Genomic DNA, 60948 nt, shown 5'->3' with positions numbered 1-60948 from the left:
ACTGAGCTCTTCATTATATGGCGAGGTAGGTGGTTGTTCAGGGTTGTGGCTAGCCATGGAGTGATAGGTGCAGGTATTGCTGAGTCACCTTGGCAGGTTGGGCATAGCCTCGATCATCACATATATTATGGCTGAGAGTTACATGAGAGGAGGTTTTGGTACAAGCATATTAGGTGGTCAATGATGACCAGAGTGTTGCAGGGTTGGCAGGATAGTTTCCCTCTGACACTAGCATGGCACCTAGGCATCACAATACTTGACAACTTAGCGACCTTTAGGGATGTGTTGGCTGCTACAGGGGGAGGTCACTCAGATCTTCCATTGGGCTTTAGTGACTCACTGATGGCGTGGGGGACTTCATCAGCATGGAAAGTTGGTCAACAGGAGGATATCAGGAGGGGCTCATGCAGGAGAAACTTCATTCGCATTGGGATTGGGTTGTATCTTTAGGGGCCCACCATCAGAGTGCATGAGATGGACTACTCGGTAGGGCAACTTCATGTGGATTTGGACAAAGTTTTACATTGTCGGGATGCTCTACATATTGGCGGTAGGCAGAGGGCTTCTAACACCTATATCTGGTAGGATAGTGAGTGGAGCAAGTGGTGCTTCATGTTGATCAGGTTGGCTTGGGATCCTGGTATTGAGGGATTCCTTCTCTGCAAGACAGTGCAAAGATCAGGGACGATCCAGTGGCACATTTGGGACCCTAGTATAATTTGTAGTGATAGTGGGGATCCATAGTTAGAGAGGGCGCTTGTTCAGACATTACTTGAGGACAAGCAATTTTTGGCAGGGAAGACTATAATATCCCCAATTTTGATTTTTTATTTGAGGGGATTAATGGAGTTTATTGGGGAGGTTCTAAGCATAACACAATTTTGTAATTTGGTCATTGGATACATTTTTGGCATATGGAACTTAGGAGAAATAGAAAATTATAGCTCTAGTGGAATGTGGGGGCCACAAGAGAAGGAAATTCGACCCAATGGAGCAATTTGCACTAGTGAGAAGAGAGAGAGAAAGGAAGGGGTGCGAATTAGTGGAAGGTGGGGACCACCAAGGGAGAGAGGGCCAACAATTATAAATAGAGCTTGGAGGCCTCCATTTGGTACTTTTGATCATTTGACAATTTAACATTAGTTCCCTTGAGCTTCTTAGCCAAGACAACCGTGCTATTCAGCACAAGGAATTCTTGAGTGGGAATTCCACCCTAATTTCAGAGAACTTTGAGTGTCTTCCTAGTGAGGCAATTGGGAGCTCAGTTTAGAGTTTCCATTGGGCACATTTACAGTCATTTCCTTCAGCTGGAGCAAGTTTTCCTTGGACGCAAGAGAGAAATCTGTGGCTCTTGGGAGGGCCAGCAAAAAGGGGGATTTGGGCCAGCCAATTAGCAGAGAATCCTTCCACAAATAGGGCTGGAGTTTCTTGTCAATTTGCAGGTCTGTTGGTGAGGCGTTTGGTAGAGCTGAGTTGCTCAAATTCTTGGCCTGCACAGGGGCTCATTGGGCATTGTTGCACAATCACTTGGGCAAGGAGAATCTATGGTGTGGTTATGGAGGAATAAGTGAAAATTTGGGAGGAAGTAACCTAGTGGGAAGGTGATTTTCTAGGAGAGATTTGGAGCATTTTGTAGCAGATTTCATTTACAGCTAGTTTGCTAGCTAGTTAGAGGTCCACGCACAAATTGGGGTCACTGGGGCACGTTGGACTCAGCCCAAAGCTTTTCTGGTTTTTTGTGGGTTTTATGAGAGGAGGCTAGGATTAATTTTGCAGAATTTTCTGATCACTCCTGAGGGCAAAATTCCTAGTACCACTTAATAGACAGCAACATAAATTGTTGGAGGACACAATTTATTCTGGGACCATTTCCACCATTTGGGTTTGGGAGAATTTTCCGGGTTCCTTGTGAGGAGGCTCCAGTTAATTTCTTGGAATTTTTTGAGCAGTTTAGAAGCCTGAAACACCAATTCCTTTCCAGCCAGTAGTAGCAAAATTTACTGGGCCAACGCATAGACTTGGGAGAGCAATTCCCAACACTTGGGCAACTCCATTTGCACCTGGGAATTGAATAGCTTGCTGTAGCAAGCCCAGGTTCCTCTTCTTCATTTTTATGTACCTTGTTTTCTCAGTTAATAAAATGGCTCAACTCTTGGTACAATTTCTGGTGCATTTTGTCATTATGCTGGTGTGTTAGTTTTATGGTTATATGTTTATGCTTTATTTGCTGTTATCACTTAATATTTCCCGTTAGGAATATTACAACTGCATAAGTACGCAAGGTCAAAATATTTCCTTGAGGAATCAACTATATAGAATAAGGAAGTCAAAGGATGAAGACATGACCACATGTCTAATGAAGATCTCACAAATAAGAGACCTGTTGCAAGGGCTTGGGAAGATTGTTACAAATTCTGAGATGACTGTTTGTTTATTAAATGCTTTGCCAATTGATTGGAGTAGTTTTGCTTCTTGAAACAAGCATCTACTCAAAGAAAGATACTACACGCTTCGATGAATTATGGGTCAATGTATCTTGGAAGAATATAGGATGAATTAAAAGGATGATACTGAATCTAGGAGTTGTCTTTAGTGAGACTTTTTGGAAGCTTTTCCGGTGGGTTTGTCCGCTCTAATTTCTCTGAAATCCGACAATAATTTATTGAAATCACAAGCTTGATGGGTAACCCCTGCACAATCAAAGTGCCCTAGGGATTTTCCAGAGTGTTGAATCCATATATACAGTAAAAAAACTAGTTTAAATAACACAATCAAGATTTCACATCAATTTTTCCGCCGGATTACGGCACCGGAAAGTCCAAAAAATCACACTAAAGACAACTCCCTTAATAAATTTTATACTACACTTGTTTACATCTCGTTATTATCCAATCTTTATGTAACTACTTGCTTAAATTATGGTGGGTAACTATGTGGCATTGTGTTGTGCAAAACCGACAATAACAATCATTATTATAACACTTCCCGACTAGAATTTTTTTTAGATTTTTATTTTTTAATATAATTTTTATATCTCACGATTCAATTTAAAACCACATAAAATTATTAAATAACCAATTAGAAAAAAAAATAAAATTATATTTAAAAACTAAAAAAACATTTTTAGTTTTCAAAATATTGTGTTTAATATTTATTTTTTCAAAACTTTAATAAACTTCATACAATTTGTTTAAAGAATTCAAAACTAATTCAAAGTCAAAGCTTTTTGACCAAAATAAAAAAACAATATAAATAGATATAATAATAAAAATGGTAAATGTCTAAATGATGCTTTGAGAGTCTAAAATATAGTTATGACTTAAGTTGACTGGTAAGATTTGAGAATCCAAATCCAAATCAACAAGTCTATGAATAGTAATTAGAGATTAAACTACTTCTTTTTTGCTCCTTTACTCAATTTCCTTCCCACTACATACCTCGAAACCCCAAATATCATTAATGACATTCTCAATTTCCTCCCACTACGATATCATTAATGATATTCTCATATTTGTTCAATTGATCCACCTATTGAGGATTTCATTGTTTTAGTTTCCCTTTTATTGTATATTGTATAGCAGAAGCCACAATCTATTTGACATGTGAATATAAATAATTACGCCGTAAGGCGTTCCCTCTGAGATCAACTTCCTTAATTGCCACCGTGTACTTCTCTGAACCATTCAATTCTATGTTAGACGATTCAAAAGTTACAGACCGTTCGATCGATAATTGCATACCGTTCGATAAATAATAATTAGATAAAAAAAACTTTACAGATTCTTGTAATCAGTGAACAAAACGTTACAAATTACAGATAATGCAGTTTAAAGTTAGCAGCGATGGGGGTTTCAAGACAATAGCAGCCATCTTTCAGTGCACTTCAGTCCGGTGCATACAAACAGAGGAAGAATTCAGGAATTGCTGCTGAAACCCCTGCCAGACCGCAAAGTTTTGGCCCACTTCCACTTCACTAACAGCTTGCCTCTCCTGAAGATCCATGGCCGCCACCACAAGCTTTTTCCCAAAGCCATTTACCAGCTGGTAAGTACACGATGCCATTTCTGGGTGCCAAGTTTGAAAGATTTGTAAATGAAACACTTCAGAAAAATTGAAATCATTTGAGAGCATGGTATTGTTCGAGCTAAATTATTGTCCATGCAGTGATGCGATACAACAAGTTAACTTAGTTAAAACCATAAACCATATAAATCTAAAAGTTTAATTAACTTTTTCTTTTCTGTGAATAAATATATGAATAATATTGAATATTACAATTAGATAAATCATATATAATATCTTTAAATAAATTCACCTGTTATAGATAAATCATATAGGTTGGTTTTGAATAATTTCATATGCTTTTTTTTTCCAATTGAATCGATTCTACTTTCTTTTATATATATGAGGGCAGGCAAAAGAAATAATAGAGAAAACATAAGATATTGCTAACCAAATATGTTGGACAAATGCCTTACTCTGGTATGGGTTGTATGTAGGTAAGTTGGGTCGACCATATTATTATTTTGTTATTTAAATATTTAAAGTTTTTAGTTAGAATTTGGTTAAAAAAAAAAAATTGTTAAATTTTGATATTTATTTTTTAATATGAGTTTTTGATAGTATATATAAATCCAGTATTTTGAAAAATTTTAAGTACTTAGATTATAAAAATTTCACAATTTAAAATATAATTTCAATAAATCTCTATTAAATTTTAAACAAATTAGACTATAGAGAAAACCTTATATAACAGATGAAGTATATTTATCACTACCAACATTACGAGCATTATCTAATGCATATAAAAATATACAGGTAAACCGAACCTATTTCTCTAAAACCCCTTTGCATCACATGAATAAATAATAATTAAGAATTTGTGGGTTTCAATTGCTTATTTCCACATAACCTTCAATTACTTCACATGGCACTAAGTTCCAATTATCCTGTGGTGTATTTTATGAGCCCCAGATTGTTTGGATCATACTCAATTTCATGCATCCAGTGGCGTTCTATTGTAGATTACCCCACCCAGTGAAAAAACAATCCTTGAAATTTGATAATACATTCTTTTCTTTTTGTTTTCGAGGTAGGATGGGAAACTGCTCAAGCTGAAGCGGCAACTTCAAAGCGTGAGCTGGAGGTCGCAATTGCAGAGAAGGTTGAACTGAAAAGATCCTTGAATGAATGCCAGATAGAACTTCAATTGGGCAGGGAAGAGATCGATAAGGTGAAATCCGAAAAGAATCTTCTCTTCACATCATACCAAGACGTCCTCCACTCCAAAAGGAGATCCCAAGATGAATTACGCACCATGGAGATGAAACTGGAGATTGCAGAAAAGGAAAAGTCTCGTTTGAAGTATGAACTTCACTTGCTTAACAAGGAAATTGAAATCCGGAGCGAAGAGAGGGAGCACTCCATGAAAGCTGCAGAGGTTTCCCACATGCAATACCTAGAGAATGTCAGAAAGATTGCTCAGCTCCAATCAGAATGCCAGAGGCTGAGAGGATTAGTGGGCAAGAAGGGCAAGAGTATATCCCAGCCAAGCAGATCATCATTAACCAAGCCGTGTCCAGCAATTACGCCGTAAGGCGTTCCCTCTGAGATCAACTTCCTTAATTGCCACCGTGTACTTCTCTGAACCATTCGATTCTATGTTAGACGATTCAAAAGTTACAGACCGTTCGATCGATAATTGCATACCGTTCGATAAATAATAATTAGGATAAAAAAAACTTTACAGATTCTTGTAATCGGTGAACAAAACGTTACAAATTACAGATAATGCAGTTTAAAGTTAGCAGCGATGGGGGTTTCAAGACAATAGCAGCCATCTTTCAGTGCACTTCAGTCCGGTGCATACACACAGAGGAAGAATTCAGGAACTGCTGCTGAAACCCCTGCCAGACCGCAAAGTTTTGGCCCACTTCCACTTCACTAACAGCTTGCCTCTCCTGAAGATCCATGGCCGCCACCACAAGCTTTTTCCCAAAGCCATTTACCAGCTGGTAAGTACACGATGCCATTTCTGGGTGCCAAGTTTGAAAGATTTGTAAATGAAACACTTCAGAAAAATTGAAATCATTTGAGAGCATGGTATTGTTCGAGCTAAATTATTGTCCATGCAGTGATGCGATACAACAGAGAAATTTTTTTAGTGATTTTGCTTTAAAGAACTTTTATTTTTTTGAGAGGATCTTGATTCTTGCCCTAAACCAGACATGGCAGTCAGAGCATGTAAGGATTTATTTTTGTTATTTTAATTTTTCCTGTAAGTTTTAGGTCTAAATTTGAAAATGTTATTTTTCCCTGTTTAATTTTGTTATTGTCCTCTGCTTTATGGTGTTTGTGCGGATATTGCAGTGCAAGTTTCAGATGTCCCCAGTTTCGATGGCTTAACAGAGCCTGGTGGAATAAATTACACACAGCAGCATATTCACACATTAATCGATCGTTTGTGGGATGGTAAGTCATAATTTTCATGGATTTTTACCGCCAGGTTCCCTCAAGCTCAGGCCGAACCGCTGATTGAAGAGCTGAATTTGACTCCGGGAATCGCAGAACCGGAAGAGGAATACGACGTCGGCCCTCGTTTGGTTGAAAGGAGTCTCAATTTGGATATTAATGGGGACTCGGAAAAGAACGCCAGTCTAGAAGAACTCGGTCATCATGTCGGATATTTTCGCCTCGAACACTCGCACGCTGCGAAGTAAGTGTTAGGAAGATTTTTGAGAAACTATATAGAGGCATTTATTTAGATTGGGTCTGTGAGGAAAACGATTAAATAATTAATCGATATAATGGTTTCGTAGTTTTTTTTTTAATCGAAGAAATTTGTTTGGAGCAGCTCTGCTCTGAAGTCTATAAAGTCGTCTTCTGGATATAAGACAAAACTCGTAGGGACCAAACCTGGTCACCTAACTATCCATCTTTAGAACTATAATGTTTTGGTAGTTTAAAATACCATTAATGTAAACTTTGTTTATTGGATAAAATTTGGGGAAAATCTTGGGTTTAATCGAATTCGAAAGGCGCAAAGGTCTGGTGTTCTGTAACGGCGTTGATGGACGTTAGATAATGAACAAAATAATTATTAGCTTCATTATGTGTCTGATAGATCCCTTTAGGTCGTTGCTTAGCTGGGATTATGCGAGTGTTCTTTTCTTTTTGTTTCTTTAAATATTCTCTTCAATTTAAATCTGTTCAATTCGACTCTACCTTTTATAATATGTTTATCAAATATTCCCAACTTGATGTGCTGAAATGGGATAAAAAAAGGGGTGCATTGAGTGATGTTCACGGTATTGATTGCTGGTTGAAACCAGAGTATGAGTCGCATAGCATATCATTAGATCCATGGTTTCACTGGGTAATCAGGATTTTCTGTAAGGCCATTCGTTCCAAGAGTGCTCTGGCTCAAACACAATTAACATTTCCAAGATTTCCAATCTGCTTATCCCAAGACTGCTCTGGCTCAAAACACAATTAACATTTCCATTCTACTTATCCTAATTAATGCCAAGTTCATGTCCACGTTGGTGTCAAATATACGCTCCTATCCACTGAACAAGAATGCGTTTATTGGGAATTAACTTTTACCCATTTTATTATAGCTTTTCAGGAGTAGCCTTGGCACTCTTACAGGAAAACATCATACACCATACAGACTTTTGATTATTACTCCTTGGTTCTGCCTTATTTCCGGGCACCAATCTGGCAATCATCGGGATTCTGCATGGTGTTTAAGGATTTCTCTTCTGCAACATATTATTTTTCTGATTGTGCTTTGAGTTTCATTGATATATTTTTCTGATTGTGATTCTGAGTTTTATTGATATTTTGTTTTGATAATTCCTGAATATTAATATAATCATGGGTATCCTATTCATGAGACTGAAACTTAAACCAAAGAAGTGCTGTAGTAAAACTGTCTGCCGACATGCATGCTTTATGAAGTACAAAAATGAAGGTAAACGTCTTCTCAAGCAACCTTTTCTCTCGCAAAGTGATGCTAAATGTCTATGTGCTTTTGCATCAACACGGCCTAAGTATTTATATATATCAGCTGCTTGCAACCTCAACCTCAATGGAGATAGGGATAATGTCTAAAGCTAATTGCTTTTAAGATGATTCTCTCCACGAAAAAGCCATTGTAGAGGTATGTTATCCCTATTTCCAAAATTTCTCATGAGAAGAGAATTTTTATCGTTCTGATTTTTTATCGTGCTTACCCAGTTGTGGTTGTTCATTTGATTCTGTGCAAATCTATTTTAATATTGAATAGCTGACGTGAGCTTGCCCCTTATAGCTTTACGTTATGCAAGTTATGCAACTTATCTAGGCAAGTAGATACATTATACATGTGAGGCTTCATACCGTGAGTAAACTGACCCGCTTAATTCTTACCCAGTTGTGGCTGTTTATTTCATCCTGGATACCATCCTTTTTTATTGAATAGGCTATGTGAGCTTGCCCCTTTATTTATGGTTTTCGATGCATGAACTTTTCAAGATATCAGTGACAACTTTTCAAGATATCAGTGACAAGGGATGCATGTTTTTATTCCTACATCTTTCCTCACTACCTATAGTTTAGAAATAACATTGCTAGAATGGAAACGATCATGTAGAGTGCATCTAAAGAATAATCCTCTATCCTGTAGTCAGCAAAGTAGAAAAATGTGAAAAACGCTCTTTGCAATGAGAAAATGCATTTCAATGTGTGGGTGAGAGAGAGCTCGAGGTAGGGAAGTATTTACTGTTAATTGAATTTAAGTATTTATATCCTTTTCTTTCCTAAAGCAGAAGGCATTAGAAGGTATTAATTGAGTGAACTAGCAACAGGTTTGTGACAAATGGTTACACTGACACATTTGTTATGTCTAGGATGTTCTACTTCTTCTTCGAGTCACGGGGAAGCAAAGCGGATGACCCTGTTGTTCTTTGGATGACTGGAGGCCCTGGTTGTAGCAGTGAATTGGCTGTCTTCTATGAAAATGGGCCTTTCAAGATTACAGACAATTTAACTCTGGTCTGGAATGAGTATGGATGGGACAAGGTATTCTGTCTTTTGTGTTAGTTTCAAGTGTTTTTTGTTATTTTTTTAATGTTTGAGATAGTATTACAAGTTTTAAACGTTTTTGTGCACAAGATCGATTCCATTTTCAACCCTATTCCTGAATATAAGATTGGATCCACTTGAGTATTTTATCTGCCAATCATGGTTTCTTACAGGTTAATGAGTAGAACGTATTTTGATGTATTTGAAATTTGTCTTAAAATAATGCTTTGATTAGTGGTTAAAAAGAGTATGGCATTTCTGCATTGTTTGATTTTTTTGCTTATGGGGTACTGTGTTATATTTGCACTAGGTAATCATGATAGAGGAAAACTTTAGAAATTTGTCATATATTTGAAATTTGAAGTCTCAACGGATAGTCTTAGCAGAGGAAACCACAATTTAATTCATTGAGAATGCCTAGGGCAAGCATTCAAGAGACTATTTTAGATTTTATTTAATTTACAATCTGTGAAATCTATGGTCAAAGAAATAATCATGTTAATGGGAAAAGAGAAAAATTGAAAAACACTTCTTAGCCAACCCACTGATTTTTGCTACTATTAATGTCATGAATGTGAATGGACTCAAAGGCTGGTTTGATAGAGAAACTGCCATTTAGAACACGATAGAACTTATGACAGTATTTACTTGCAATTTGCCCAAGCAGTTACCAGTGATCGAATTAGTCATGGCTTTCAATCTCTCCATATTGATTCTGTGATTCATCAAGTTTTAGTTTTTGCCTTCTTGAAAATGGACTATTATGAGTATGGTTCACTATTCTATTAAATTTGAAAATTTGCATTTGAAAATGCGGTGTTTGACGTTTTAGAAATCTGGTTACTGTAGATTCTAGACGTGTGTTTCAACGTATTATGCTATTATGTTTGTAACTTTGTAGGATATATTCATATTTTATGATGAAGGCTGACAAATGTTGCTGAATAATATATACCGCGATTATGCATGGGAAATTCTCCTGCATACTGATGCAGATATTGTGCGTCTAATAACCATCTCGGGGTTCCTAATGAATGACCTTAATATAAGACACTGACAAAATGTGTCACGGTACCAAACAGAGACACTTTTGAGTAGGGTATTGGGCCTAAGTCTCTTGATGCTTGCTATTATAAGATTCTTGTAATGCATTTCATTGTTGAGAGTTTCAATGGAAACATGCGGATTATATATGAAGATTGAAGGATAAGACATTGGCAGAATGTGTCATGGTTCCAAAGAGAGACACTTTCGACTTCGGTATTGGGTCTAAGTCTCTTGATTGCTTGATATAAGATTCTTGTAATGCATGTTATTGTGGGGAGTTTCAATGGAAACACGCGGATTATAAATGAAGATTGCAGCCAAAAAGCAATGCTACCTATGATAAATTTATAATATATAACCAGGGGAAAATTAGGTGCAGAAAACTTACTTCAAAATCAATGGCTAAATTTGTTTGAAATTTTGAATGCAGAAGTTTTGTAACTAAGCACGGTTGGCTTTTTAATTATCCCTAAGGAGGGAAGAAGTCACATTTCTCATGCTTTAAAAACCTAATATAGTGAGGTCAAGGTTGATGTATCTGGTCCTGCAGAATGGGATTGTGCTGTGAATGGCTCAAATGATACTGGCCTGGGAATGACATATTGTGCACCATGCTTTTTAGATATTTTGTTAAACCGCATCATAGATATGTACCTGTCCTATTATCACTCATTGATGATGAATGTAGTGGTTCACCTAAAGTCTGAACTGTTTTGTATGATCACCGTGTTTCTATGTTATTTTGTATAAATTATTTGTTATAACTATTTTCAATTTATGTACCCTTTCCTATAACTTGAAAAGGATCATTTTGTGTTGTGAAGACTCAAGATCTTGAATATAATATGTTGGTGACTTGGCAGGCATCAAATATCATTTTTGTGGATCAACCTACTGGAACCGGATTTAGTTACAGCACTGATGTACGTGACCTCCGTTACGATGAGAAGGGTGTTAGTAATGATATGTATGACTGTTTACAGGTATGTTTCATTTCTTCCACAAATGATGTATTTGATAAGTACTTAGTGTAGAGTTGGAAAATGGTTTTTTCCCAATTAGCTGTTTAACCATTTTGTGGATGGCCCATGTACAAGTTCAAAAATTTCAGTTTGTAAGTAAAAAAAACTTGTAGTTGTTTGTCACAGACAATTTAACTCTGGTCTGGAATGAGTATGGATGGGACAAGGTATTCTGTCTTTTGTGTTAGTTTCAAGTGTTTTTTGTTATTTTTTTAATGTTTGAGATAGTATTACAAGTTTTAAACGTTTTTGTGCACAAGATCGATTCCATTTTCAGCCCTATTCTTGAATATAAGATTGGATCCACTTGAGTATTTTATCTGCCAATCATGGTTTCTTACAGGTTAATGAGTAGAACGTATTTTGATGTATTTGAAATTTGTCTTAAAATAATGCTTTGATTAGTGGTTAAAAAGAGTATGGCATTTCTGCATTGTTTGATTTTTTTGCTTATGGGGTACTGTGTTATATTTGCACTAGGTAATCATGATAGAGGAAAACTTTAGAAATTTGTCATATATTTGAAATTTGAAGTCTCAACGGATAGTCTTAGCAGAGGAAACCACAATTTAATTCATTGAGAATGCCTAGGGCAAGCATTCAAGAGACTATTTTAGATTTTATTTAATTTACAATCTGTGAAATCTATGGTCAAAGAAATAATCATGTTAATGGGAAAAGAGAAAAATTGAAAAACACTTCTTAGCCAACCCACTGATTTTTGCTACTATTAATGTCATGAATGTGAATGGACTCAAAGGTTGGTTTGATAGAGAAACTGCCATTTAGAACACGATAGAACTTATGACAGTATTTACTTGCAATTTGCCCAAGCAGTTACCAGTGATCGAATTAGTCATGGCTTTCAATCTCTCCATATTGATTCTGTGACTCATCAAGTTTTAGTTTTTGCCTTCTTGAAAATGGACTATTATGAGTATGGTTCACTATTCTATTAAATTTGAAAATTTGCATTTGAAAATGCGGTGTTTGACGTTTTAGAAATCTGGTTACTGTAGATTCTAGACGTGTGTTTCAACGTATTATGCTATTATGTTTGTAACTTTGTAGGATATATTCATATTTTATGATGAAGGCTGACAAATGTTGCTGAATAATATATACCGCGATTATGCATGGGAAATTCTCCTGCATACTGATGCAGATATTGTGCGTCTAATAACAATCTCGGGGTTCCTAATGAATGACCTTAATATAAGACACTGACAAAATGTGTCACGGTACCAAACAGAGACACTTTTGAGTAGGGTATTGGGCCTAAGTCTCTTGATGCTTGCTATTATAAGATTCTTGTAATGCATTTCATTGTTGAGAGTTTCAATGGAAACATGCGGATTATATATGAAGATTGAAGGATAAGACATTGGCAGAATGTGTCATGGTTCCAAAGAGAGACACTTTCGACTTCGGTATTGGGTCTAAGTCTCTTGATTGCTTGATATAAGATTCTTGTAATGCATGTTATTGTGGGGAGTTTCAATGGAAACACGCGGATTATAAATGAAGATTGCAACCAAAAAACAATGCTACCTATGATAAATTTATAATATATAACCAGGGGAAAATTAGGTGCAGAAAACTTACTTCAAAATCAATGGCTAAATTTGTTTGAAATTTTGAATGCAGAAGTTTTGTAACTAAGCACGGTTGGCTTTTTAATTATCCCGAAGGAGGGAAGAAGTCACATTTCTCATGCTTTAAAAACCTAATATAGTGAGGTCAAGGTTGATGTATCTGGTCCTGCAGAATGGGATTGTGCTGTGAATGGCTCAAATGATACTGGCCTGGGAATGACATATTGTGCACCATGCTTTTTAGATATTTTGTTAAACCGCATCATAGATATGTACTTTTCTGAATTGTATAATATCTAGATTTCTGTCCTATTATCACTCATTGATGATGAATGTAGTGGTTCACCTAAAGTCTGAACTGTTTTGTATGATCACCGTGTTTCTATGTTATTTTGTATAAATTATTTGTTATAACTATTTTCAATTTATGTACCCTTTCCTATAACTTGAAAAGGATCATTTTGTGTTGTGAAGACTCAAGATCTTGAATATAATATGTTGGTGACTTGGCAGGCATCAAATATCATTTTTGTGGATCAACCTACTGGAACCGGATTTAGTTACAACACTGATGTACGTGACCTCCGTTACGATGAGAAGGGTGTTAGTAATGATATGTATGACTTTTTACAGGTATGTTTCATTTCTTCCACAAATGATGTATTTGATAAGTACTTAGTGTAGAGTTGGAAAATGGTTTTTTCCCAATTAGCTGTTTAACCATTTTGTGGATGGCCCATGTACAAGTTCAAAAATTTCAGTTTGTAAGTAAAAAAAACTTGTAGTTGTTTGTCAACGAATGCAGATACTTTAATGAGTTTTGTACAAACTTGTAGTTGCTTGTCAACGAATGCAGACTTCTGACTTTAATAAGTTTTACCAATATCTGCTAGGCATTTTTTGAAAAACACCCAGAGTATGCAAAGAATGACTTCTTTATCACCGGAGAGTCATATGCTGAACACTACATTCCGGCAGTTACAAGCAGGGTCCACCAAGGAAACAAAGACAATGAGGGTCTTCCAATAAATTTGAAGGTATAGCGTGTCACATTATTTTGCTTTGTTGCGGTTTATTTTTTGTGTTATCTGGCTTATCACATTTGTGCTCGTCTATATGGAGGTCAAAGAGACAACTATAATTGATGGGCATGTGTATCCATTCTATTTTTACGCCGTAAGGCGTTCCCTCTGAGATCAACTTCCTTAATTGCCACCTTGTACTTCTCTGAACCATTCGATCCTATGTTAGACGATCCTATGTTAGACGATTGAAAAGTTATAGATCGTTCGATCGATAATTGCATACATGTATGACTGTTTACAGGTATGTTTCATTTCTTCCACAAATGATGTATTTGATAAGTACTTAGTGTAGAGTTGGAAAATGGTTTTTTCCCAATTAGCTGTTTAACCATTTTGTGGATGGCCCATGTACAAGTTCAAAAATTTCAGTTTGTAAGTAAAAAAAACTTGTAGTTGTTTGTCACAGACAATTTAACTCTGGTCTGGAATGAGTATGGATGGGACAAGGTATTCTGTCTTTTGTGTTAGTTTCAAGTGTTTTTTGTTATTTTTTTAATGTTTGAGATAGTATTACAAGTTTTAAACGTTTTTGTGCACAAGATCGATTCCATTTTCAGCCCTATTCTTGAATATAAGATTGGATCCACTTGAGTATTTTATCTGCCAATCATGGTTTCTTACAGGTTAATGAGTAGAACGTATTTTGATGTATTTGAAATTTGTCTTAAAATAATGCTTTGATTAGTGGTTAAAAAGAGTATGGCATTTCTGCATTGTTTGATTTTTTTGCTTATGGGGTACTGTGTTATATTTGCACTAGGTAATCATGATAGAGGAAAACTTTAGAAATTTGTCATATATTTGAAATTTGAAGTCTCAACGGATAGTCTTAGCAGAGGAAACCACAATTTAATTCATTGAGAATGCCTAGGGCAAGCATTCAAGAGACTATTTTAGATTTTATTTAATTTACAATCTGTGAAATCTATGGTCAAAGAAATAATCATGTTAATGGGAAAAGAGAAAAATTGAAAAACACTTCTTAGCCAACCCACTGATTTTTGCTACTATTAATGTCATGAATGTGAATGGACTCAAAGGCTGGTTTGATAGAGAAACTGCCATTTAGAACACGATAGAACTTATGACAGTATTTACTTGCAATTTGCCCAAGCAGTTACCAGTGATCGAATTAGTCATGGCTTTCAATCTCTCCATATTGATTCTGTGATTCATCAAGTTTTAGTTTTTGCCTTCTTGAAAATGGACTATTATGAGTATGGTTCACTATTCTATTAAATTTGAAAATTTGCATTTGAAAATGCGGTGTTTGACGTTTTAGAAATCTGGTTACTGTAGATTCTAGACGTGTGTTTCAACGTATTATGCTATTATGTTTGTAACTTTGTAGGATATATTCATATTTTATGATGAAGGCTGACAAATGTTGCTGAATAATATATACCGCGATTATGCATGGGAAATTCTCCTGCATACTGATGCAGATATTGTGCGTCTAATAACCATCTCGGGGTTCCTAATGAATGACCTTAATATAAGACACTGACAAAATGTGTCACGGTACCAAACAGAGACACTTTTGAGTAGGGTATTGGGCCTAAGTCTCTTGATGCTTGCTATTATAAGATTGTTGTAATGCATTTCATTGTTGAGAGTTTCAATGGAAACATGCGGATTATATATGAAGATTGAAGGATAAGACATTGGCAGAATGTGTCATGGTTCCAAAGAGAGACACTTTCGACTTCGGTATTGGGTCTAAGTCTCTTGATTGCTTGATATAAGATTCTTGTAATGCATGTTATTGTGGGGAGTTTCAATGGAAACACGCGGATTATAAATGAAGATTGCAGCCAAAAAGCAATGCTACCTATGATAAATTTATAATATATAACCAGGGGAAAATTAGGTGCAGAAAACTTACTTCAAAATCAATGGCTAAATTTGTTTGAAATTTTGAATGCAGAAGTTTTGTAACTAAGCACGGTTGGATTTTTAATTATCCCGAAGGAGGGAAGAAGTCACATTTCTCATGCTTTAAAAACCTAATATAGTGAGGTCAAGGTTGATGTATCTGGTCCTGCAGAATGGGATTGTGCTGTGAATGGCTCAAATGATACTGGCCTGGGAATGACATATTGTGCACCATGCTTTTTAGATATTTTGTTAAACCGCATCATAGATATGTACTTTTCTGAATTGTATAATATCTGGATTTCTGTCCTATTATCACTCATTGATGATGAATGTAGTGGTTCACCTAAAGTCTGAACTGTTTTGTATGATCACCGTGTTTCTATGTTATTTTGTATAAATTATTTGTTATAACTATTTTCAATTTATGTACCCTTTCCTATAACTTGAAAAGGATCATTTTGTGTTGTGAAGACTCAAGATCTTGAATATAATATGTTGGTGACTTGGCAGGCATCAAATATCATTTTTGTGGATCAACCTACTGGAACCGGATTTAGTTACAGCACTGATGTACGTGACCTCCGCTACGATGAGAAGGGTGTTAGTAATGATATGTATGACTTTTTACAGGTATGTTTCATTTCTTCCACAAATGATGTATTTGATAAGTACTTAGTGTAGAGTTGGAAAATGGTTTTTTCCAAATTAGCTGTTTAACCATTTTGTGGATGGCCCATGTACAAGTTCAAAAATTTCAGTTTGTAAGTAAAAAAAACTTGTAGTTGTTTGTCAACGAATGCAGATACTTTAATGAGTTTTGTACAAACTTGTAGTTGCTTGTCAACGAATGCAGACTTCTGACTTTAATAAGTTTTACCGATATCTGCTAGGCATTTTTTGAAAAACACCCCGAGTATGCAAAGAATGACTTCTTTATCACCGGAGAGTCATATGCTGAACACTACATTCCGGCAGTTACAAGCAGGGTCCACCAAGGAAACAAAGACAATGAGGGTCTTCCAATAAATTTGAAGGTATAGCGTGTCACATTATTTTGCTTTGTTGCGATTTATTTTTTGTGTTATCTGGCTTATCACATTTGTGCTCGTCTATATGGAGGTCAAAGAGACAACTATAATTGATGGGCATGTGTATCCATTCTATTTTTACGCCGTAAGGCGTTCCCTCTGAGATCAACTTCCTTAATTGCCACCTTGTACTTCTCTGAACCATTCGATCCTATGTTAGACGATTGAAAAGTTATAGATCGTTCGATCGATAATTGCATACCGTTCGATAAATAATTAGGATAAAAAAAAACGTTACAGATTCTTGTAATCGGTGAACAAAACGTTACAAATTACAGAGAATGCAGTTTAAAGTTAGCAGCGATGGGGGTTTCAAGACAATAGCAGCCATCTTTCAGTGCACTTCAGTCCGGTGCATACACACAGAGGAAGAATTCACCGAGGAATTGCTGCTGAAACCCCTGCCAGACCGCAAAGTTTTGGCCCACTTCCACTTCACTAACAGCTTGCCTCTCACGAAGATCCATGGCCGCCACCACAAGCTTTTTCCCAAAGCCATTTACCAGCTGGTAAGTACACGATGCCATTTCTGGGTGCCAAGTTTGAAAGATTTGTAAATGAAACACTTCAGAAAAATTGAAATCATTTGAGAGCATGGTATTGTTCGAGCTAAATTATTGTCCATGCAGTGATGCGATACAACAGAGAAAAAAATTGATGAAACCCAGGCCGCTCCCAGGATCCAACTACCAGGATCGTTCTATGGCCATGCATATAAAGCTTGATTCATGGCTTGTAATCTCATGATTACACAACAAACCGAGCTTGTTTGTCATACCAGCTATAAAACCCATAATTGTTAACTCGCAGCGCCATGGAACCCATACTTTATAACCTACGGCATTCTTCTCCAATTCTTAACAGAAACATACAATATGTCATGCGCATACCCACTTACTACATCCATAAGAATTCTTTGGTACCGCGCCGGTTAAGATCTGGCTTATAAACAAAAGCTCAAGGTATATTTATATTGCCTTTACGTTAAACAAAATATGGGCATCGGAACACATGTATTGCTTACCATCTATAATGCGTATATACACTTCTGTTCCCGCACACAATTTCGGTCAACGCATATAGGTAATTCGCCCGCAGTTCAGGTAGCTCAACCCACGGCTCTCTGCATACACTTTTCCCACGGGTTATATGTTCGCCAAGTTCTCCACTTATGCCATCCTTCCACCGTTCTCTGCCTTTAATGGATACGACGGGCCTTCAAAGGTCAACGCAGATGCGTTGATTGCAATCTCTACCAGCATTATATAACGGCGCTGCAAGGATTGATTATGATGGACATGCGCCTCTGCAATCATAAAATCTAACTGCAAGTATACGAATATTCAAAAGGAATTTAAACATGAAATACGCAGAGAATATATTTCCCTTACGCCACGCGCTGTATGTTATCACACCAATTACCACACACTGGCTCGACGATGATTCAACTATGGACTCGAATGTCGTTGTTAACGCAAAGGATAACAATTATAACCTCCAGATTCGCATAGATATATTACCAACACGGAACTTATTCCGATTAATAAATATATTCACGCCAAGGCTATGATTCAACGTTGATGGCTGTAGATATATACGCCCTCCATACAGTGCGCCAGTGAATATACCACTCAGAGCGCAGGCACAACACACGTCCTCAGCAATTAACCGTGCATACACAGCATTAGAATTTGCTGTCCGCGGCTACTTAATGAAACTACAAGCGCCACCGCAAAATAAGAATCAAAGCACCAGTTACGCCATCAACCATTAGTCTCTTTTCCGTTAAGGGCGCAGATCTTCACGGAATAATAACTGTGTACATTCACCTAATTTAACTGTTGAGACCCGTCAGCATCTATTCGTTCAAGCAATCGATCAACATATGAGCATATAAACCACAGTTGCGCATTAAAATTAGGATCCATCAGCACACATTGATTTCAACATTGTATAAACACAAATTTCACAATCATGTCCATGCAAATCATACTTATATTGACATAAAACAAATATTCACAAGCGCTGTACATTCATGGCCAGATATGCAAATCCATGGCCCTTTTACAAACTGCTGAAGGCTTACAGCCTTGCTGATCAAGCCTGTTCTCAATCAACCTCTCTCACAATCTCTAATGTCTTTTTCTCACAAAAAGCCCTCCTATTTATACAATTTAAAAAAATCATTTAATTAAATGCTCAATCTCTTAAAATCCTCAACAAACCCCTAAATTTCTCAACATCCCTAAAGGATAGGTTTTTATCCCTAAAATCCTTCAATTTATTAAATTTCCTCATATCCTTTTATTAATAAAAAGATATTTACATAAATCCTCACCTTCTCCTATTTAATTCAAATTAATTAATAAAATATTAGAAATCATCACACCCCATATTTACAAATTAATATTATCACACCCCATATTTACAAATGGAGAAAAAGGTCTTGATGCTCCTGCATCAAAAATTTAGTGATTTTGCTTTAAAGAACTTTTTTTTTTTTGAGAGGATCTTGATTCTAACTGGTAAATTTATTATAATTTTATTATCTAACTAATTTAAAGAGTTGTTTTTTGAGATTAAAAAAAAAATCTCATAAAAATTTATTGAAATCACAAAAAATCACAAATACTCAAATTTTTTATTAAAATTACACATTTCTAAAATTTTCCAAAATACCAAACCCTTGTAAAATCCAAAAAAAACAATTGAAATAACACAACTCAAAATTTGTATACAGATTTTTTTTCGTCAAATTTGAATTTCTTATATTTACGCCGTAAGGCGTTCCCTCTGAGAAAGACATCCCTAAAAATCCCTGTTCCTGTTCCTCTATGTGGAAGATGATGTAAAGTGATAGCGTTAAACTTGCAAACAATAGTGGGTAGGTAAATACCTTGTATACAGGGCCAAAGCCTCCCTCTCCAAGCTTCATGTTTTCATGAAAATTATCCGTTGCTTCTGTGAGTGCTTCTAAGGTGAAAATAATTTGCTCATGTTCGATTAGTGTCGCTTCTGGATCATTAACATGTTTTTCTAGATAGAAAAAGAAGAGGCAAATAAGAATCTAATTTCATTAGATAACATAAATATGAATGGGTTGTGTTAAAGAGATGCCTGGTTATAGATTCAATTTTATTTCTACATTCTTGCTCATGTTCTGAGCTTGTGATGTTACTTCTAGCAACTATGATGGATCTCACATAAAATTTTCTGTCAAGCTGTTTTTCTAGAAACAAGTTATAGCAACACCGTCCATGCTTTTCAACAGATTGTGCGCCAAGAGGGCATCCATGCCCTCTTCAGAGGAGTAACAACTAATATTATGTTAAGAGTAGTAAGGGCTGGAGTTCTTGCACTATATGATCAGCTTCAGTGACTAGTTCTGAGTAAGTCGAACAAGTCAATATTGATATGTAGCGGATGCATGGACAGTGTTTGACAAAATGCCTGAACGGGATGTGGTGTCATGGAATACTATGATTGTTGGATATACTAAAAATGGGTATTGTCAGGAGGCATTAAGGCTTTATGGCTGGATGCAATGGACAGCTATAGAGGCGGATCATGTTACCTTTTCCAGTGTACTTGGTGCGTGTGCTGGCCTAGAAGCTCTGCAGCAAGGAAACGAGGTGCATGGCGATTTAATTAGAAATGGGTTTGACCTAGAGAACCCCATAGGGAATGCTCTTCTTACTATGTTATGAATGTCCTAGCTTCTACGCATGTTTCATTCCCTACATTAGTGTTCCTTGGCCTTGATTTATAGTATATTGGAAAAGGTTATGAGATATTTTACAATCTTAAGCCCAATGCACGCCTTCTCATGTAACAATCACATTGTCCAAGATAATTCAGTTTGTCAGATAAATTTTGTATCTTTTGGGTGAATTATGTTAGGGCAGTTAGAACCTGCCATGCATATCTTCTCTTGAAATCTTCTACACATAACCTTAAATAATTATGCTCGAAATACCATCTATATCAATGAAATATGATCACATGACGTGTCACCATTGGCATACCACCCAACAACACTGCATTATGCAAATTTCTAGCAATACTATACTCAGTGTAACCCCTATTCGACATTTTTTGTAAAATTATGGCCGATATGAAGAAATGAATCAGGTAGAAATTCAATCCGTCTTATGAAAATGTCACTAACTATCCAGGTATGTTTTTGCTATGTATGCACCCTAGATTACACCGATGCTATGTATGCACCCTAGATTAGACATCAAATATTTTACTAATCCCCTCTGCTTTTGCATTTTTCCATTTTTCTCTATCAAACATATGCTTGTCACAAAAGGCAAGTAATTGCTTATGCTTGCAGTCACACTATTTTTTATGAGACGATTTGCAATTAGCATTACAATAATCAGTGCAAGAACAAAGTCCATTCGAGAAACAATGGAAACAATTTGCATCTCCCACAACAATTCGCTTCCCGGTGATCATCAGAATGAGCTTTGTGGCATTGTGGCAACGCCCTGAAACGCGAAGGTTCTTGGTAATATGAATAGATGATCTAGCCATTTGTTGATGATAAAAAATAAACACCGGTAAAGAAACAAAATTGCATAAAAATTGACTTCTTTCTTCTATGCTGTTGTTTCTTATGTCATTTGCATAAAATTTTGACTTCTTTCTTCTATGTTGTTGTTTTTTATATCATTGCCTTACGGCGTTTCCTTTGCAACATGTGGTGCAAATGCTAGTATACTTATTGAGGATTTCATTGTTTTACTTTCCCAACACTGCTCTATGTAAAGTTCTTGTGAGACAATCTCGTAGAGCCAACTCTACTTTGTGCTCCTTGTAAATTGCTAGTGAAACAATTTAGTAGAGCCAACTCTACTTTGTGAAACGATTTACTTAAGGGTTCCCATGATATCAACAAACTAGAAAACTAACGCTGCATTTTCCCTTACAAATTACAATTCAAATAACCTTCAAATCAATAGTTTCCCTCAATAAATAACGATAATTTAAAAATTAAAAATTAAAACATAATAAGTTAGATCTATCTTCATTCCCTCCCACTTATCTTTCACACATTATTAACAATTTATTTATTTTTACCTAAAAATATTATATTAAAGTAAAATAAAGATATATATATATATATATATATATATATATATATATATATATGGGATGAGAATTTTTATACCTAACTTATTATACAGGTGATACTTATTTTATAATTTTTATTTTATGAAATGTCATTATTACTTTATGAACGATTATTTTAAAATTACCATAAATAAACCAATTAGAGAACAATGGTTCAACAAACCAATCGAATTAAAATTCTTTAACAATAATTCCTATATATTTAATATTTATATCAACTTGAATTAATTTTATAACCTAAATATTTAAGATGAATTTTTTTTACAATTACACAAATTAATAATAATATATTAAAATAATTGTTTTTTAACCATTTTCAAAAATTCTCATTTATAACTATAAATCTTCAACCAAAAAATAAATATGATAGGTACCTACCATAGAATAGATTTTCCATTCATAAATATTAACATGATTGGAATGAGTTTCAACCTTGAGAGATAATGTGTGGATTTTCCTTTAATATTTTGATATATAACATAACGTCATCTGCTTATTCAATTTTAATTATATTTCGTCATATTTATTTATTTTAATTTTTATTATTTATAAAAAAAGTAATAATAATTACATTAAAATTATTTTAGTTAAATTTTCGAATTTAAAACTAAATTTGTCATTATGCTTTTTAATGTATTAGAACAAACATAAAATAGCGTTTGGAGAATGCCTTAAAATTGTTTTTGTTTATCCCCAATCGGGGTGCGTAGGGTAATGGGAGCCATAAGGTATAAGGAAAGGACAAATGGAAGGAGGGTAGGACAGTTGGCGAAGGGAGACGGAAAACAGAAGACGATTAGGGAAGAAGGAAATTGTAAGGAGATGATGGAGGATAGTAAATGGATGGGAAGGGGGCGCCTTTACCGAGGACCTCACACAAAGGAAGGGAAGGCGGATATGGAAAAGCAACAAGTGGAGGGTACCTCCGTAATGATAATAGGTAGGTGGGCGAGCAGTTTAGAAAAAAAGGTGGCAAGGCAGCTGGGGGAATGCATGCAGTGAGCTGAGGGAGAACGAGTGGACGAAGCAGCTGGTGAACACCGAGAGAAGGGGCGCGACGACCAGCAACCGAAATTCACCTGCAACACCTGGTATGTAATTACAGGTCCCCTCTGTGTCGATAGCGTAACAATGTCTTGCAAATGGAGAAGAATTTGGAAAATAAGGAGAGAAGTATTGAATGTAATAGAAAAATGTTGGTTTTGTGCTAAGAAAAGAGTGTCTGGTCTTTTAGTCGAGAAAAGGAATGAAAAATCCCGAGTGTTCAAGTTTAATTTCCTATTAATATTGTATGGGTTCAACATGATAGCATTCCTAGAAGGATGGGAGGGAAAAAACGAACCCCGTAAGGGTCCTGGATGGTCCTGGGTTAGAAAAAGACTTTCTGGTCTCGTAGTTGCTGAAAGTTGTGGTAAATTTTGTGTTTTCATCTGTAATTGCATGTTGATAATGTCATGGTATAAAGGGATGGTACTCCTGGATGGGTGGGTGGGTGGGTGGGGGAGGAGGGGAGGGTCCTGTGAGAGGCCTAGGGGGAATTCGAACCTGATACGTCCAGAAATCCATCTCATCCTGGATATACTTGTTTAGACAGTTGCGGTACTTGAGCAACAAATGTCGCTCAGTATCCTTGATACCTAGCTTCGTGCGAAGGGTATGGAAAATATTTTTGAAATCTGGCACATCTTTGTCCCTTCCCTGCCGTAGCGTGGTCCACTTTATGTATTTGTCTTGATAGCTTCCGACAGGGTACTGTTGTTCCTTGATGGCGTCTCGAAAAGAATTCCAAGTGGGTGCGACTGAAAACAGTGACGGTTCACTCTTGTCCTTTTGTTCACAGTAAGTTTCCCACTAGTCCTTTATGAGTGGGGCGGCTTTGAGAAGTCCAAAAGTAATATTTTCCCGATTGGAAAAGTCATGAACTGAAAAATATCCTTCCAACAGGTTTAACCATTTATCTACGGTGTCTGCATCTATCAAGCCTTCAAATATGGGTATATAGAAGTTAATTTGTACCTTAAAAGGAGTGGCACCTCCAGAGTGGTTGTTGGATGAAGATGCATTGCCTATGGGTAGTCGTTGAAGGATCTGAGAAAAATTATCCATCATCACGTATCTCTATCGCTCTAGGGCTTCCTCGAGCAACATTTTGAAAGGATATCCTGCCCCCTCGTCTTTCTTTTCTTCTGCCATGGGAGGTCGTCAGTTTTTGCAAGGCTGACAGAATGGAAATAATATAGTTCGGGTGGTGGTAGATTATCTCTAAAAATATATGTGGCAACTACATGCCTCTGAACTGTGTTTCAATGAGGCTCAAAGGCCTATATATTATTGGAAAACATGAGAAAACCATAAACAACATAAACACTGACCCCATGAAATGTAACACCAAGAGTTTGTGGGCCCCGTTGGGGTTAGTTGGGCAGCCAACTTCCTGGGTGATGAGCCTCGGTATTGCAACAAGAATGCTGCAACTCCCAAGGCTACCGACTTTAAATATCAACCCGGGGTTCATACAAACTTAAGAGGTAACATCACTATATGTTCAACATACAATGTGTCATTCCTTTGTTGTCATGATGTAATGGAGTGCATGTACTGAAGTCAAATCCTAAACTAATTGCAGAAAATGAAATGTTCGAACTGGAACCTTAACCTATTGCAAGAAAGAAAGTACAAGGAAAGAGACAGAAATTTAATGTTAAATCACACGATTTCCTAATTAACTGCCAAGAAATTATGCTTTGAAATAATGCTAAATTATCATGAACCAAATGCTATTATCTAAGAATAGAAATAAGAAACATCAAACATCACTAATGTGCAAGTAAAGGGACTGAAATAAATCTGTTTTTGTCTTTTTGTCTTTTCATGCAAAATCAAGTATGCAAACTAATTTCTTTTGGTGATGTGGCAGGTGAATTAAGGATGTTGGAGGATGGATGGAAGGGTTAGGAGATGGTTGGATGGTGCGGGAGACCCTTGGGAGGCTTTTGGTGACTTCTTAGAGGTTTTCCATCAATTCCTCCTTAAAACAGGCCATTTTAGGAAAACGTACAGGATGTACTAGAAACTTACAGGATGATCTTGTAGGAATTGCAGTGAACCTACATGATACATATGAGAGAAAAATGTGAGGTGTTGGAGGTGATGGGACGCATATGAAAGGTGTGCGATGGGTGGAATGGAGTGAGAAAATGCATAGGATCACTCAGAACTCAAAACCAAAGTTGGGAGATGGATGGATTTGCTCAAAAAGCTTGGAAAAGTTTCCTTGTGAAATGTAGGTTTAATGACCAAGCAAATCAAATCCAAATTGGATGGGACAAATTTTCTTATTAAATAGGATTTCTTAGGTCCCGATTCCAAGTGGAATCATTCAAAAAGATCTTTGTTAACCCATGCAAAAAAATAAAAAATAAAAACATTAGTAGTCGAAAAATCTAGAAATTTGAGAACTAGTGAGCTAGTAAATCTAAAAAATGCCTAACCAAATAAAATTCAAAGACAATGGGGTAATTTTTGTTATGAACTAGAATTTTTTTGTGATCTAATGCAAATGGAATCAATTCGATTGAAGCTTGTTAGCATGCTCTAAAAAATAGCAGAAATTTATTGTTCTTTCCTAAAAAGGAGGTTCAGCAATCTAGATTTGGGAATAAGAAGACTAATCCAAGCAACTCAATGATTATTATGAACTTCCAAAGCTTTTACAAGGATGAAATAATGCTTGTGATCCTACAAAAGAACTTACATCAACCATTTAACTCAATCCTACAACAAGAAATCATTAATACTAAATGCAGAAATAGAAATAAAAACTAGAGATGCATGTGAATAAGCAATGAAAAGAAGGAAAGAAAATGATACAAAAGGGTATGAGGTTCCTGGGATGGCCAATCCCAAGGAAAATTAGAGATCTATGGAGGAGAACAAGATTTAGAAGTTGAACATGACACGAACCTTCATTATTTTCATCAATAGAATTACATCCCTGCAAGAAAATACAATGGAGTTGCAAAAATACAAACTCTCTCCACAATAACAGTAAAAAAATCTATCCCTAGAGGAAAATTCGACTTGGTACTTATACAAAATGATTAGGAATCATTCCCCATCAATGGAGGAAGTTTTCCCACCAAAACCCTTGATTAGTGGATCTAGTCCCCAATACTAGGAATTTGCATTAAATGGCAAGAAACACATTCCTAGATTTTCTCAATCATTCCCTCGAGGCAAATTTGACTTTATACTTATAAAAAATGATTAAGAATCATTCCCCATGAATGGAGGAAGCTTTCCCCACCGAAATCCCTTGATTAGTGGATCTGCTCCCTTGATTGGTGGATCTGCTCCCTTGATTAGTGGAACACATTCCTAGATTTTCTCAATCATTCGAGTTCTACAATTTGTGTTATAATTTCATAATATCTTGTTGACTTACTATTTATTATTGATCCTCCAGTAGTAGGGAACAAGTCCCTAAATTATCTCCTCCTCCAACTCTTCATAATCTGCCCAATATTCTCATAATATTCCACAAAACATAAATAATATTAGGCACAAGTATTCAATTATTCATAAACCTTCCTAATGAATATATTAAAGTTAAAAATAAATTATCTAATGCAAAAAGAGAGGTTTAATGTGTTGAAGGATGGTCATAGGCCTTAATTTATGTTTTTAAATTAGAGGCATGGGCCTTGATTTATGTCTAATTTAGAGGCCCATCATACCCCCTTGCTAAAAGTGTTGCTCATCCTCTAAGCAACTTAGTGACCTCATTGTGCCTCATCCATGGCCCTGGTGGCCTCTCTCTTGCGCATTAAGAATCTTGGCTCTAATTTCTACAAGGACAAGCCGAAAAACATAATTGTGCAAAGAAAAATCCTTGTTTCTTGAGACCATTAGTTTGTCTTCTTCCCTTTATTCAAGATGGTTCTTAATTATTATCTTTTTTCAGTTTGGAAGGTCTTCCACACCCTTATCAACATTCTGCTACCTTGTTCCACCATTTATTTGCCTTAGGACTGCCTCCTGTAGGATTTCTGGGTCACTGTAATTCCTACAAGATCATCCTATAGAAAACACAGTCCCTTTGTAAATTGAAGTAAAGGAGTGGAAAAAATGACAGAAATGGTGGAGGAATGAATGGTAATGAGTGGTAAAATAAAAATGTGAGTGAAAGGGGTCTCTTTGTGATCCTCCTTTTCTCTTTGACCGTCCTTCTTACTGACCTGCAAATGGAAATTTCATGAAAATAGAGAGGATGCTTTTTTTTTTTTTCAAGAATGAAATAAGATGGATGAATGATAAATAGATAGTGAATATGAAGTGGATGGAAGGCTTGGAGTGTTGTGGTGACCTTCGCCTTTGCAAAAATTTCTTCTTTTAACTGTTGTCCTCATTCTTTGAAATCATCACCCTTCATAATTTGACTTTTCAACATTGCATGAGTGGAGGAGTGAGCTGCAATCAACTAGTTGAAGGCGGCTGAGACTGCTGACCCATCCTTAGCTTATAAAAGTTCATCTCTCATGCATTGACAACAAAATTCTAACTATAATATGCTCAAGAGAAGAGGTCAAGAATATTGCATACCTGTACCGACCTGATGGTTGTTGGAGAGACATGCATGTTGCTGCTAAGTTGATGTTGGTGTGCAGGTGTTGGATGGTGATGTTGATGATCTTGATGTTGCTGCTAAGATCTGGAGGAGCTTCTTTGACCTCTGGATCTCCTTTAAAACTTCTCACTGCCAATCCTGTAGGTGTTGTTCTGTATCTTGTAGGTTTACAGGACAACGACTTGTTTTGTCCATATCTCCCAAATAGTAGATTGGATTGAGCTGAAACTTTTTGAGCATATTTCCATCATCATTATGCACCTCCCCATAGAAAAATTTTGATAAATGAATGCACGAATCTCGGGAAAAACTAAAAATAGCTGAAGGTGATGGAGGTCACTTTCTTGGAAACCGTGCACTAGAATTTTCTAAAATTGCTTGAACATGTTACCATCATCCATATGCATCTCCCCCTAAAACAGCTTGGCAAATGGATGCATGGTTTTCAAGTTATGGCAAAAACAAATTTCTACTCTATGTATTTTTGTATCCTGTAGTAAAACAGAGCATCGTGTAGTTTTTTAGGACAACAAGGAAAATTAGTGGTAGAAACTTGAGAATGATGGGTGGATGGTGAAAATAGATGAGGGTGATGGATTGGCATGGCCTTGGCCTTGTTGGAGCATTTGAACGAAGAAGGAGAAAGTAAAAATTTGACTTATTTTGACTAGGCTTGACCAATTTTCCTTTTGGTACCAACTTTTTCTTGTTGCTTGCAGATCTTGGAGAGTACATGCATGCATGGAGCAAGGATTCTTTTATTTTTTCTTCTAGGCCTACTAACTGCTTCAGTGAGGTTTTCAACTAGTAGGTCTGCCTAGGCGCCTCAAAGGAGGTTTTCACCTAGGATCTTTTTTTTTATTTTTTTTCAACCCATTGACTGCCTCATGGAGGTTTTCAATCAATGAGCCAATCTGAGGCACCTCCAAGGAGGTTTTCACCTTAGAGTTTTATTTTTTTCCTCTTATTTTTCAATTTTTTTTTTTTACCCTACCCTACTTGAAAAACAAAATCACTTTCAAGTATAAGAATACTTCCAATGGAGCCATGTGCACATCAAGATGACAGACAAAATGATGTGGAAGCTTGAAATGTATGCTTTGACATGTACCCAGATTTGAAAGATCAAATGATTTGACTTTGATGATATCAAGCTTCTTTGAAGAAGAGGGTATTACTACAACTTAATGACTGTCTGGAACCAGATTCAATATAGTTGTGATTCCCCTTGTCCTTTTGCTGATCTGGATCATTCTTCATGTCTTCTTCTACCATGACCTTCAAATCTTCCTCTTTTTGTTGATTGTTCTCTTGAATACATGGAGGATTTGATGGTAACCATGAGGAAACTTTCTCAATCTCTAATTTTGATGTTTGTTCTTCATCAATTTGTAGCCCATGGTTCTTTGATCTTCTTTTTCAAATCTTCTTCTTGTGGATGTAGTCTTTCATTTAAGAGAATCTCTCTTTTACAATACTCTTCCTGAGCTATGGTGAATACCATTGATCTCAAGAGGAGATGTTTGGAAGTGTTGTACCTCAACATTGTAAGTGGGCTGAGCTACTTCAATGTGTGGGTTTGGAAATGGTGGTATAGGTAGTTGAGTGGGAGTGTATATTTGAGATGGATGTGGATGGGGTTGTGGTTGTGGTGGAGGTAAATGGTAAGGATAACATGGAGTTTGGTATGGAGGATATTGAGGAAAATATTGAGGATATTGTGGATGGCTCCCATAAATTCCTTGCCAACCTTGTTGCCAAGATTGGTTTTGGGGTTGAGATGGCCAATGTTGCCAAGGAAAGGGTGTGTTCCAATTACTTTGAGGTGGATGTGCATAAGCTTGAAATTGTGAATTAGGCTCTTGCATCATATGAGGCTGAATAAGTTGTCATGGTCCTCTTGGAGCTACATAACATTGTTGCATTGACAATTGACTTGCTCCATTGCCCTTTTGGTAAACTTCCTTCAACCTTGGTAATGATGGACAATGTTTAACATCATGTGATTCTGCAACACAAATATCAGCATTTTCTTTTCCTTCATCTTGCATTCTTAACATTTCACTTGTTTTGTTAGATTGCTAGGAATTTTTGTTATAAAATCATCATACAAATTTCCAAGTTTAACTTGACTTACTGATCTTGATGTTGATTTACCCACTCTTGCTTTTCCTCTTGATGTGTTTGCATGTTTCACAAATTTCCTCAAATGATAATTCATATACATCACCTCTACTCATAATATTAAGGAGATCAATCCACTCATCCCTAATTGTTCTAAGTAAGAGGATTTTTAGTGTGTCAGATCCTAAATGATGTATTTTTCCCCTCTTAACATTGTACATGAACCTCTCTATTAGATCCTCAAGGCTCTCATCTTCTCTTTGATTCATTCTAAAGATTTCTTCTTTAAGATCATGATCTTTATATTTTTCTAGAAATATCTTTTGCATATCATTCCATGATCTTATTGAATTAGTCCCTAAACTCATGAACCATTTAAGAGCTCTATCCTTCAATGTTGCCAGAAACAATTTCAATTTTTGAGTTTTTAATAAGTAACCATAAGATCTACAAACAATCTCAAATTCAAAGAGAAAGGTTTCTGGATCCTCTGACCTTAGACCATGAAATTTTGGGAGAAAAGATGGAGAGATGTTCTTCATGTGCACACTTCCATTAGTATCTTGAATGGGAAATCTGATAGGATCTTCCTCATTGTCATCTTCGCCATCAATTTCTTATACATTCTTCGTCATCTTCTTCTTCTACCTATAAAATTGAATGGTGATATGGCTCTTTCTGCACCATGTGATCAAATGGGGGCGTGGGTTGGTGTTGGAGAATTTTGTTTTTTGTTTTTATGATTGAATGAAACTATAGTGCAATGCAATTTTCTAGTTTTGAAATTAAATATGCCTAATGAAAATATTTTTTTGGTTTTTGCAAAAATTAAAAAGAAATGAATCAACTAGGGAAGAAAACAATGCATACTTTCACACCTCCACGGTAACGGCACCAAAAAGTGATGAGCCTCGTTATTGCAACAAGAATGCTGCAACTCCCATGGCTACTGACTTTAAATATCAACCCGGGGTTCGTACAAACTTAAGAGGTATCGACACTATATGTGCAACATACAATGTGTCCTTCCTTTGCTACCATGATGTAAAGAAGTGCATGTACTGAAGTCAAATCCTAAACTAATTGCAGAAAATGAAATGTTCGAAATAGAACCTTAACCTATTGTAAGAAAGAAAGTACAAGGAAAGAGACGGAAATTCAATGCTAAATCACACAATTTCCTAGTTAACTGCCAAGAAACTATGCTTTGAAATAATGCCAAATTATCATGAACCAAATGCTACTATCTAAGCACGGAATTAAGAAGCATCAAACATCACTAATGTGCAAGTAAAGGGACTGAAATAAATCTGTTTTTGTCTTTTTGTCTTTTCATGCAAAATCAAGTATGCAAACTAATTTCTTTTGGTGATGTGGCAGATGAATTAAGGATGTTGGAGGATGGCTAGAAGGGTTAGGAGATGGTTGGATGGTGTGAGAGACCCTTGGGAGGATTTTGGTGACTTCCTAGAGGTTTTCCATCAATTCGGCCTTAAAACAGACCATTTCAGGAAAACCTATAAGATGTACTAGAAACCTATAGGATGATCCTGTAGGAATTACAGTGAACCTACAGTATACAACCGAGAGAAAAATGTGAGGTGTTGGAGGTGATGGGAGGCATAGGAAGGGTGTGTGATGGGTGGAATGGAGTGATAAAATGCCTAGGATCACTCAGAACTCAAAACCAAAGTTGAGAGATGGATGGATTTGCTCAAAAAGATTGAAGAATTTTCCTTGTGAAATGAGGGTTTAATGACCAAGAAAATCAAATTCAAATTGGATGGGACAAATTTTGTTATTAACTAGGATGTCTTAAGTATCTATTACAAGTGGAATCATTCAAAAAGATATTTGTTAACCCATGCAAAAATAAATAAATAAAACATTACTAGTCGAAAAATCTAGAAATTTGAGAACTAGTGAGCTAGTAAATCTAAAAAATGCCTCACCAAATCAAATGCAAATGCAATGGGGTAATTTTTGTTATGAACTAGAATGTTTTTGTGATCTAATTCAAGTGGAATCAATTCGATTGAATCTCATTAGCATGCTCTAAAAAATAGCAGAAATTTATTGCTCTTTGCTAAAAAGGAGGTCCATCAATCTAGATTTGGGAATAAGAAGACTAATCCAAGCAACTCAATGATTATTATGAACTTCCAAAGCTTTTAAAAGGATGAAATAATTCTTGTGATCCTTCAAAAGAACTTACATCAACCATTTAACTCAATCCTACAACAATAAATCATTAATACTAAATGCGGAAATAGAAAAAAATAAAAACTAGAGATGCATGTGAATAAACAATGAAAAGAAGGAAAGAAAATGATACAAAAGGGCTTTGAGGTTCCTGGGATGGCCAAGCCCAAGGAAACTCAGAGACCTATGGAGGATAACAATATTTAGAAGCTGAACATGACACCAACCTTCATTATTTTCATCAATAGAACTACATCCCTACAAGAAAATACAATGGAGCTGCAAAAATACATGCTCTCTTCACAATAACACTAAAAAAAATCTATCCATAGAGAAAAATTCAACTTCGTACTTATGAAAAATGATTAGGAATCATTCCCATGAATGGAGGAATCTTTCCCCACCAAAATCCCTTGATTAGTGGATCTAGTCCCCAATACTAGGAATTTGCATTAAATGGCAGTGAACGCATTCCTAGATTTTCTCAATCATTCGTTAGAGGAAAAATCGACTTGGTACTTATAAAAAATGATTAAGAATCATTCCCCATGAATGGAGGAAGCTTTCCCCACCGAAATCCCTTAATTAGTGGATCTGCTCCCTTAATTGGTGGATATGCTCCCTTGATTAGTGGAACACATTCCTAGATTTTCTCAATCATTGGAGTTCCACAATTTGTGCCTTAATTCCATAATATCTTGTTGACTTATTATTTATTATTGATCCTCAAGTAGTAGGGAACAAGTACCTAAATTATCTCCTCCTCCAACCATTCATAATCTGCCCAATATTCTCATAATATTCCACAAAAAATATAATGATATTAGGCACAAATATTCAATTATTCATAAACCTTCTTAATGAATATATTAAAGTTAAAAATAAATTATATAATGCAAAAAGAGAGGTTTAATGTGCTGAAGGATGGTCATATGCCTTAATTTATGTTTTTAAATTAGAGGCATGGGCCTTAATTTATGTCTAATTTAGAGGCCCATCAGCGGGGTCGTAACTTGGTCATATTATCTTCGTTTGGCACGTACGATACCTTGTTGGAAAGGTCCCGTTGAGTACTACAGGTTTCACCACAAGCCCTTGCTTGTGGCTACGGGCTTGCTGCAGACCCCAAAAATAAGTCGTTTAGGGGGTTAAAACTGCTCAAGAAGTTCAGGCCCCGAAAAATGGCTAAAAATAGTAAATGTTGAAATGAACAAGGAAATAGATGAAACTGATTGGGGGTTCTAGGTGGAATAGGTGGGTGGCCACCAATATCCACCTTGATCATAGTCACCCCCTTACCATATTCCAAGCATGAATGTGGGACTCATAGAACACACCAAGAACACCAACAAGCATGGATGCCACTGGAGTTCCCCGCCTACACCATGAGAAATTTGAGAACCTCCTAGTCTCTCAGGCTTTACTGTAATCCACAGTTTGATCCAGGGATCACTAGGCCCTACACTACGACACGCTCTCCAGGCTTTACCGTACATCCCATCCTGGGACTACTAGGCCCAACGAAGAGAAATCCACCTCTTTCATTTACCGTATATCCCGCCATTCACCAGAAAGGATTCCTAGGCCCACCGAGGCACACAATCTGGGTTTACCACAACCCCCAGTTCAGTTCAGGGGTTACTAGGCCAGTGGCTTTACCATGATCCACAATCTGGTTCAGGGACCACTAGGCCATGTGTTTGTCAATTTAGAGGTCCACACCACTCAACTTCGAATACATCCAGCCATCCCACATTAACTAAATATGAGACACCCATCTCATCAAAGCTATCAGGAAATGGCAAGGCTAGGTTGAAGAACATTGTCACGCCTCGAAAAACCCATTCCATGATAGAAAAGAACCACATGCAATACCATACATTCCAAATCTAACAAGGAAAATACACATGCAAGTCGATACCTGCAATGAATCATGTTGTGGTTGCTTGATCCTGCCTTTCCCTGCTTGATCTTTGCTTCCTCTTACCTTTTTTTTCCTTTCTTGCTCCAATACCAAAGTGCTCCAAGAAACTTTGTGTCCAAGAGAGAGAGAGAGAGAATAATGAGAGAGCTCCAAAACTGAATTTTCAAAAGGTTCCTAACTAATCCTCAGAAGCCTTTTTATTAATGAGGCCTCTATTTTCTTCATTTTCCATTATTTTCCTTCATTTTCCTCCTCACATGCAACTTGTGACCTTTCACCTCCTTTTTCTCCTAATTTCCTTTATTTTCATAAATAATTGTGCCAAAAATGCTATTTTGCCTTTCCAAAACCTTATCCATTTCCTTTGCCAATTTCCTTAGCCCTAAACAACCAAATGAACACCCCCTAGTGTGTCTTGCTCAACATTCATCTTGGAATAAGTGTCCCATCAACCGTGGTTATTGTTTTTAACTTTTATTACATGGAATTTTTACCAGGGTTGTTACGACTACTACATTTGAAGATAGACTTCCTCTGGTTTTGCACAAACTCCACTGACTAAACCTGCTATTGATCTCATGTTCTACAAGATCATTATGAGCTACATTCGAACATGGGCCATGATTACCACAACCTAGTCTTGCAAGCATCCATCCTCCTGGATCAAACGCAACTCGTGCACATCCCTCCAACCTTGGATATGAAACATCATGATCCAATGAAGAAACTATCCTGCTAAACTGCAATCCATCACATGAAGCAATATCGATCAAACCAATATTGTCCATGCCAAGGAAACCCTTGAGTTGTCACAACGATCCATGGTAAATCATAGGAAGTCCATGATCAACAATCTACCCTACAACAAGTTGTTGTTCACTAGGCTCGCCACGAATCCACCAGAACTCCAAACCAATCTTGATGCCAAGCCATTTGAGACCACATCTCCATGTCTTCAGCTAAACCCTTTACTCCATGATTTAGACAATCTCAACTCCCTTTGAGTTGCTTCATTGTGCACACACTGATTTAATAAACCTTCAAAGTAACTTTGATCCCATGTTTATTTTCCATGATACTTGAGTCTAGTTTAGAACCTTACAATATTTGATGCTACCAATCCAAGTATCACAACAAACTACTTTGCACAATGGAACAATATACAACAATAAATCTACCAGTGCACAAATATAGACAACTTTTTACAAAATTTAACTGCCTAACTTTGTTATATTAATAATATGATAATACAATAGTCTAGGGCTCCCGTAACAAGGACAATGGCCATCATACATCCACTGATACAAGACTACAACTGGGACTTGGTGTCAACAACTATGACAACCAAACTACTTGAAAATTATACATTGACCATATGGTTGATGTAGTATGCTCTCTCAACTCCCCTCGGTCGTACCTTGAACACACCTACATGGTCCTTTGGCTCCTGAGTTCTAGCAACACAAATTTTCCTCTATCAATGAACGACCTCCATTAGGTCACTAAACATGGCTCCAAATGCTCTCTAGCTGATTTTTTGTCCTTCAATGCATCAACACACTTAGACTCCTGTCGAGTTGTTCACAACTACATTTGTGAACAACTCTCAACTACTCACTACTACTTCTTAGCTCCTTTGGGACTTCTTTCCCACTAGCTACTCCTTAGTCCTTCAAGGGCACAACTCTTAGCGATTTTCTTCCCACTAGTGCCTTCCTTTGTTGCCCGATGAAGACACTCCTTTGGGCACAGAGGGCTACCACCTATCGTTGCAAGATGTCCTTCTTCAACAATGAAATTGGGCTAGTGTGATCTGTTCCCTTTACCTCCTGTCCTCGTCCCTCAAGGATCAATCTTGATCTTACCAACTTCTGCCTCTCCTAGCATACCATTTATCCTTTAAGACCTGGATTTACAGCTTGGAGCAAACTATTGCAACCCTCCTAATTCCTGCTCTTTTGGCTGATCCACTTTTATCCTAAAATAGGACAACATCCACCTGAAAATCACATCAACTCAAGAAGCAACCTCATGTTGCTCTTCTTGACAATGCACATAAGAAACTTTGATGTAATCTTCTCCTTAGGGTGTCCCAACCAAATTTTCCAATTTGGACCTCATCCACTAGCACTAAACCAATATGAAACACATCAAACACTTACCTTGGAACTTGTGCATATTGTTGTAGCTTCCATTCGTTGGCTAGGGAATCCAACACTCTATTACAAACCTCCAAAACTGTCGCAATAGTCCTCTAAAAGTTTTTGTCCTTCCTCCCTTATCCTCTCATCCCATAGACTATTGTTGTAGAGGTGTTCTAACCCATGTCTAGGTTGTACGACCTCCTCTTATATGAGGTAATAGGGTTCAAATCCTACAACAATCACTTGTATAGGCCTACGACTCTTGTAGGATGCTCCAAACACCAATTTCGGACCCCTATTCCTCAACAGAACTGGCGGCCTAACAAATGGAGGAAGAACCTACCTTTAACATGCACAAAAAACTCCCAAAACTCTCCTCTCCTACTTGACCCTGCTACTGGATTCCTGCAACCCTCAAACAGTCCTTAAAGGAACCCAAAAAACCCTCTAAATCTTTGATTGAGTATCTCCTCTCCTTGGCCTAGGAATGTGTCTCCACTTGATTGGATTCACCTTGTATGTAATCAAATTCCTCCAACAAATCTCATATTTATATGCTTCCTCATGGGCTTCCAATGAATTGTCAACAGGGCTAAACTAACCCTACCTAACCTACTCTCCTTGACAAATTTACCCAACAACATACAAATAAATTCATATTTCACATTAGAGACCTCTAATTTCAATGATTTTCATTGCCCCTAGTTGCTCTAGAGGTCCTCTATCATCTCCATTGGTCAAACCATCAAAATTCCACTTAGTTTTGACCCAACTCCTTTGGGTGAAAAACCCCTATGCTTGGGTTCTTAGCCCATAAGCCACTTTTGCTTTCCAACTCCTCCACAACCCTCTAGCCTAGGGTTTGGAGTACCTCCCAAGCCACAAATCTCAACAATTTTTATTTAGATATGAAATGAAAATATGTATTCATTTTGTTTCAGTTTGTACATTGTTATACAAGGAATGGTGTAGAAATAGGAAACAATCCAATAGTAAATAGCAATAGCAAAGTGGAAACACTTTCTTGGGAACCTCTTCCCTCTTTTGCATCTACTGTCAGACCATGAGGTAACTCCTCAAATCAAAACTCATTTTATTCATTCAGGTTGTTCATTAATATATATAAGAGTGAGTGACTGTTCGGTTCATCTCCCGATGACTCACTATCTTCTCTATTATTTATTTACATTAATTATAGTTGTACACCCAATCCTTCTGATTAGGTGTCAACATTCCCCCCTTGACCTGAAGGGATGTTGGTGATTCCAAGCATCGTTTTGAATCTTTCAAGCTTGTCTCTTCCAAGTGCTTTGGTGAAGATGTCTGCAATTTGCTCATTAGTGGAACAATGGCGGAGATGGATTGTTTTGGCCTCAACATGATGTCAAATCAGATGATATTTAGTATTGATGTGCTTTTTTCGATCATGGAACTTTGGTTTCTTGGCCAAATTTATTGCAGAGGTATTGTCAATCATGAGTGGAGTTGATTGTACTTGTTTTACCTGCAAATATTCAAGAATTTTCCCGAGCCACACAATTTCTTTTGTTGCCTCAGCTGCTGCCACATATTCTGCCTCTGTTGTGGAATCTGCGGGAACTGATTGTTTGCATGATCTCCAGGAGACAGCTCCTGATCCAAGACTCATAGCACAACCTAAAGTAGGTACCCCAATTTCTTTGTCTCCATCGAAGTTTGAATCAAAGTATCCAATCAAGCTGAAGTCGCCCACCTGTGTACACTTGATTTCAAAGTTTTGAGTTCCCTTTAAGTACTTTAGAACTCTTTTTGCAGCAGACCAATGTCCCTCACAAGGCTTTTGCATAGATATGGAGAGGATTCCAACAGAAAACGAAATGCCTGATCTGGTAGTAGTTAGGTAGTTGAGACTTCCTGCAAGCTGTCTATACTTTGTTGCATCCTTAAATTCTTTTCCTTCAATGGATGTGAGCTTTAAGTTTTGTTCCATTGGAGTAGCCAGAGGATTGCATTTAGTCATGCCAAACCTGTTCAACAGATCTCCAATGTACTTCTTTTGAGAAAGGAATATGGACTTCGGATGTTGAGTTACTTCAATACCAAGATAGTAATGAACATAGCCCAAATCAGTCATTTCAAAACATTCCTTCAATTCCTTTTTTATGGATGCAATGTAGCTTTCATTGTTCCCTGTCATCAAAAGATCATCTACATATACCACAAGATATACAACTGTTTTGCCAACTTTCTTGACAAACAAAGTTGCAACATCAAGATCATAATGTTTGAAATTGAGTTTCAGAAGATGCTCAGTCAATTTTTCATACTAGGCTCATGGTGCTTGTTTGAGGCCATACAAGGATTTCACAAGTTTGCATACTTTATGTTAATGTCCTTTCATAGAAAATCCTTCAAGATGGGACATAAAAACATTTTGTTTTAGATCTCCATTCAAGAAAGCAGTTTTTACATCCATTTGATGGACTTTCCAACCGTTCTGAACTGCTAGGGCAAAGAGTGTCTGGATGGTAGCCCATTTTGTTGTGGGGGAAAATTTTTCCTCATAATCGACCCCTTCCTTCTGTGCAAAACCTTTTTCCACAAGCCTGGCTTTGTGCTTGTCAAGTGAGCCGTTAGATTTATACTTGTTCTTGTAGACCCACTTGCAGCCAATTGGTTTAGTTCCCAATGGAGGATCAACCAGCTTCCAAGTGCCATTCTTTGTCAGGGAATCATACTCCTTTTGCATTGCTTCTCTCCATTCATCATGAGAAGTAGCTTCTTTGAAGGAAGTTGGTTCAAAATATGTAGACAAATTGAATTCACAATCATAAGAAACATCCATATCAACAGGTGAATCAGAGTCATCTACATTACCTCCATTTTCCGGTTTGAATTTCTAGTTCCTGTATTTCCCACCTCATCAGGATGAACACTTTCAAGTGTCTTTGTCAACCACTTTGGGTGACCTTTCTCAGATGGTCCAGGCTGCTCCGTTGATTGAGTTGGGACTGAATCAAGATTGAGTCTCCCAATTCTATCAATCACATCACTCAAAGTATCATCCGTTGTTGGAGTTTAATGCAGGGGAGAGAGTGCTTTAGAAGAAGATTCCACAGGTTGATCTAGTATAGGAATACCCCCTTCAAGGTGTGAAATCTGATTATCAAATTCTTGAAATGATTTTGCATTTGTGAATATATCCAAGTGATCAAGTTGCCTTTCAACAACATTGTCAGTTTTGGATGATTCAAGAAAGATTACATCTCTAGATACAACAAACTTTTTGTTGACTTCATCATAGAGACAGTATGCCGTGGAGGTGTTTGAATACCCCAGGATGATACACTTACGACTTCTTGCACCAAGTTTCTTTCTATGTACCTTTGGTATCAAGGCATAACAGGTGGAACCAAAGACCCTGAGATGCTTTACTGATGGAATGTGCCCATACCACATTTCATAAGGATTCTTGTTTCTGATAGCATTAGATGGACATCTATTCTTTATAAATACAGCACATAGAACTGCATCAACCCAAAACATCATTTTTACATTTTTGAAGAACAGCATGGAGCATACCATATTTAAGATTGTCCTATTCATTCTTTCAGCTACACTCTTCTGTTGGGGATTATAAGGCACGGTTGTTTGATGTTTGATCCCATGTTGGAAAAGATAGTTTTTAAATTCATTTGAAGTGTATTCTTTTCCATTATTAGTGTGAATAGACCCAATATGAGATTGTGCATCATTTTCAATCCATGCATGAAAGTTCTTGAATGTTTGAAAAGCATCAGATTTGTTCTTTAATAAATAAACCCAACACATTTTGGTATAGTCATCAATAAATGTCATCATATATTTATTTCCATTTGCAGAAAGGACAAGCATTGGACCACATAAATCTAAATGAATGAGTTCAAGTTTTCTATGTGCTCTGGAGTGTGAATCATGAAAGGATTGTTTGCTATGCTTTCCTAGAATGCAAGCATCACATTGCTTAAGCTTCCTAGGAATTGTAGGCAAACCAGAAACACCATTTTTCTTCAACAAGCGGAGGTTGTCATAGTTCAAGTGTCCAAATCTAGCATGCCATAATAAACTTGATGGCAATGTACCTTCTTCATAATGAGAATTGTATGAGAAATGTTGTGCATGAGCAGAGGTACCTTGCAGCTTGAGAAGCCTTTCTTCTTCTATCCCTGTCATCACAAGTGAGTGGTCAGATGCTTTTCTCACCTCAAGCTTGCCATCAAACATATGAATGGAGTGACCTTGCTGGCGGATGTGGATCAAGGACGGCAAGTTTCTCCTCAGTTGTGGGAGATATAGAACATGATGCAGAAGAAAGTCTGGAAGACCAGGCAATTTAAGCTTGATTGTGCCAAGCCCTAATGGCTTGAGTTTTGATTGGTCTGCAAAGTATACTGCTCCATCAACATTGTCAATAAATTCTTCAAAAAAATCTTTTCTATGAGTTATGTGGCAAGTTTCTCCTGAATCAAGCAACCAATCATTTTTCGAAGAAGCAAGTGAAGCATTAAATAAGTTTTCATTTACTCCAATATTACATTGTGCCACAACATAATGAGCGGATTCAGGTGCTTTACCTTTGTCTGTTTCATTAGTTTTACCTTTGGGTTGGTTTCTTTGCTGCTCAATTTTGTCCCAAGGTAACTTGCATGTGGAGGCATCATGTGATCCATTTCTTTTACAGCGTATGCAGTGCAAATCTAACTTTTCTCCTTGAGAGTGTCTACCCCCCTGCCTCTGAAATATTTTCCTCTTCCTCTTCGACCACCTCTTCCTCTGGAAGAATCTTGGGCAAGATTATTTTCTTTATGAGAAAGGCACACAACCTCTTCAGAAGATTCAGGGGCTGTCTTCTTTCCAAAAGCTTTGTCTCTTTCAGCAAATTTTTTGACAAGGGAGTCAAAGGTAATATCGTTGAGATTTCCATTTGCTTGCAATGACTCAAGATAATTGGAGTAAGTAGGATAAAGTGCCTTGAGAAAAGCGATCAGAGGAATATCCAATTCAACCTTAGTGACTTTGATATCATGCATTGTAGATTTTACTTTGGATGCAAGAGCAAGAGGATTATTATTTTGTAATTCAAGGGTCAAGAGTTTAATCATGAGTTGAACAACTTCAAGTGCAGAGTGTGAGTCATAGAGTTCCTTCAGCTTTTGTAAGGCTTCGAATGCATTTGAAAATGGAAAAATGTGTCGACTCACCTCTTCACTTACTAATGCTGCAATCAATGCATAGGATTTGTTGTTCTTATTTTCCCAAATGGCGAGCTCTTTGTCTGAGGTACGCTGGACTGGCGCTTTGTCTCCTTCTCCAACACACACTCCTTTCCATAGCTCATTAAAAATGAGAGTGTGTTGGATTTTCCGTGACCATTCAGGATAATTCTCCTTTCCATTGAGAACTATTCCCACAATAGATAAAATTGAATGCATTGTAAAATCTGAATATCAGAGTCTGACTGTAGTTGTAGATCTTTTGTTGCTTTGTATGGCAGAGATGAGTGGAGGAGATGAGCAGAGGAGATGAGAGGAGGAGATGAACGGAGGAGATGAATAGAGGAGGGTCGTCGATGGTAATCGATCAATGGTTATCGCAAGAAAACAATTTGGGGCGTTAACCAAGACTAAGGGCGATTTTAAAGTGATAAGCGGGATTTCGGGCATATAAAAAGCGATAAGTGGTATAGAGAGGGGAGATTTTGATTCCACTAAGCGGTTGACACGTAGTGACTAGGGGAGAGAGGAAAACTTCTCATTTTAGGCGAGTAACTCTCGTGCAACTAATGCACTCGAAATCGCTATAAACCGTCAGATCTGGAGGTTATGATCAATGGTGGAGATTAAAAGGCACTTTTTGGGCGGGTAATCATTGTGCAAGTGGTCCCCCCGAAATCAATGTCTGTCGTCGGATCTGGAGGTTGAGATCAACATTGGAGAACGAGCCAGATAAAGTGAAACCTTAGGAACTGTGTCCGAGCGGGTTTAATGAAGGGTATGATCGAAAACATGTAGCGGTATTGATCGGGGCAAGAGATTTGCGATATGCGATTAAAAAACGGACCCGACGATATTTATATATATAGGTTTATAACACTTGAGATCCGGCTCAAGGGAATACGAAAACGGATATATGTGAATACGAAAAAGGATATATGGTTCTTCAATGTGAAAGAGTATATATACCATACTCAGAGGAGGAGGAAATCCAAGTCATTATAGCCCTTCGGCTTCAACAACTAGCTCCAATGCAACGCACTTCAACGAATGTATTAAATGATAAATGAGATTTCGTAGGGATTTAACAGAGATGTCAACCTGCAAAAGATGCAAAACAAAGGAAAAACAGAATAGGAGTTACAAATTAAAAAGGAAGCCAAAAAATGGCGCCTGCTCTAATACCATGTTAGACCAGGAGGTAACTCCTCAAATCAAAACTCATTTTATTCATTCAGGTTGTTCATTATTATATACAAGAGGGAGTGACTGTTAGGTTCATCTCCCGATGACTCTCTATCTTCTCTATTATTTATTTACATTAATTACAGTTGTACACCCAATCCTTCTGATTAGGTGTCAACGTCTACGTACTCAGGCATCTATGCCCCAAGTTTTTTCAAAATTGATACAATATAACCACTCTTGTTAAAAAAAATTGATTATGTAGAAATAATTATGTCGATAAGTGTCTATTTTTAAATAGGGTTTCTACAATTCTAATTCAATTATCAATAATTATTAGGTGGATGGTGGATATTTAATCTCCATAGAATATTCTAGAATATTCATAATAGTATACACAAATCAAAGGAGATTTATCTCCAAAGTAGTTATGCCATTTTTCTCTTTTAATTAAATTCATTAATTAAAATAAAAGGCCATATGAATAAGTGTCATATGAAATGAGTTATGATTTTTTGGACATATGGTATTGATTATCCAAGGAATTGGCCCGTGATATATAACAAATCCAATTTACAGATTAGGAATCTCCATGACAAAGTGGGGTGAATCTCCATGGTTAAGAATCTTGTTCCGTGTTTTTTTAGTAGGTATATATGTTTAGCTTCAATTAATTTTTTTATCAATAGTAATAATAATAAAGCTATAATTTAGTTAGTATTCTTAATTTTCTTAATTTTAGCAATGTGAGATGTAGGATAAAATGTGTTTTGATACTTATTATGGATTGATTCCTATTGACATTTACCGGCCATTTAATTTATATGGCTACGCTAGTTATTGTAATGGGAAATTTTAACATTATTTCTAAAAAGTATTAAAAAATACAAATATCATGAAAATTTTACAATCCTTTCTACTTTGTTCAAATTCTAAAATTCAATCTTTTGACAACCCCTACAATTCAAAGTAATATTTCAAGTCAAATTGAATGTTTAAACCCTTTACATGTAGATAAAGGGATAACTACAATGTTTCATTGTTAGAGGTCACTTCTTAAGATTTGTAAAGAATGTTTACTTCTATCTTCCCTTATGCATCATACATGCTAATGGATCGCATGCTTCTCCTTTTTTATTTTAAATTTCAATTCATTAAAGTAATGACTTATATCAAGTTGATAACTTAAAAACATTGAAGAATCTAATAAAATTAATTATTTTGCATCATCCAAATCGATCAAAAATTTATTTTCCTCTTCTAATTTGAATTATTTGATCCATACCTCCTCTTCATTCCACTAAGGGGGTCGTTAGGCTAGAATACGAGTAGTAGAGGATTCCAATTGAATCATAATTGTACTCATATCTACACCACAACCCTCAATAGGTGGTTTTGGTTCCTCCATAGAATCTACAAGCTTGAGTGTTTGGAGACTTTTCTTAGTTCCACCCAAAAGGAATTCTTTACATTTTCCTTTTCCAAGTCTCTTCACCATGAAACTTATTCTTTTTTCTTGTGAGCCATAAAAATAATTTTCCTTCAAATAACAAGTTGCCACAACCTCATGCTCAAGATGGAACATATAATGAAAACCAAATTGTTCATAATAAATTATATGTTAAGGTCATCTTGAGTGGTTGGGACTAACAATGTTAATGCCACCCAACTCGATTTGAATCTTGAATAATCCACTCGATATGGTTTGTGGGTTATTATATTGGGCCAAGGGGTTATAGCGGCATCAATGCAACTCAATCTCTAATGGCATGGATGATAGTGTGTTCTAGTTACTAGTTCTCCCTTGTACAAGCAAATAAAAAAAAATCATAATATATTGTTGTTTCCAGTGATATTTATCACATTCAAACATATAATTTTATCAAGAATGCCTTAGCTCAAATTTGTGTAAATGGAATGTCAAGCATATGTTAAGGATTCCATCCCATTCTTCATAGTTAAGGTAATAAATATGCCTGAAACATTACCTAGAGTCACAAGAGAAATTATATCCTTGTATTCAATAGGGAAACTAGGAAACCTTACCCAAATTAAGGCTTCTGACAATGACTCAAGATGTAGAATGAAACTAGAAAACCACAAATTCATGACAAGGCCTCAATTGTCTATGAGCCAAGGGATATTAATAACACCACAATGCCTATCTAGTTCAAAGATAATGTCCAAAATAAAAAGATAAAATCCTTTGGCACGTGAATGCATCATCACTAGGTTATTTGTTGAGCCTTCAAAATGTCTTCAAAATGTCATCCACTTTCACCTTGATCACCACCATTTCACTCACATGTCGCAATTCCATAACCATATAACCTTTCATTAGCCTCCATTTTCATGATCATATGGGGTTACATTTGTGTTTTCCAATAGATAATGATTTCTAGTATTACAAGTGAATTAATGGTTAAAACTTATCAAAATTACATATACTTGCCAATACCTAAAAGTGGCTTGAGATTCATGACATGTGTAGGTCATTTGGAAGCTTCCAAAGCAACCTTATGTGGCCTCCAATGCTCAAATTCGAATTCCCTTCAAGATATGGAAGGAGATTTGGATAAAGGTCAAAGAGGATATGTGTCTCATAATTAGCTATTTGGGTTGTAACAATATGAGATTTTTATGGATCTAGGGAGAGAATAATGGATATCCATTAATGGGGTAGCTTCTTATGTTCTTGTATAAATAGGAGAGACTTCTCCTTTCAAAAGGAATGTGTAAAGTTTGGGAAATGCTCATGTTTTGAATATAGAATTTGGATTTGGCACCATGTTCATGAGTGATGTTCACTTTTATTTGGTTATGATTGCATTTGGAGCCTCTCAACTTTCCATCTCTCATGTTTTTGGATTGGCCACCTAATATGTGTGAGATGTTAATATTGATTGTTCACTTTGCTTTCATTTCATTTGTGTAGTTAATATCGTGTTGATTTTGAGTTTCATAGATTTGAATTAATTCTTTGTTACCATTAGAATTTGATTTCTGAAAAGAGTGGTATGATTTGGGTTTAAAATCTAATTTGTGTACGAAAGGACAACCAAGGATTTAAGTTAAATTCTCTTTCTATCAAATTATGAATCACAACTAAAAATCATTCGTTTACATTTCTTGAATTCTAGTTTATGATTTGATGAAATGGTAATGTTGTTGGAGTAGAACTATGAGGAAGGACAACCAGGACCTCCTAAGTTATGAGCCGCTTCTCTTGCTTTCTACACATAAAAAATTGTTGCTCTTTAGTTTCTCTTCTTGAGGACAGTACTGTGGGGAAGGACAACCAAGACCTCCAAAGTTAGGGGCCTATTCCTTCGCTTACTGCATCTTGAATCATAGACTTTTTTTTAGTTTCTTTAAATTGAGAACTTATTTGATTTCGTAGTTAGATTAATCTAAACTGAAAGTTAATTTCTAGCATATATAGTGCACGCACACTTTGCAAGTTTTACGAAACCCCTAGGCTGACAATTAAATGATAGGTAATTAATTTGCCTCAACATTTTGGCATCGTTTTCGGGGAAGTGTGCATAGGAACTAACTTTCAGTCTAAAGTTCATTTTCAACTTTTTCATTCATAGATGCATAAATCATTTAGTTGCATACATTTTGATGATTTTTGTAGAATAAAATTTTTGATACTAAACCATTTATGGACGAAAGATCTAGAATGCAAAACCATTTATGCACAAAAGATATAGAATGCAGATCAAACATTCTTTGGAGTGCAAGGACTATATCAAAGAATGGTTTTAGCAGGTGACTATGTCATGACATTCATTCATCCTTCAACCAATATTTGCACTGAATCCAAAGATGAAAATAATTTCTCGTGTCCTCATACACAATCAGGTACATTTTGTAAATTTGGATATGAGCATTTTAGAAATTCTAATTCGTAAATGGCTCCATTGGAAATATTCATATACTTAAAAAAATAAAAATAAATAAATAAATAAATCTTTCAAGTAGGATAAGCTAGGAGAATAAAATCAAGCTTGATTGCATTTTTCTTAAGTTTTTTTATTAGGACTTTAAAATTTTCAGATTTTATTTATTTTCATGCCTTCTTTTTTTAGTGGCGCAGTAAGAACAACTCATCGCCAACTTGACAGAAAGATTTTCAAAAAAAAAAAAAGAAAAAAAAATCATGTTTATAAAGAAGGAAAATGTGAAATTTTGAAATGCAAAATCAATTCTTTTCACGTTGTTCTAATTTCTAGATTTTAATGTGTAAAAGAACTCACGAAAAATTGATAAGTAGGTTGTCATGCGACTTAGAAGAAAAAATTTCAATGTGTTAGCTTAAAATCGAAATTCAAAATTCATCATAAAAAATAAAATAAAAAACTTCCTTTGAATTAAATCTAATTCGCTGCATATATGGCGCATCAACGATGAGCCTGATTTGATTTGTATCACACACATCCATCACGATCCAACTCCTGGATAACTTTCTCCTATAAGAACTATGGATGGGAAAAATATTGAAGTTATCAATGACCGTCCACTTGCGACCATGTTGAAAGAATTCAAACAATTGAAGAAAAGATATCCTAATAGGATTTTCATTGCTTCCATTGTGGAGGACTATGATAGAGCTGCTTGGCAGGAGCTTATAGAACGAGTAGAAGAAATTGGAGTTGATGCATTTGAGATTAATTTCTCCTTTCCTTATGGGATCCCTGAGCGCAAGATGGGTGTTGCAGTCGGAAAATATTGTGCTTTACCAGAGGAGGCTTTTGGTTGGGTAAATGAGAAAGAAACAATCCCAATTTGGGCAAATATGACTCCAAACGTGACAGAGATTGTTGATCCAGTGAGAGTGGCATTGAGGGAAAGAAGTGAAGGAATTGCAGATATTATGAACATAATGGGAATAAATCTTGACACATTATGGCCTGAACCTTGTGTGGAGGGTTATTCAACCCCAAGTGGATATTCTTCAAAAGTTGTGCATCCAATTTCTCTTGCAAAAGTAATGTCTATTACACAGATGATGAAGTCTGAGTTTCCTGATCCATCGTTATCACTTTCTAGCATAGGAGGAATTGAAAATGGAGGTCATGCTGCTGAGTTTATACTCCTTGGAGCAAACACTGTTCAGATCTTCACTGGGGTCAATCTTCCATAACTGAGAATCAAAAGAGGACCTACTGGACAATATGTGTGTCTGGTTGATGTCGAAGGAAATCGCACCATGCATCCAAATGGTTATCCAAATAGCCGTATTTTCATTTCTATTCTTCATGCACCCGGGGATAATCCAAGTGGCTATGAGTTTGCTAGAAGCCAGACTTACCCATGGACATGAAAGATCCAACAACTCTCTTTCGAAAATATTTAAGCGGATTTCGGCTAGATCTAGCCTGTGGGCACCAATTTCTCCCGAATTGTGCAGTCTAGATGTCACAGTTTCCAAATTCATACGAATAACTGAGCCTGTGGAAAACAAAAATATATCTAGAATCTTGAAGGCAAAGTTCTGGTAGAGAGGTAGATTTCTACGCACCAAATTACTGTTATCGGTGTGCTAATGCGCTCGCCTATCCATACATGTGGCAAGATGCATGATTCAACGCTGCCCAATCATATATTCAACGTGGCAAGTGTGATAGTTTTACTGATTCTTCATCTGTGTGTGCAAGTTCTGTTAGATATATACATATATTTGAGGTTCTGTGACTGTTTTCTTGCAGGCTTGACACCCATAAGGATTCCATTCCTGCCAGTGTCTTGGAGCGAGGATCGGACTCTGACTTTGTTTCTTGTGCATCTATTCCAGGCTGAACTGAACTCTGACTCTATTTACTATTAAAATATTCTAGATCGTTTTAGTAAGTGGTATCAGAGCATATGGAGAGCACATTGTCACGACGATGGTATACTTAAATCGAAGTAGATACAACTATTTTTCCTGGGAGTTTATTTGTTTTGAACCAGCTATAACCAACGTATATCATTGTGTGGAAGATTGGATCAACGCTGTATAGAATAATTTGCAAGGAAATTGATCAAGGAACCAAGCCCTCTGCAGAATCTACGCTCGTCAATTCCAAAGTATGTAGTCATCTTTCTTCTGTTTAGGAGGTAGAATCTATGGAGATAGAAGATGGAAATGCATTTGCAATCAATTTGGCACTTTCTATATCTAAGAAAGAACAAATTAGAAGAGTGTTGGTGACCTCGAAGGACATTTTTGCATGGTTATATGTAAACCTCAAAGTTCATGGCATTTGAGCTAATCTTGCATGCAGAAGAACAAAGGTAGTACACAATAGCTAAAGCTTTGGCCATATTAGCAGTCCACCTATAGATTGAAGATTATGCCATCAGATCTTACCATGGGCAAAGGAATTGTTTAGGAACGCTGAAGGTTACAGAGGAAAGTTAGTTTGCACTAGGTTATCTCAAACCTAAAAGTTTGTCCTTTAGCTCAAAATGTGGATTTTTTGAATCGTGATGTCAACAACTCAAGACAAGAAAATCTTCCAAAGATAATCTTTAAAGGAAACATTTCATTATAGAATAGAAACTCTAGTGTTGATGCTTTCCCTCTTAACAGATATGTGCCATAATAGTCTCTAGCAAAACATCACTTGAGAATGACTTTGAGGCTTGATAAGCTTTTAGCTTCTTTGAAAAACTCTACATCTCTCCTTAACGCTATAAGAAACCTTTTCCCATCAGTAAATTTCAACAGACTGCTGAAGTGATCGACAAAAAGCTCACAATCTGTCTTTATAATTGTGTTTATGATACAATGGCATAGCCTACAGGCAAAAAGGTAGTATGGAGAACCATGAAATATATCCTACCCATCTTAGGAAACCTAATGAGGCATGCCAAATGTAATAATTTGAAGGATCCAAAAATACTGGATGCAAGTATGAAAACAAGCACTTTTTATAATTTTTGTTCTGGATCTTTTTAAGCACTTAGGATGGGCACTCAATTTCAAAATGTATTCATGGTTCCAACAGAATATTTTGAGGAATAATAAGTATCAATGCATATGGAAAGAGCACTTTTATAGATAATTCGTGATTTCTTCTCAACATCTAGTTAAGGGTTCTATGATTTATTTTCATATCAAGAAAGGCACCTCTTTCAGTGTTGTTTTTAGGCCCTGCTCATGCCGATCTGGACTGTAAATTGCACTATTTTATCCCCACATGCATGGGTTCTATTTTTAAGAAGGAGGGTGCACCACTTTAGAGTTGTTTGGCAGCAAACGAGGAACACCATTTAAAGGTGAGGGCACAGATCTGAGAGCAGATTTGAAGGAGTTACTGACAATAGATAAGGCACACTTCTCAAAAAAATTCATGCTTGCTATGGGAGCTATTATGGGCATGCTTTTTGAGTAGATTCATATATGTCAGACCTAAATAATAGCCTGTTGTCAAAACTATCCTTTTCTGTTATCTTTAGAGCTATCTTGTGCTAATTTTAGCAGATCGAGGGAGCAACTATTGAGAAATTTATCATCATCAGTAGTAGCATTGACTTCAATTATTTTAAGTATGTTTCATACATGTATGCCAGCAAAAAGGGCTATGAAGACAAGCACTTTTCATGGTCAAAATTTATCATTGGTTTTGTCTAATGTTATGTTTTCAAGCATGATGCAGGGAAGAAGAAGAACTATAAGGGGTGCTTTATCTACAAGGTTGATTGATGAATTTTTTACCGAAGATTGTTTTGCATGAATCATTAAGCATTCGAAAAATAATATTTCTTTATCTTTATGAAATGCTATGGTTCAAACATAAATTGAGGAAATTGTGCATATTTTCATTTTTTTAGAAATTGGATTTATTTATCGCAATTGTGACACTGGACTAACCCTGATAATTTCAAATGAAGACACGTCATGAACCTATTTTACTAGCATTAATTATGCAAAAAAAATTGCGTATGTACCGAGAGAAATTGATCACTTCTCTTTTAACACACTTACGTTTTATTGCAATTTTAGTGCCATGCTTGTTTTCAATTTCTAGGACAGTCGGAGAATTGAAGGAAGCCAATTTATGCACGAATGGTTTTCTACGAACAATTTCAAGAAACATGAACCACTTAAATCCATTTCTATCATCCATAAATGCCATCATTTTTCCTCTCCAAACTCACAAACTATTCAATAATTTTCACTAAAAATCATCGTCACCATTTTCCTTGCAAGTGTCGCATGTTTCCTTTACATTTTCCATTCACATTTTCCATAATTTCCATTCATTTTCATTAACCCATTAATAATAATATTTAGCTCGCTTACATGCTAATTTGTCCTTTTTCTTTCCATTCACTTGTTTACCCTCTTGTCATTTTCCTTTCCATTCAATAAATCCCGCTCGATGCAAACTTTCCATCTATGGTCCTTCAAAATCATTATTTCATACTCGCATTAGATGATGGGGGATTCAATAATGCCTCCCTTCTAACAAGTCTTGGCCTATCAACATCAGCACATTATCTAGGTTCAAGGCTAGAGTCCTTATTAGTACCTTGAGGCTTGTATGCATTAATGGAAAGTTCTCTCGCTGACAATCATCGGAATACATCAATGTCCCATTGATCGTTGGATCTTGCAAGTGGCTCGACATCATCTCATCTATTTGCACTTCGCAAGATGTACTTAGGTACCTTGGCACTCGTTGACATTAATGGAAAGTTTGTCTCGCATTGGTTAACGACATTCAGTAATGGTCGGTAATCCAATGACTTCTCTTCATGCTCGACAATAACACATTTATTCGCATGACTAGAATTGTACCATCGGGTTTCGTAGCAGGTGAAGACTATATCGCTTCAGCATTTTGTAGCAGATACAACAAATTTAGCAGCGGAAATAAAGAATCCACTTTCACGACCTCATCGACCATTTATGCAACCAAGAAGCAAATGAAATTCTACATTCTATTCCATGATCCAGAAGCAGCCACAACTTCTCTACATATGCACAGTTTGTCCACTTCTTAGGTAAGTAAAGGTATGTTCTTTTCTAGTTTTTAATCATAGAATTCCTTGAATACTAAAATTATAATCTTTGGAAAATACTTCACCATATTTCCTTTCTCATTTAAAAAAAAAAACAAAAAACAAAAACAAAAAAAACGAAAACACCTTTAGTTGGGGAGGAAAGGGACATCCATTTATGATCACTCTTCATATCACTTCATTACATTCTAACATACTTGTCCTAATCAATTATGATTGCATTATGGTTCAAAATTTATATGATTTTCAAATAACGACTAAATGATAAGCATAATATATGGTTGATTTAAATATGCATTGTTAATATGTTCAATGAACCTTTGCTGCAACAAAAAGAAACAAGGTATTGATACACAAGAACGAATACCAATTAAAATTTGGTTGTCACACAAGTACTAACCAAACATGTTGCAATTCAATGTATGACAAGGAATACTTTGCAAAAAGAAATGAAATTGTCAAATATTATCAAATTCAAAGTCTAAGAACAATTGATATAATCCAAGCTCATTCAAAATCAAATCATGATTAAGCAATACAGTAGATGGCATGAGGACATGCAATAACTTCAGTTGGAGGGTATGTTGAGCCTTCAAAATGTCTTCAAAACGTCATCCACTTTCACCTTTATTGCCACCATTTCACTCACATGTTGCAACTCCATAACCATATAACCTTTCATTAGCCTCCATTTTCATGATCATATGGGGTTACATTTGTGTTTTCCAAAAGATAATGATTTCTAGCATTATAAGTGAATTAATGGTTAAAAATTATAAAAATGACATATACTTGCTAAAACCTAAAAGTCTCTTGAGTTTCATGTCTTGTGTAGGTCATTTGGAAGCTTCCAAAGCACCCTTATGTGGCCTCCAATGCTTAATTCGAATTCCCTTCAAGATATGGAAGGATATTTGGATAAAGGTCAAAGAGGATATGTGTCTCATCATTAGCTATTTGAGTTGTAACTATATGAGATTTTTATGGATCTAGTGAGAGAATAGTGGATCCCCATTAATGGGGTAGATTCTTATGTTCTTGTATAAATAGGATAGCCTTCTCCTTTCAAAAGGCATGTCTAAAGTTTGGGAAACGCTCATGTTTTGAATATAGAATTTGGGTTTGGCACCATGCTCATGAGTGATGTTCACTTTTATTTGGTTATGCTTGCATTTGGAGCCTCTCAAATTTCCATCTCTCATGCTTTTGGATTGGCCACCTAATATGTGTGAGATGTTAAGATTGCTTGTTCACTTTGCTTTCATTTCATTTGTGTAGTTAAGATTGTGTTGCTTTTGAGTTTCATAAATTTGAATTAATTCCTTGTTACCACTAGAATTTCATTTCTGAAAAGAGTGGTGTGATTTTGGTTTAACATCTAATTTGCGTATGAAAGGATAACCAAGGATTTAAGTTAAATTCTCTTTCTATAAAATTATGAATCACAACTAAAAATCATTCGTTTGCATTTCTTGAATTCCCGTTTATGATTTGATGCAACAGTAATGTTGTTGGAGTAGAACTGTGAGGAATAACAACTAGGACCTCCTAAGTTATGAGCCTCTTCTCTTGCTTTCTACACATCACAAAATGTTTCTCTTTAGTTTCTCTTCTTAAGGGCAGTACTGTGGGGAAGGTCAACCAGGACCTCCTAAGTTAGGAGCCTCTTCCCTCGCTTACTGCATCTTGAATCAGAGGCTTTTTTTTAGTTTCTTTAAATTGAGAACTTATTTGATTTCATAGTTAGATTAATCTAAATTGAAAGTTAATTTCTAGCATATATAGTGCACGCACACTTCGCAAGTTTTACGAAACCCCCTGGGTTGACAATTAAATGATAGGTAATTAATTTGCCTCAACATTTTGGCGTCATTGCCTGGGAAGTGTGCTTAGAAACTAGCTTTTAGTCTCAAGTTCATTTTCAACCATTTCATTCATAGATGCATAGTTAAAACATGTAAATGCATAAATCATTTAGTTGCATACATTTTGATGATTTTTGTAGAATAAAATTTTCGATACTAAACCATTTATGGACGAAAGATCTAGAATGCAGATCAAACATTCTTTGGAGAGCAAGGACTATATCAAAGAATGGTTTCAGTAGGTGATTATGTCACAACATTCATTCATCTTTCAACCAATCTTTGCACTGAATCCAAAGATGAAAATAACTTCTCATGTCCTCATACACAATCAGGTACATTTTGTAAATTTGGATATGAGCATTTTAGAAATTCTAATCCGTAAATGGCTCCATTGGAAATATTCATATAGTTAAAAAATAAAAATAAAATCTTTCAAGTAGGATAAACTAGGAGAATAAAATCAAACTTGATTTCATTTTTTAAGTTTTTTTATTAAGACTTTAAAATTTTCAGATTTTATTTATTTTCCTGCATTATTTTTTTAGTGGCGCAGTAAGAACAACTCATTCGCCAACCCGACAGAAAGATTTTCAATAATAAAAAATCATGTTTATAAAGAAGGAAAATGTGAAATTTTTAAATTCAAAATCAATTATTTTCACTATGTTCTAATTTCCAGATTTTAATGTGTAAAAGAACTCACAAAATATTGATAAGTAGGCTCTCGTGTGACCTAGAATAAAAAAAAATTCAATGCATTAGCTTAAAATCGAAATTCAAAATTCATCATAAGAAATAAAAAAATCTTGCTTTAAATTTGATTTAATTTTCTGCATATTTTGCGCGTCAACAATGAGCCTGATTTGATTCATATCACGCGCATCCATCACGATCCAACTCCTGGAGAACTTTCTCTTATAAGAACTATGGCTAGGAAAAATATTGAAGTTATCAATGATCGTCCACTTGCGACCATGTTGAAAGAATTCATACAGTTGAAGAAAAGATATCCTGATAGGATTCTCATTGCTTCCATTATGGAGGAGTATGATAGAGTTTATTGGCTAGAGCTTATAGAATGAGTAGAAGAAATTGGAGTTGATTCATTTGAGATTAACTTCTCCTATCCTTATGGGATGCCTGAGCGCAAGATGGGTGTTGCAGTCGGAAAAGATTGTGCCTCATTGGAGGAGGTTTGTGGTTGGGTAAATGAAAAAGTAACAATCCCAGTTTGGGCAAAGATGACTCCAAACGTGACAGAGATTGTTGAGCCAGGGAGAGTGCCATTGAGGGAAGGAAGTGAAGGAATTGTGGCTCTTATGAATGTAATGGGAATAAATCCTTACACATTACAGCCTGAACCTTGTGTAGAGGGTTATTCAATCTCGGGTGGATATTCTTCAAAAGTTGTGCATCCAATTTCTCTTTCAAAAGTAATGTCTATTGCACAGATGATGAAGTCCGAGTTTCCTGATCCACCGTTATCACTTTCTAGCATAAGAGGATTTGAAAATGGAGGTCATGCTGTTGAGTTTATACTTCTTGGAGCAAAGGCTGTTCAGATCTGCACTAGGGTCAATCTTCCACAATTGAGAATCAAAAGAGGACCTACTGGACAGTATGTGTGTCTGGTTGATGCCGAAGGCAATCACACCATGCATCCAAATGGTTATCCAGATGATGTGTTTGCATTTCTATTCATCATGCATCCGGGGATAATCGAAATGGCTACGGTTTTGCTAGAAGTCGAACTTACCCGTGGACATGAAAGATCCAACAACTCTATTTAAAAAATATTTAAGCGAATTTTGGCTAGATTTGGCCTGTAGGCACATATTTCTCCCGAATTGTGCAGTCCAGATGTCACCGTCGTTGAATTCTTACAATTAATTGAGCATGTGGAAAATAAAAAGATATCTAGGATCATGAAGGCAAATTTCTGGAAGAGAGGCAGATTTCTGTGCACCAAATTACTATTATCGGTGTGCTAATGTGCTCGCCTATCCATACACGTGGCAAGATGCATGATTCAACGCTATCCAATCATATATTCAACATGGAAAGTGTGATCGTTTTACTGATTCTTCATCTGTGTTTTCAAGTTATGTTAGATATATACATATATCGCGGGTTCTGTGACTGTTTTCTTGCAGGATTGACACCCATAAGGATTCCAGTCCTGCCAGTGTCTTGGACCAAGGACTGAACTTTGACTCTATTTATTTTGCATCTATTCTATACCAAACTGAACTCTAACTCTGTTTACTATTCATATATTCCAGATCATTTTAGCAAGTGGTATCAGAGCATGTAGAGAGCGCATTGTCACTGCGATGGAAGACTTAAATTGAAGTAGATACAACTATTTTTCCTGAGAGTTTATTTGTTTTGAACCAGCTATAACCAACGCATATCATTGTGTGGAATATTGGATCAATGCTGCATAGAATAATTTTCAAGGAAATTGATCGAGGAACCAGGCCCTCTGCAGCATCTGCATGCGTCGATTCCAAAGTATGTAGTCAAATATCTTCTGTTTTGGAGGTAGAATCTATGGAGATAGAAGATGGAAATTCATTTGCAATGAATTTGGTACTTTCTATATCTTAGAATGAACAAATTAGAAGAGTGTTGGTGACCTCGAAAGACATTTTTGCATAGTTATATGTAAACCTCAAATTTCATGGCATTTGAGCTAATCTTGCATGCATAAGCACAAAGGTAGTGCACAATAGCTCAAGCTCTGGCCATATTATCACTCCACCTATAGACTGAAGATTTTTCCATCATATCTTACCATGGGCAAAGGAATGGTTTGCAAATGTTGAAGGTTACAGAGGAAAGTTGGTTTGCACCAGGTTATTTCAAACATAAAAGTTTGTCCTCTAGCTCGAAATGTGGAGTTTTTGGATGGTGATGTCAACAACTCAAGACAAGAAAATGTTCCAAAGATAATCTTTAAATAAAACATTGCATTATAGAATAGAAACTTTAGTGTTGATGCTTTCCCTCTTCACAAATATGAGCCATAACAGTCTCCAACAAAACATCACTTGAGAATGACTTTAAGGATTGATAAGCTTTTAGCTTCCTTGAAAAATTTTGCATCTCTCCTTAAGGCTATAAGCAACCTTTTCCTAGCAGTAAATTTCAACAGACTGCTGAATTGGTTGACAGAAAGCTCACAATCCATCTTTATAACTATGTTTGTGATACAAAGGTAGAGCCTACAGGAAAAAGTTAGTATGGAGAACCATGAAATATATCCTACCCATATTAGGAAACAAACGCAGGGAAAAACCCGCAATACCCCCAGTATGCATATAAAAATGCATAATCTCATTCATCCCAGGAATTTCTATGACCTGCTTGGTCAAACCTTCATAAGCTAAGGTTAAGGCCCCTTCATTTAATCTCATGCGGAGACATTTCATTAGACTTCCTATCGTCTAACCCTTCATTAATCTTTCTATCGGGACTTTATAACTCAACCCTTCATCCTTTATGGCAACTTCGGTTAATTCTATAACCGCGCATGTTAACCAAACCCCACTATACGTGCCATCTCATCCTTTATCGCAATCGCGGAGTTGTTCCTTCAGAACTCTCGTCTTGCGATATGCGATTACCCTTTCCACCGTTGATTTCGTCCACCAGATCAACGGCTGTCACAATCTCGCATCACACCATCATGTGCCTTCATCGCCTCTCGCATGTGACATGCGATAACACAACCAGACTTCAATTAATTTAAAACTGCACTTATAACCTCCTCGGGTCTGCTCTCCACAATTATTTTCGCTTCAATCTCCACCATCGATCTTACTGTCGATCCGATGGCTGCACTTCCTCCTAATCAAAAAACTAACCCGATGCTTTCTAACCGTTGATCAAGATCTGCTTGATCTGACGATCCACAGCGATATCAAGTGGATCACTTACACGACATTTAACGCCTTTACGAAGTCGATGAGAATTATAATCTCTCGATCTATAAAATTTCAGGTCTGCCCTTGTAGTTAAAGCTCGATCTATTTATGGCCCAATATCCATTTGATGACGAGGCCTTTAAATCCTATGATCAGCAGCCCTTCAACTAGCACACGGGTTATTAACCAGTGTAACCCCGTAGTTGATTGTGACGTGAGCATTGACTTCTGCGATCGACGGTCAAGATCAATTGCGGGACTTCAACAACGATCTGGGCTTCCGTACACTCTCTACCCCCGCTGCTCTTTACTTCGGGTTTGCGTTGTTTCTTCAATGTCTTTCTGTGGTTTCATCTTCCTTCAATATTCTAGTCCTTCGTTGTTCTACCACAAATCTCTCCTTAATTTAACTCCACTCGTGCCTTTATGCTTCTCCACCTTCACTGTAACACTAAAGGCTTCTTCCAATGTATACAAAGTCGTAACACAAGCTCTATGGTTCTCTCCTCGAACTTCTTGCTGACTAACAATTATACCCAACACTTCTTTTGTTGGAATTGTTATCTCTAAGACAACTCTACCCACAATCGCAATTGTGGAGCTACCTCAACAACTTCTACCCAACCGCAATTAGAAGTTGTTCTGTTACTCTTCTTTGTAATTCACCTATGATTCTGCCAAACTCCAAAGAGTCTCCCTCTCTCTGGCCTAATTTTCTGATTAGTGGCCTCTGTTTTCCTACCTGCCCGTAAGCTTACAGACAAATCTTGTTTCCTAACTTTCTAACTACTCACTGACTATGCCTTTTAGGCTTACATTTATATAAAAAGGTTCTGTTGAACTAATTCTAGTTTAGATCCTTAATCTGCTGAACTGAATCCTAAATATCCTCTAAGTCCACTTTTGACTCCTACTTATCCCTAAGAATCCTCTCTAGCTCCTCGAATCATGAAACCACTTTCTAGTCAAGACTTATAATTGATTTCTAACTCTCTCATCATCATTAATCACCCATGTTCTCCTACATTCGAGAGCATTTACAAATATCCTCACAATATCTAATTAATTCATATTCTAACCACTCAAAACATTAATAGTTACATACATAGGAATCCAAATTCCTTGAAAACACAAGACCCCTAAGTTAACTAGACTAAGATGAAATTGTTGAGTTGAATGCTCCTGCATCAAAAACCTAATGAGGCATGCCAAATGTAATAATTTGAAGGATCCTAAAACACTGGATGCAGGTATGAAAACAAGCACTTCTCATAATTTTTGTTCTGGATTTGTTTAAGCACTTAGGATGGGCACTCAATTTGAAAATGTATTCATGGTGCCAACAAAATCTTTTGAGGAATAATAAGTATCAATGCATATGGAAAGAGAACCATTTATGGATTATTCGTGATTTCTTCTTAGCATCTAGTTAAGGGTTCTATGATTTATTTTTCATATCAAGAAAGGCATCTCTTTTAGTGTTGTTTTTAGGCCCTGCTCATGCCGATCTGGACTAGAAAGTTGCACTAATTTATCCCCACATGCATGGGTTCTATGTTTAACAAGGAGGGTGCACCACTTTAGAGTTGTTTGGCAGTAAACGACGCACACCATTTAAAGGTGAGGGCACAGATCTGAGAATAGATTTGAAGGAGTTACTGATAATAGATAAGGCATGCTTCTCAACAAAATTCATGCTAGTTGTGGGAGCTATTCTAGGCATGTTTTTGGAGTAGATTCATATCTTTCAGACCTAAATAATAGCCTGTTGTCAGAACTATCCTTTGTTTCTATCTTCAGAGCTATCTTATGCTAATTTTAGCAGCTGGAGGGAGGACTTATTGAGAAAATTATCATCATTAGCAGCAGCATTACCTTCAGCTATTTTACGTATGTTTCATACACGTATGCCAGCGAGAAGGGTTACGAAAAAAAACACTTTTCATGGTCAAAATTATCATTGGTTTTGTCTAATGTTATGTTTTCAAGCATGATGCAAGGAAGAAGAAGAACTATAAGGGGCGCTTTATCTACAGGGTTGATTAACAAATTTTTGCCCGAAGATTGTTTTGTAGGAATCATTAAGAATTTGAAAAATAATATTTCTTTATCTTTGTGAAATGCTATGGTTCAAACATAAATTGAGGAAATTGTGCATATTGTCATATTATTATAAATTGGATTTATTATCACAATTTTGAAATTGTACTAACCATGATAATTTGAAACGAAGACATGTCATGAACATGTTTTACTAGCATTCATTATGCAATTTTTGTGTATGTACCTAGAGAAATTGATCACTTCTCTTTGAGCACACTTAAGTTTTATTGCAATATTAGTGCCATGCTCGTTTTCAGGTTCCAAGACAATCGGAGAATTGAAGGAAGACAATTTATGCATGATTGGTTTTCTACGACCAATTTCAAGAAACATGAACCACTTAAATCCATTTCTATCATCCATAAATGCCATCATTTTTACTCTCCAAATTCACAAACTATTCAAGAATTTTCTCTAAACATCATCGTCACCATTTTCCTTGCAAGTGTCACATGTTTCCTTTACAATTTCTATTCACATTTTCCATAATTTCCATTCATTTTCATTAACCCATTAATAAAAACATTCAGCTCGCTTACATGTTGATTTGTCCTTTTGCTTTCCGTTCACTTGTTTACCCTCTTGTCATTTTCCTTTCCATTAAATAAATCTCGCTCGATGCAAATTTTCCATCTATGGTCCTTCAAAAACATCATTTCATACTCGCATTGGATGATGGGGGATTCATTAATGCCTCCCTTCTAACAAGTCTTGGCCTATCGACATCAGCACATTATCTAGGTTCAAGGCTAGAGTCCTTATTAGTACCTTGAGGCTTGTATGCATTAATGACAAGTTCTCTTGCTGACAATCATGGGAATACATCAATGTCCCTTAATCGTTGAATCTTGCAAGTGGCTCGACATCAGCTCATCTATTCGCACTTTGAAAGATGTACTTAGGTACCTTGGCACAACTTGACATTGATGGCAAGTTTGCCTCGCATTGGTTAACGACATTAATTAATGGCTAGTAATCCAATGACTTCTCTTCATGCTTGACAACAACACATTTATTTGCATGACTAGAATTGTACCATCGGGTTTTGTAGCAGGTGAAGACTATATCGCTTCAGCATATTGTAGCAGATACAATAGATTTAGTTGCAGAAATAAACAATCCACTTTCACGACCTCATCCACCATTATGCAACCAAGAAGCAGATGAAATTATACATTTTATTCCATGATCCAACAACAGCCACAAATTCTCTACATATGCACAGTTTTTCCACTTCTTAGGTAAGTAAAGGTATGTTCTTTTCTAGGTTTTAATCATAGAATTCCTTGAATTCTGAAATTATAATTTTTGGAAAATACTTCACCATATTTCCTTTCTCATTTAAAAAAAACAAAAAACAAAAACACCTTTAGTTGGGGAGGAAAGGGACATACATTTATGATCACTCTTCATATCACTTCATTCCATTTCACTTCATTTCATCCTAACATACTTGTCCTAATCAATTATGATTGCATTATGGTTCAAAAGTTATATTATTTGCAAATAGCGACTAAATGATGATCATATTATATGGTTGATTTAAAGATGCATTCTTAATATGTTCAATGAACCTTTGCTACAACAAAAAGAAACAAGGTATTGAAACACACGAATCAATACCAATTAAAATTTGGTTGTCAAACAAGAACCAACCAAACATGTTGCAAT

At 36.3% G+C, this 60948-nt stretch overlaps 1 protein-coding gene and 2 pseudogenes across 1 annotated transcript; all 3 read left to right on the top strand.

Moving 5' to 3' along the window:
* The first annotated feature begins 5790 nt into the window (after nt 1-5790).
* On the top strand, nt 5791-45244 carry LOC149176424 (uncharacterized). The gene is made up of 11 exons (XM_089421463.1): nt 5791-5856; nt 5951-6014; nt 6370-6471; nt 6568-6715; nt 8892-9063; nt 10977-11096; nt 13244-13363; nt 13624-13767; nt 16204-16323; nt 16584-16727; nt 44851-45244. The coding sequence occupies exons 1-11, from the start codon at nt 5791-5793 to the stop codon at nt 45007-45009; spliced, it is 1359 nt and encodes a 452-aa protein (XP_089277589.1). The 3' UTR covers nt 45010-45244.
* Nucleotides 45245-46735: 1491 nt separating this feature from the next.
* LOC149176423 (dihydropyrimidine dehydrogenase (NADP(+)), chloroplastic pseudogene) lies at nt 46736-52186 on the top strand (annotated as a pseudogene).
* Nucleotides 52187-54171: 1985 nt separating this feature from the next.
* LOC149176422 (dihydropyrimidine dehydrogenase (NADP(+)), chloroplastic pseudogene) lies at nt 54172-55035 on the top strand (annotated as a pseudogene).
* Nucleotides 55036-60948: the final 5913 nt, after the last annotated feature.

Source organism: Pinus tabuliformis, chromosome 4_1, assembly GCF_031772625.1.
Source record: "Pinus tabuliformis cultivar Carrire ecotype Pingquan chromosome 4_1, CPIR1, whole genome shotgun sequence".
Lineage (NCBI taxonomy): Eukaryota > Viridiplantae > Streptophyta > Pinopsida > Pinales > Pinaceae > Pinus > Pinus tabuliformis.
This window is presented reverse-complemented; position numbering and strand designations above follow the sequence as displayed.

Coding starts and splice junctions, on each gene's coding strand:
- LOC149176424 (XM_089421463.1), top strand. CDS start 5,791: ATGCAGTTTAAAGTTAGCAGCGATGGGGGTTTCAAGACAATAGCAGCC. Junction 13,768..16,203: donor GTCTTCCAATAAATTTGAAG/GTATAGCGTGTC, acceptor GTGACTTGGCAG/GCATCAAATATCATTTTTGT. Junction 16,324..16,583: donor ATATGTATGACTTTTTACAG/GTATGTTTCATT, acceptor GATATCTGCTAG/GCATTTTTTGAAAAACACCC.